This window comes from Puccinia triticina, chromosome 5A (assembly GCF_026914185.1).
Source record: "Puccinia triticina chromosome 5A, complete sequence".
In the NCBI taxonomy this organism is placed as follows: Eukaryota; Fungi; Basidiomycota; class Pucciniomycetes; order Pucciniales; family Pucciniaceae; genus Puccinia; species Puccinia triticina.
In genome coordinates this window covers 2105620-2175841 of record NC_070562.1, presented here as the reverse complement: position 1 = coordinate 2175841, position 70222 = coordinate 2105620, and the positions used below count along the sequence as shown (strand labels likewise).

The 70222-nt window shown below is 47.5% G+C and overlaps 9 protein-coding genes across 9 annotated transcripts; 5 read left to right on the top strand and 4 right to left on the bottom strand.

The window, feature by feature from the left end:
* Positions 1–9633: 9633 nt before the first annotated feature.
* PtA15_5A263 (uncharacterized protein) lies at positions 9634–13083 on the top strand (the record flags this gene model as incomplete). The annotated part of the gene is made up of 10 exons (XM_053169005.1): positions 9634–9673; positions 9776–9870; positions 9950–10037; positions 10111–10189; positions 10252–10351; positions 10428–10645; positions 10838–11205; positions 11271–12446; positions 12536–12850; positions 12947–13083. The coding sequence occupies 10 exons, from the start codon at positions 9634–9636 to the stop codon at positions 13081–13083; spliced, it is 2616 nt and encodes an 871-aa protein (XP_053020245.1).
* Positions 13084–18298: 5215 nt separating this feature from the next.
* On the bottom strand, positions 18299–20668 carry PtA15_5A262 (uncharacterized protein; the record flags this gene model as incomplete). The annotated part of the gene is made up of 2 exons (XM_053169004.1): positions 18299–20380; positions 20498–20668. 2 exons carry the CDS (start codon positions 20666–20668, stop codon positions 18299–18301), a joined length of 2253 nt encoding a protein of 750 aa, XP_053020244.1.
* A 65-nt stretch (positions 20669–20733) lies between these two features.
* PtA15_5A261 (uncharacterized protein) lies at positions 20734–21979 on the top strand (the record flags this gene model as incomplete). The annotated part of the gene is made up of 4 exons (XM_053169003.1): positions 20734–20938; positions 21018–21052; positions 21136–21673; positions 21753–21979. 4 exons carry the CDS (start codon positions 20734–20736, stop codon positions 21977–21979), a joined length of 1005 nt encoding a protein of 334 aa, XP_053020243.1.
* Positions 21980–23091: 1112 nt separating this feature from the next.
* PtA15_5A260 (uncharacterized protein) lies at positions 23092–23472 on the bottom strand (the record flags this gene model as incomplete). The annotated part of the gene is made up of 1 exon (XM_053169002.1): positions 23092–23472. The coding sequence occupies one exon, from the start codon at positions 23470–23472 to the stop codon at positions 23092–23094; it is 381 nt and encodes a 126-aa protein (XP_053020242.1).
* A 6118-nt stretch (positions 23473–29590) lies between these two features.
* PtA15_5A259 (uncharacterized protein) lies at positions 29591–29866 on the bottom strand (the record flags this gene model as incomplete). The annotated part of the gene is made up of 1 exon (XM_053169000.1): positions 29591–29866. The coding sequence occupies one exon, from the start codon at positions 29864–29866 to the stop codon at positions 29591–29593; it is 276 nt and encodes a 91-aa protein (XP_053020241.1).
* A 4448-nt stretch (positions 29867–34314) lies between these two features.
* PtA15_5A258 (uncharacterized protein) lies at positions 34315–38360 on the top strand (the record flags this gene model as incomplete). The annotated part of the gene is made up of 8 exons (XM_053168999.1): positions 34315–34327; positions 34415–34533; positions 34666–34925; positions 35020–35613; positions 35691–36045; positions 36117–37513; positions 37579–38107; positions 38190–38360. The coding sequence occupies 8 exons, from the start codon at positions 34315–34317 to the stop codon at positions 38358–38360; spliced, it is 3438 nt and encodes a 1145-aa protein (XP_053020240.1).
* A 5568-nt stretch (positions 38361–43928) lies between these two features.
* Positions 43929–45322, bottom strand: PtA15_5A257 (uncharacterized protein; the record flags this gene model as incomplete). The annotated part of the gene is made up of 3 exons (XM_053168998.1): positions 43929–44000; positions 44074–45150; positions 45296–45322. 3 exons carry the CDS (start codon positions 45320–45322, stop codon positions 43929–43931), a joined length of 1176 nt encoding a protein of 391 aa, XP_053020239.1.
* Positions 45323–52689: 7367 nt separating this feature from the next.
* PtA15_5A256 (uncharacterized protein) lies at positions 52690–53959 on the top strand (the record flags this gene model as incomplete). The annotated part of the gene is made up of 8 exons (XM_053168997.1): positions 52690–52866; positions 52953–52997; positions 53068–53211; positions 53296–53351; positions 53421–53461; positions 53546–53592; positions 53684–53713; positions 53813–53959. 8 exons carry the CDS (start codon positions 52690–52692, stop codon positions 53957–53959), a joined length of 687 nt encoding a protein of 228 aa, XP_053020238.1.
* A 307-nt stretch (positions 53960–54266) lies between these two features.
* On the top strand, positions 54267–55459 carry PtA15_5A255 (uncharacterized protein; the record flags this gene model as incomplete). Its single annotated transcript, XM_053168996.1, has 4 exons — positions 54267–54770; positions 54841–55061; positions 55146–55254; positions 55364–55459. 4 exons carry the CDS (start codon positions 54267–54269, stop codon positions 55457–55459), a joined length of 930 nt encoding a protein of 309 aa, XP_053020237.1.
* Positions 55460–70222: the final 14763 nt, after the last annotated feature.

Sequence of the window (70222 nt, the reverse complement as noted above, 5' to 3'; positions counted from 1 at the left end):
ATTTTGTCACATTGTCATAGGCAACAAGAGCATTAGCTTTGAAAAGGGCTGCAATCAATATCAGAGTGGTCTTTGCCTGCTCACAATATAGAACTTGTTGCAGAACTATGATGCTTTGGTCTGGGGAATGAAAAATCAGGCTCCCCATCCCAGTGATCTATGATCCGGGTCCATTGGTAGCTACAGAGACACCAATGGTTTTAGGAAGAGGGAGATACTTAGGACCGGTAAACCCATGAGAGGCCCCGGTGTCAAAAATCACAACTTCACTTACTAGATCTTCCCCAAGGGCCATTTAGTGGAGGTCCAGGTCAACCAGGTCATCTGGCAGACCGTTGAACTGCATGACTTGAGCCGTAACACCCCCTATTCTTGATGTGAGCTGGACTGCAGAGGTGCTTGGCTGGTAGATTGATTTGCTGCTTGATAGCATGTTTTGTAGTGATTGGCAAGGTTTCTTGAGGGTTTTTGATCCCTGGAGGGGCCTGGAGTTCATGGGCCACCTAAAGTTGGTCTGCTGGCACACCCAATCATGGAGAGTGTTTGTACACCTCTCAAAGACTAGCAAAAATAGTAATGGAGGACTGGTTGGTGTCAATCATAAGTTCATTTTAAGTGGTGTGTACCTGTGGAATCCAAGGTACCTGCCTAGGCCAGTGGGTACACACCAAAGAGTGCAGATGCAGGTGCAAAATTCAGTATTTGGTGCAAAAGGCCAGCGGGTAAATGGGTTCAAAATTGCCATCTCTATTGTCGGCAAAGTTGCATTTGTCACCTGTGTCCATCCAATTCTTCGGCTTTAAACCAAATATAAATTCGCCATTATCTTTGGTTTGGAACCAATGAGAGGGTGGAGCTGGCCTGGGTAATAAATTCTCCCAAACAGCCCTTGGCAGAAAATGTTTCATAGCCTAGTGGTTTGCAGCTCTGCTGCAAACCAGCTAATAGGCAGGTTGCCAGTCCAATCCTTCCTGCCCCCATCCCTCATTTGGGGGTTAGGGGGCAGGTTTTAGGGGTTAGGGGTGATAAGAAAAAAAATTGTGCAATACTGGTCAGAAGCACGGGGTAACCTTTTTTTCCGCGGTTCTGAAACAGCTCCTCCCAGTTCCATCCAGCTCCGCCCTCCCATTGGTTCCAAACCACACATAATGGTGAATTTATATTCAGTTTAGAACCAATGGATAAAATAGCCACTTCTTGCATTTGTCATGGTTGAAAATGTACAACACTACAAAATAAACTCTAGAAACTGCTAGCAGTTGAGATTTAGAAGCTCAAAGGAAGCTTGAGGTGATACTGAAGCCTTTCTCAAAGGTTATTTCAACCAATACAAGAAAAAACAGTCCAGCTGATTCCAGTTGACATGCAAGATAGTCCAGCATAATGGCAATTGTGACTCCACCCAAACACATGAAAATTGTTTATTGTCAAAGTCACTGTGAATTTTGCACAGTGACTGTGCATTGAAGCTTGATTAATTTAACCTTAGAAAAAGGTCAAAGTAAGACCACCAGCTGCCTCAGAGTTCCTGCATTTCAACTGGTGGCAGTTGCTTGAATTTTTCTTGTAGTGAACCAAGGTTGAATGCACAGTGACTGTGAACATTTCACAGTTACTGTGCACAAAACGTCGAAAGGACATGATATAATTATTTGGAGTTACAATGGAAGTTACACTGAAGTATGCTGCATGTCAACTACTGGGAGTTCTTCTTGTAGTGCAAGCAAACACTGCAGCCATGGTTTGAAATCATTTTATTTTTGATGATCACAGTGTTAGTTTACCCCTGGCACTGCAGATTTATCCCAATTCCACATGCGCTGTCTAGCTCAAATTATCAATGATGGGCTCAAGATTGCCAGTGACACTGAATCAACTACACATGTGATGATGTCCATTCAATTCATGCATATTTTTATTGCATGGGAACCTTTGAAAATGCTGTAACCCCAGTTGGCATTGATAGCAAGAATAAACATTGTTTTAAGGATGTCCCAAATTCATGGATATCAACTTAACTGATAATTGTGGCATCCTTGTCATATAATTTAGCCTTCCAGTAACTTACAATTCTAGACAGAAAGTTTGAATCTTGTCTGAATAAGCTTTAAAGGGAGGAACTGGTTCTTATGGACCGGTTTCTTGAGTCATTTTACCAAGTTTGCATGTTTCTTTGCTTATCACTTGCTCATTCACCTTTGGCTGATGTTTTTCACATTTGTTTTATTGAGTGGCACACTCCTATTTACGGACACCAGAAAAAAATATAGTCACTTGATGGCAAGTGACATGATGCAGCTTTTGTTTCTGCTCCAGAGCTGCTCCAGTGCTGCTCCAAGTCTGCTCCACCAGCACTTGTAGAGCTTGCAGGACTGCACCAGAGCACTCACCAGGGGAGATATTTTCCCACTCCCCAGGGAGTGCCCTACTGTAACTTTTTTCCATAACTGTGCTGGAGGCCTTCGGTAAATAAAAATTGGATAGGTATGAAAAAGACTGGAAGTCAGCTGTGGAAATCAGTTGGAAATCATCCTGAAATAAACCATAACTTGCCAAGAAATCATCCAGAACTAATCTACAATTCATCCAGAACTCATCCAGAATATAGGCCTTTCTTGGCTCCATGACCAGTGTGTCCTTTTCATGGATATGTGAAAGGCCCAGCCTGTGATATTGTCCCCCTCATGTACTCGCGTACATCAGGGGGACAATTGGTGTCTCAACACAAAGCTTTTACTTTTCATGTGGCCGTGAAAGGCCCATCCTGTGATATTTCCACATCAATGTACGCGCGTACATCAGGGTGACTATTAGCAAAGTGTGAAAAAGTTCACTTGCATGTGCACATGTGAATTTTGAAAAGCAAAAAAAAGAAAAATTCACCAGATCATTTTTGTGAGCAGGCAAGAATGTCTGGCCAAACTGGAGTGGCACCATAGTCCAACCTTGACTTAACTCAGACTTTCAACCTATTAAAAAAGTGTTTCACCATTTTTTTAACCAAATTCAAATTAATTCCCACATTTCCAAGAAAATGGGTTTCCCTAATTTTACTGCAACATTACCACATTCCAAAATTCTAAACCCAATAGTACCAAGTTTACAAGAAACCCATTTTTCAGAGGAATTACATTTGAGAATGTCAATTTTGCTTTGCTATCCTTCAACATCAGTAAACAGGAGCAATTTATGAGTTGGATTTGGGTGAAATATCATTTCATCATATTCTTCCCTACAGTTGTACCTAGAAAACAAGAGAGTTCTACACAACATTGTGTTGAGTCCCAAATTAATTCTGACTGACTTTTGAATCACTTCTTCATCCACTTTACAATTCATTTAGGGATGAGTTACTAATCCACATCAGGCCCACATCTGACCAAAACTCACATAAAATTCAGCTCTGGCACTCCCTGGGGAGTGGGAACATATCTCCCCTGGTGACTGAATGTGGCACAGTCAGCTGATACTAAATTTTTCCCAGGAAAAGCTGATACTCATCAAAAGCTGAGCAGTAGGCATTGACTGAGCCTGGGCCAAAGCTGAGCATTGGCTGAGCATGGGCAACAGCTGAGCATTTGCTATTCCAAGCCTGATACAAAGCCAAGTGTCAGCTGGATCAAGAATATGCCAAATCTGAGCATCAGCTTAGCCAACAATGGTCCAAAGCTGAGCATCATCTTGGAAAAGGCTTGTGCAGAGATGAGGATCAGCTGTTAAAATACTGTCCCAAAGATTAACACCAGCTGGGCCAAGAATTTTCAAAAGCTGAGCACACTTCAAGGATAATTAAATTCCCCAAAAAAATTACTTAAAGTTTGAAGTTGGGAAAATCATTGAAAAAAAATCACTTCCTACTGAAAAAAAATGCAAACTGAGCGTGCTCAGCCAAAAAAATAAAAATGTGTCAGAATGAGTAAAAAACAATGGGGCACATTTTTGGGGTGATTTGTTAGACGGGCCTGCATCAGGCCCGCATGGGCCCATACCAGGCCTGTTGGGCCCATTGAAAAAGTAGTATTTGTTTGGAATTCCCATGCTCTGCTAAAATATGAAATGGGTCAAACCAAATAAATAATGAGGGGTCACATTTTTTGGGAGATTTTTTCACAGGCCTGAATGAGGCCCACATGGCCCCCACAAAGCCCACTGGGCCCATTGAAAGAGTAGCCTTGGTTAAGAAAGCATATGCTCAGCTAAGAAATAAAAATGTGTCAGACTGAGTAAAAAACGGGGGGGGGAAATTTTTGGGGAGGCTTTTTGGACGGGCCTGTATCAGGCACGTACGGGCCAACAGGTTTCCTAGGGGAAGGGATGGGCCTGGACCTACATTCTGTGAGTGCAAAAATGCCATACAGATGTCAGAAACCCTTCAATATCTTCTGTTGATTAGTGGCCAATTGGTGCTGTTCTGAAACATCATATGGGCATTCTTAACCAAGAATACTTTTGGGTTGGCCCAACCAGCTTTGGGTGGGCCCGTATGGGCCTGATGCAGGTCTGTCAATAAGCGCTCCCCAAAAGTGTGGCCCCATATTTTTTACTCAGGTTGACACATTTTTGTTTCTTAGCTGAGCATATAAGGCATTCTTGACTAAGGCTACTCTTTCAATGGGCCCAGTGGGCTTTGTGGGGGCCAGGTGGGCCTCATTCAGGCCCATGAAAAAATCTGCCAAAAAATGTGCCCCCTCATTATTTATTTGGTTTGACCCATTTCATATTTTAGCAGAGCATGGGAATTCCAAACAAATACTACTTTTTCAATGGGCCCAACAGGCCTGGTATGGGCCCATGCGGGCCTGATGCAGGCCCGTCTAACAAATCACCCCAGAAATGTGCCCCATTGTTTTTTTACTCATTCTGACACATTTTTATTTTTTTGGCTGAGCACGCTCAGTTTGCATTTTTTTTCAGTAGGAAGTGATTTTTTTTCAATGATTTTCCCAACTTCAAACTTTAAGTAATTTTTTTGGGGAATTTAATTATCCTTGAAGTGGCATCAGCTGAGCCAATACTGGTATACAAAGTTGAGCATTGGCTGAGCCAAGGCTGTTCCAAAGCTGAGAATTAGGTGTTTTAAGACTATTCAAAATGTGAGTATCACCTTAGCCAAGGCTGTTACGCAGCTGAGCATCAGCTGAGCCAAGGCTGGTCCACAGCTGAGCATTGTCTGAGACAAGGCTGGTCCACAGCTGAGCATCAGCTGAGCCAAGGATGGTCCATATATGAGCATCAGCTGTTACAGGAGTGGTCAGAAGCTGAGCATTGGCTGGGCCAAGATTGATCCAAAGCTGAAACTCAGCTGAGAATACTGTTCCAAAGCTGAGCACTGGCTTGGCCAATGGTGAAAGCGCTGCGCTGCAGATAGTGCAGCGTAGCGCAAAGCGTAGCGTTTTTTGGCCCGGATGCGCTACGCTAATTTGTAGCGTTTTTGGGCTACGCTTGCGCTTTTTTGCACAAGCTTGTAGCTTTTCTATTTTTGTAGCCACTATTTATAGCCATAAAATAGCGCAAAAGCACTACGCTACAGCTATAAATAGCGCGCTACGCTATTTTATAGCGCTTTTGAGGCGCTTTTTTTTGGGAGGGGGGGGAAGTAGCGTTTTTTTTGTTTCAATATAGATTTTATCTAGAGGAGAGAGAAAGTAAGAAAATTTTTGAGGGGGAACCAATAACATGGAAGATAAATTTGAGTGGCCATTAGTAAAAAGGATCTACTTTGAATTTCCAGGATCCATCTTGTTTGCAGTTGATTCAAATTTGGGGCTCTTGAGCGCCCCATCAATCAGTTTCTGGCAATCCTTGAACTCGCCTCCCATCCTGAAATTGTTGTGCAGCCACATGTGGATGCAGCGCTTGATTTTTTGGACCGAAAGACTTGACAGACCTGATGAGCACACCGTTGCTGCGCCCGAGAACGTTTGTTCCACAAAGACAGAGTCAGCTACACGGACACATCATAAACTGAAGTTTTGGCTTACCTTCCACCATGCTATCACACTGAATTGAAGAACAGATTAAGGGTGACAGACAGAGGAAAGGGTGAGGGATGGTGAGTGATCACGCCACTGTGGGATGGATGCATTGGATGGGAGGAGCCAAGGTATATGTATACCCGCTTGGTAGCCTGTAGCGCCTCAAAGCGCATCACAGCTTTGGAGCGCTTGTGATATTTTAGCAAAATAGCGCATGTAGCGCACTCCAGCAAAAAGCGTTTTCAAGCTGCGCTGCGCTATTTTAGCGCAAAAGCGCAGCGTTTTCGGATGCGCTTGCACTATTCCCCCTTGGGGAAAAGCACATGTGTGCTATATTTAGCTTTAGCGCAGCGGGTTACCCGCTAAGCTAAAGCTTTTTGGGTCAGTCGTGTAGCGGGTGCCCGCTGCGCTGCGCTATAATGGGCGCTTTTTGTAGTGCAGCGTAGCCTTTCTGTTAGATTACCCGTATGTTGTGTACCATATGCTTGTATGTAGTGATGCTTATACTAAGCCTATCATATCCACGACTCTACCCGGCTCCCCGGCCGGGGATGAGCAGTACTTGGGGGCGGTACCCGGGTACCGCACCACTTTTTGCCAAAAAACGGGCACCCGGCACCGCTGGGCGGGTGCGGGCGGTACCCGCCAGGCGGTGCCGGGTACCTTTTTACATTCTCTAGGAAGCAGCAGTGGGTAGTTATGTTATGTTACGTTATTCACATAATTTGGGTTACATCACTACCCTTGTTACCCGCAGCTGCCCGTTATGTTATTTGTAATGAGGTCTTTGCAGGCCTTGCGCGTAACATAACGGGCTCTTTTTTCAGGTTGTTACTGCACGTTATCCACCAGATAACGTGTAACGGGACAAAATTGGCTGTTATCAGGTGTAATCTGGCGCTCTGCAGGCGCCAGTAACGTAACAAAAATCAATATTTTTCTCTCACGTTGCAGCGGTACCTTAACACACTGCCGTTACAAATAACAGTAACAATAACAGCTGAAAAATTGTTATGTTACCGTTGTGTTACTGCTATTGGCAACATAACTACCCACCGTTGCTGGAAGTGGTTGAAGTGGCAGCCGCTCAATTAGTGAAATCAAACAAGGGATATCAGTGCCATGGGGCTTCTGCCCAATAACGGCATTATGAGCCCAGCAGAGTGGAGTGAGTTTGGCTGCCAAGAAATACATGCATTTTGGCAGTCACCACTGTATTGAATTTGGTTCTCATGAAGAAAATTCCTTTCCAAAAGTCCAGTTGGTCAAGTATTCCATCTTCTGGCAAGAATATTGAGTATCTCCTAGCAGACACTGTGTCAACTGCGCTGATGATGCTGTAGAGCGCTTGTTGCACTTCATTTTTCAAAGTTGCATTCTGTAAGCCAGTTCATGAGCAGAATTAAAATGCTGGAAAACCCACCATTAATGGTGTCCTGTTTCCACAGCCTTTTGAATCTTATTGGTTCACTCAGGATGACCTTTTGGTTCAATTGTCAGCCAATGAGTCAAAAGTGCTATGGTATGCACCAAAAACAATTTGTCACTGAGGCTTCTGACCCTCATCAGCAAATGACATTGAATGTGAAGCAAGACAGACAGTCCAGTGACTCCTGAGTCCTTGGCCCGGTTCAGCAGCCATCTTTCCACTTGTCATTGTAGGTACATAGCTGGCAATTTTCTTGTTTTGGACTTCAAGCAACAAGCAAGGACAGATGCAAGTGTATTCCCAGGAGAGAAAGAGATGATCAGGAACAATGTATTTGAATTTAAGACAGCCTCAAATGTAAGAACACAGTCAAAAGGTATGGACACCAAAAGGAAAATGTTCACTTGAGCTTGAGTTTTGAGGGCAAGTAAAGGTTTCACCTGTTTTGTACGTGACATGGATGCCCGAGCTTAACAAAGCCTCCCAGTGAGGCAGCCCCGCAGGGTCTCTGTCTCACAGAGAGGCTTACCTGCAAAAACCTGTATCTGGCCTGAGAGCCCCAGGAATATCAGCCTTGTAGCAGGCTTGTTTTCACTTTTTCCTTTTTGTAAATCAACCGTCAGCCCGCTGAGGCTGCCCCTCTGGAATTAAGAAGTGCTCGGGAGTGTGCTTCTTCTGATGAAATTTAGGCCTTGTAGCTGCCAATATAAGGCCTGATCCTTGCGTTTGAAGTTTTCAAACACCGAGAAAAGCGGACCATATTGAGAGAGAGATTTTTGGTAAATACATGTGGCTTTGTATCAAAAGCTGTTTCAATCTATTGAAAGGCAGTCAAATACTGCATTCCTGCTTACATCAGCAGGAATGTGTCTCAAAAAGAGGCCTCTTTCAAACTGCTCTCCAGGCCATGAACCAAGTGCTATCAGCCTGTGACTGCCGCCAAATTAAAGAGGAGAAGCAGGCCTTTCTTTGGTATCCGGGGTGGGGATCAGTTATTTTGGGAAGTGGGGTTTTTGGAGGCACAAAGTTGGCCACCTGCAAAAACTAAGAGCTGTACGTGGGGCTCTCACACCAGGAATCAGGGATTCCATATTGCAAGTCCCTCCCTGACGGGAGGTCGCACTTTGTGCAAGGTGCTTTGCACCCAAGCTTAACAAAGCCTCTCAAACAGGGGTCCCAAAGGGACTCTCCATAGGAGAGGCTTACCTCAAGTGTTGCCTGTGTGGCCTGAGCACTTTGAGAAGATGATGAATTTTTCACCATTTTTAAGCTCAAGAGTCAATTACGTAAAAACCAAGCCCTTCAGATCAATTCTGAATTGGCAAAGTTATAGCCTTGCTTCTTAGGCATCTTTAACTTGTTTTTTGGAAAAAAATGGTGCCCGAATAGCTGGTTGCTTGCAATTTGCAGTTGGTCCTGTCCTTTCATTTTGTGAAGTAATGTTTGACAGGTGGGGAACCGTTTGGATCATTGGACCATGGACCCTCTCACGGTTTTTTGAATCAATGCAGCCAAATCTGAGTCTTAAATACATAGTGCCTGATCATTATAATTGTTAGCTGTCAAAGTGGTGTGATACTTGGTTATAGATATAAGTACCAGATATATCTGTTAGGAAATCCGGGATTGAAGATGTCGGATTGTTTACGGTGTAATTTTATTTACAGAATGTTTTTTCAGAAGGGATGAAGCTACTTAGGAATTTCAAGCTGGATTCCGTGTTCTTGGAATCTTGCGCTTCTAATGGTGCCAACAGCGGAATTTTTTTGGAAGGATTAGTGGAGAAAGCAGGTGAGATCACCTTCAAGCCATTGGACTGGTAGCTCTCCCCCTTGTAAGCTGACTTTAGATGCAAGTCCCTGCCTTCAGGAGGGGCCCCCCCAGCGTAGGCGTGAGGGAGGGACTTGTGTGAAGTTTGCTTCGCGCCGCGCCCCCCGGCAGGCGAGGGACTTGTGCTACATACATAAGTTCGATGGAGAAAGCCTGTCGGCCGGGGGTCCCTTCGGAACCCCGCGTCCCCACGGGGTGTGGCGGGCCTACCTTGCCGTTCATGTAACACCACATCGACCATCATCGTGCGTCGATTGGCGCTCCGTTTAGTTCTGCTCGCTTGGTCGATCGAACTCTTCTTGACCGGCCTACTGACTCATTTCCTATCCATCACGTTCAACTCCTTCCACCACCAAATTCACCTAGAAGTCTATCCAATCGCTACGAAAATAATCGAGGATGCTGCTAGATATCACTCGCAAGCTTCTCACACGGTCTGGTCGGTCTTCGCAAATTTTTACGTTGTCATTTGCTTTTGGTATAATCGTGGAGCTGATTGATCTTTTGACTGAATCGTCTTTTCTGCATTCTACATTCTTAGAGCGTGTCAAAAGTGTCGACTTCCATCCGACGGAACCATGGCTTTTGGCTGGGTTATACTCGGGAAAAGTTTTTGTCTGGCACACGGAGACTGGTGTTTGTATACTTTACATCCTTTCTTTGAGATACAGGTGGTTAGCTTATTGTGTGATCTAACAATTTGCTCATTATGTAGGCACTTTTGAAAACTTTCACGCCCACTGAGGTTCCAGTGCGATGTGCTCGGTTCATTGCCCGGAAAAATTGGTTTGTTTGTGGATCAGGTAAAGTTCTCAGATCACTGTACCGCTGCACCGAGGTTCATTACTGAACAATTCGGAGTTCAATCTCAAACAGACGATTTCCACCTTCGCGTATTCAACTACAACACATCCGCCCGCGTGGCTGCATTCGAGGCTCATCCTGATTACATCCGGTGAGTCATTTTTCTTTTCAACATGGCTGTTAGGCCGCGTAGGCTAACACTTAATGTTTTAGTTGCTTGGCTGTTCACCCTACGCAGCCGTTGGTATTGACCGGAAGTGATGACATGACCATCAAGCTGTGGGATTGGGACAAGTCATGGAAATGCCTTCAGGTAAGCTTCTCTTCACTAATGCAATTTTCTTATTATATTGCCTTTACTGACTGCCTATTGTCAACTTTTGTTTCAGGTTTTCGAAGGACATACGCATTACATCATGAACTTGGCGTTTAACCCGAAGGATTCCAACACCTTCGCATCCTCTTGTTTAGACCGCACCGTGAAGGTCTGGTCACTAGGCTCTCACACCGCCAACTTCACCCTCGACGCTCACGAGAAAGGTGTCAATTATGTTGAATACTACCATGGTGGAGACAAGCCTTATCTGGTCACCACTGGCGATGATCGGTAAGCATTATAACCGTCTGCTTCAGCTCGTCTCGAAACCCCAGAACATCACGAACACCACATGCATGTCCGTGGAGTGGATGAACGGGAAAATCCGTCATTTCCTGATCGGAAAAGTTCTCGACAGATTCTAATCTATGATTCCATTGACGAATTTGCTTTACTTTTTCATCCTATCCTGTTGAACTGCAGACTCATCAAGATTTGGGACTACCTCTCTAAATCATGTATACAAACGCTCGAAGGTCATCAATCGAATGTTTCCTACGCTATTTTCCACCCCTCACTGCCTATCATCATCTCGGGCTCAGAGGATGGCACCGTCAAAATTTGGCATTCCTCGACTTATCGACTGGAAAATACGCTAAATTACGGACTGGAACGGGCCTGGTGTGTCACTTATGGTAAAAACGGGAATGACATCGGCTTAGGATTCGACGAGGGCTCAGTGGTAGTCAAGCTCGGACGAGAGGAACCGACTATTAGCATGGACGTCGGAGGCAAAATAGTCTTTACTAGGAACGCTGAAGTATTGACTTGCAATGTCGCGGCTGCTCAAGGTAAGTTTGCCATATGAAGCCTTCTACTGAAAACTTGCGGTGCTCATTTTCATTTGGGCTTGCAGATCATGAAATTCCCGATGGACAGAAGTTGAATGTTCAGGTCCGTGAACTTGGAACAACCGAAGTATTTGCCCAAACTCTTCAGCACTCACCAAATGGCCGATTTGTGACGGTATGTGGAGATGGCGAGTACATCATCTATACAGCTCTGGCGTGGCGAAACAAGTCATTTGGCACCGGTATCAGCTTCGCTTGGGCAGCAGATTCAAATACGTATGCCGTCAGAGAAACTGCCATGAAGTTGAAGGTTTTCCGCAACTTCAAAGAAAATGTCGATCTTATCAGGACGGGCTATCCCATGGAAGGTCTGTTTGGGGGAGCACTCTTGTGTGTCAAAGGTAGTGGATTCGTGTGCTTTTACGATTGGGAAACGGGATCACTGGTTCGAAGGATTGAAGTCGAAGCTCGAGATGTTTTTTGGTCAGCATCGGGAGAACATGTGGCGATTGCCGGCGAAGAATCGCTTTACATTCTAAAGTTTGATCAACAAGCATACGCGGAATTTCTGGCCGAAGGCGGTGAACTAGGAGACGAGGGAGTGGAGGCAGCGTTTGACCTTTTGCACGAACTGCCTGAAGTTGTCCAGACCGGAAAATGGGTTGGAGATTGTTTAATATACACCAACACGGCAAACCGCTTGAACTACGTCATCGGAGGGCAAACTCATACACTCAGTCACTTCGATCAACAGATGTTCTTATTGGGATATCTTCCAAATTACAACCGGATCTATCTTTGCGATAAAGATTGTGGGGTCTTCTCGTATTCGCTCGCTCTGTCAGTAGTTGAGTACCAGACAGCAATCATGCACGGAGACTTGGATTCGGCTGCCGGATTACTCGAGAACGTACCTCAAGACCAACGCAATCGAATCGCTAGATTCTTAGAAAGTCAAGATTTGAAAGAGTTGGCTTTGTCGGTATCGACGGATATCGATCATCGATTTGAGCTAGCCACTCAGTTGGATGACTTGGACACCGCCTTGGAAATTACCAAGTCCGCGCCTTATCCAGAGTCCCAAAGCAAATGGAGAATAATCGCTGAAAAGGCATTGGCTAGTTGGAAGATTGAATTGGCCGAAGAATCATTCCTCAAAGCAGGGGATTTGAGCGCCCTCTTGCTAATTTACTCTTCCACCGGTGATCGGGAGGGCTTGAGTCGGTTGGCTCGGCTTGCAAGTATGTGGCCACTTCAGTTTGGATCGCTTATCTATTTTTCATTGAATAGACGTTTCGCTAGCAACTGATCACAATTATCCTTTCCTCAGCTGTTGCGGGACAGAATAATATCGCGTTTTCGTGCCAACTCCAGCTGGGTGTCCCAGAAGAGTGTGTAGATATTCTCCTATCAACTGAACGCTTACCAGAAGCCGCGCTATTTGCAAGAACATATGCCCCTAGTCAAGTACCCAAGGCGGTCGAACAGTGGAAGAGTAGCCTGGAGGAATCAGGTAAAACAAAAATCGCAATGAAAATCGCCAACCCCGAAGAACATTTCGATTTGTTTGACGAAGGATGGGCTGATGCGTTGGAACGCGAGAAGGAAGTTGCCAAAGGTGTAGATATCAACACTGTCGTATCTGGTTAGTCATTTTTTCTTGGGCCAAAGTCTCAACTTGAATTTGTTGCTTCAAAATCACGTGAATGAAAGCTAAAATAACTTTCATGATCATTGATAGATGTGGCTTCCTTGAAGCTCAATGGGCAACAGCCTCAGAGCGCGTCACCGGCCGAAGAGACTGAAGAGGCCGAGGAGACTGGAGAGGGCGAAGAGGCTGAGGATGTGGAAGAAAACGAAAAACCCGAGACAAAATAGGCCACCTCTCCTGCCCACCCAGAAGATAACGAAAGATGGGCATACTCAAAGACTATGTACTACGGCTCGATTGACCTGACATGTTTATTGAGGACTTTTCTCCCGTGGAATTGGACAAAAAGAGATCCAAAACAAAACAAAACAAAAAATGAGAGGGAAATTACTTGTAATTGTGTTGTTTTTTATTTTTGTGCCTTCTCATAGAACACCTTTGTTTCTATGACATCTCTTTTCTTCTCAAATTTTTATAAAATCACTTTCTCTGCGCAAATTTTAATAGCTCAATTTAGCACGTAGCTTTAACTTGCCTTGGGGAGAGGAATGAGCATGTGGTGCAGCCTCAGGGCATTTGGAGAGCTCTACATAGATGCCCTTCTAAATCTAAATTAATTAAGACAGCTATCAAAAAAATAACTATTGCACTTGATATCAACTTGTATTCCCAGGCTCAGGGAAAACTCCTTCATTTTTGGCAAAAATTAAAGCCTTTTTATGCCCCATTATATGTGATAAATGGGCAAATTTATCACATGCAACCCAAAGTTCACCCCTCCCCCCTCTCCACCAAATCTTTTTGAGCCCCCGGGGGTTGCGTGTGATAAATAAGCACATTCATCACATATAACACAGCATCTAAATGGGGCCAGAATTGGGGTGTGTAAATTGAAATATGGGAGGGATGTAGATCTGAAGGGAAGTCATTCAATGGCTAGTGGAAATCTGGAATTGATAGTCTTTTTCATGTGAGGAATACCAAGATCTCAATCACATTGTGTGCAACTCTTGCTGCTACAAATGTGTTTGTGCAGCAAAAAGATTTTGGTCCAAAATGTGTGTACCAATTGTGAGCATAAAGTGGAATGAGATTGTGTAGACTTGGCAAATCCATTTAAGAAAATTTTGACATAAAAGTAGTTTTGGTGTTCAAAGTTGTTTCATGCATTGTTATGGTCTGATCTGGGGGAGAGGAAGACAGGGTTCTGGGGGTTCTGCAATTCTGTATCTGAAGTTGGTTGATTTCAGGATGAGGAGGCTGTCCTAAGTACATGCGGCAGTGATGTGGTTTGAGAAAAATCAAATAAAAACCAACAATGAATAAAATACCATCCAGGAGACTAAATGTGAAGTTAGAATGACTAACAAACTCTACTACTCAGGGTTCAAAGACTACAAGGTGTGAGACTACTGTACTATTTAAACCTACTAGTGATGCTGCAGACTGATCTTAGACATGGGGCAAATGATTCTGAGATAACAGGTTTTCAGCAAGGGAAGAAATCAGAATTCCAACACTCATAAAATTATCCCCCCTTTAATGCCTAAGCCTCCCCCGTTTCTGGTTTAAATGATCAGCAATAAAAAACTATCCTCTTATGGCTCTGCATTCTGTCCCCAGGCAGCTTTAAAAAACCCAGTGGAAACAATCCTGCCCTCTCACTTTATTCTCCATGTGCACCAATTCCTGGCCCCCACTTCCAGATATGTCTGTTTGAAATTTTCCACCAGGCCTCTGCAGTTCTTCAGGTTTGCGTCTGGTGCACCACAAGTTCTCCTATGGTCCAAATCAGTTCCAAATGACAAGGTATTGAAGTGTTTGCCCTCTCCTCTGACAGGTAAGAATGCTGTCCACCTACCATTTTTCTTTGTTATCCACTGTGACTTGGTGCGGGGTCAGCCTACTCCATTCCACTATTTCATTGGGCTGGTGCTTGCAGAGCACTGATACATAAAATACCAGGTTTACTCCCAATAGAGAATGTCAAAGTAGAACCAGGTACCTGCTCTTTATTTTGGCCAAAGTTGGTACCTAGTACTGCACCCAGAACCGCCTGGCCGGTACTGGCAGTACCTGAGGCTGGTACCACTGGCAGTTGTTGGGCTATACACACTCATCAAGGCACGCATTTCAATGCAAGCCATCCCAGCATCAAGACTGAAAATTCTTGATGGCTGGATCATAGTGTCCATGGAGAATTTTCAGTCTTAATGGCTGAGATGATCTCTTACTGGCCATCAAGACTGCACTGTCTCAATGGTTGGCCATTGAGACTGTAAAGTCTTTGTGGCAAAGAGGTTTCAGCCATTGAGACTTTGCAGTCTTGATGGCCAGAGTGCCTTGAGAGTCAAGATGGCCAGGAATGAATCATTGTGGCCATCAAGAATTTAGTATCACAGTATCAAAGGCCAAAATTATTACTTTGCGGCCATCTTGATGGCAAAAATGCAACTATTAAATCATGCTGATTGTAATTAGCACTAACTTAGTGGTTTTTGAGACCACTAAACTACACTACATTGCAGTTTAAAAACTATTAAAATTACATCTAACACACATTTGAGGAAAAAGTGTAATCTTAGCTACAAATTACAGCTAATTTAGCTGTAATGGGTAGCTCATTATCTGTAATTTAGGTTTGGCCTGATTTAGCAGCTTTGTATTGCAGCTAAAAATAACATCCAGAATCATTATTGGCCAGCTACTACGCTACAGAATTATTGCCACTAATTTAATTAGCGTAGTAGTTGCATCATTGTTGATGTTCAAGCATTCCTCACCATTGATATTTCATGCCCTAAATAGCCAGGAAGGAGTACCCTGGGTCATTGAGGCTGTAAAGCCTTCATGCATAAGTGGTTCTGGCCATAGAGATTGTGCAATTTCCATGCCCTTGGCAGTATCCAGGTACCAAACCGCTTTTTGGCCAACAAAATGGACCTTAAACACACCTGGATTCCAGGGGAAGAACCTGGCAGGTGATTGGCAGGTGCAAGGGTTAGCCACCAAGCAGTTACGGGTACCCATTTACATTCTCTAACTCCCTGTATGTAGAGTGGAAGGTTTGGTTTAGGCAGACTTTGAGATTATACTCTATTGGAAATTCTCCTAGCCAGAGGTGGTCCAGTTTAGGGCTTGGGTGGGCTGTTGAAATTTTGCTCCTGTCCAGCCATACTTTGTCTCCAATTTTACATTTGGTGGTTCTGTTGAATTGCCTTTTCATTGCCTCTTGCGCATCTTCCAGACAGTTTTTGAGCTCCACCTGTACCTCCTCTAGGTTTTGGAGCTGTCCAAACACTGCAGGTAAACATTGCTCTTTCAATGGGATGAAGTGCACCATTTTTTCAGCCAGTCCAAATACTGCTACAGGAGTGGGATTTGGGGAGATCAGTGAACAAATCATAGCTAATGTCTATCTGCCAGGACCCCAGAAAGCCTCTGCTGAACCGGCTCATGTAACCTGTAGCAATATAACTTTTGTTTCCAAAATGATTCTTGTCAAAAAATTGCAATTTGGTAGCTTTTTAAATTCTTTTTGGACTGACATACTCATGTAGTTGCTTAGAGTTGGAAGCAAAATTGTTTCAGGTCAGATAAAAATGTAGTCAGCGGCCAAAGAAGGTTGTAAAAAACCACAAATAGCTGAAAATCAAACATTTCACGGAAGGTTTGAAGATCATCTTTGTGAACATACTCATTGAAATGGTATCAAAAATGGGCTTCAAGCACAAAAAACAATTTGTCCCCACAGCAAAGGTTCATTTTGGCCCAGATTCACATGGGCTGGTTCAATACAGGTATACTAGGGTCCTACATGGCCCCACTGGGTTGGTAGGGGCTCAAGGGTTCCAAAAGGCCAATGTGTGGAGGGTTTGACTCTTTGGAAGGAGTCAAAGCCATCCACATACTGGTCAAATTTTTTCTCTTGTCCTTGAAACACAAAGCTCCACCAAAATAGGGCAAGCATGTGTGTGCAGCCCAGGGAACCTGCTAACTTGGTTTCATGCCTACTATTCTGGATCTCCACTCTCAAAGTGGTTTCAGCTGGCGCCATGATCCATCCCGTATCATAGGGTATCCTGTCTGCTGTTGTATATATGGTGGAATTCCCTGCTGGCTTGTCCAATAATTCAAACCACTTGGTCAGTTTCTTGTAAAGGGAAGTCAATTATCTTATCTTCTCAATTACTTCCACATCCAACATTTCCATTGGTTTATCCATCATCCTGTTGTCCATTCTGATTGCCAATCCATCAATCTCAAACCAATGATCTGTTTCATCCAGATCAATAGATTTTTCCTCAAACCAAGTGTCAAACTCTGCCACTTCTGCAAATTTCCTCTCTGTGATATTTCTTGGGTTCAGTTGATACTTGAAACAGATTTGGCACACCACACTGCTACAGCTCATAACATACATGCATCAATAATAAACTCATGAAACTTTTGCAGTGGGATTACATAATCATACTCACAAGATCCTGTGCAAAATAGGTTTTATGATTTTATGATTTATGTTGAACACCATGAGGCCTTGAATAGTAGGAAGCACTTACATAATGAACACAGGGTACAGCACTCCCAGGATGGAAGCTCTGCTCATGATATTCCCAGGGCAGGACTTCAAAATTCAATGTTCAATTACTCCTTTTCATAATTCAGAATTTGAATCTAGTCTAAGAGACATAAGCCATGTCAGGATATCCAACTGCTGGGCAGATATGGAGTTCAACCATGGATCTTGAAACCAATCTATAGTGATCTGAAGAGAGGTGATACTGTTGGAATTTTTCATGAACTTGTGGATCCCATGATCTATAGTGTTCAAAATTGCATCAGATTTTATTCCATAAACTTTCAGTGTATAAGTTTATAAAAAAAATGCAATTTTGAACACCATAATCATAGAAAGAATGGGACTGTAGGAGGCAATAGGTCAGTATGTGAGGGTCAGCCAGACGTTATGGACTTGTGAGGCAAGGTCAATGCACACAATATGGTGACAAAAGGATATTGCATGGGAACTTTCAAGTTCAATGTTGCCTATCATTGTTGAAGCGTGCAAATCTCAGGTCTGTCAAAATGATATATTATGAGGTCTTTATTGTGTGATTGGTGATCCATTTGGCACATGAAATTGTTATCCTGCAGATTCCAGATTGACGTGATAAGTGTTCAAATTCTTTGATGTATAGCGAATGCACAATACACAAACCACCACATTGCTGGGCGAGATGGAGAGAATACATAACAATTACATATGAAACTCCGAACAATAGAAACCCAAGCTGCATGATCAACAGAAAACAGCATGAAGGGATCCAAATGACTCGGACGAATCATTCTGGGCTTGTTTTTTTCGATGATGGCAATGTGAAATGATAGAATATAAATCCAGTTTTGGGCTCGATGTTGCGATCTGCAGTTGAACTGAGTCAACTACTGATTCGTTTCGATTGCGTGAGAATCGTCCCCCGGTGGAGGCTCGAGGGTGGCCATGTCGGGTGCAGGAGCGGGCTCCGGGATGATCTCCATGTTTCCGAGCGGGCTTGGCTTGAAAGTCTGCGGCTGCAAGCCATCGACAGCGGCGCCCAGCTTGCCTTTCTTTTTGCCCTTCGCTTCGATCGCGTGAGAGTCGTCTCCCGGTGGAGGCTCGAGGGTGGCCAGGTCGGGTGCAGGAGCGGGCTCCGGGATGATCTCCATGTTGCCGAGCGGGCTCGGCTTGAAAGTCTGCGGCTGCAAGCCATCGACAGCGGCGCCCAGCTTGCCTTTCTTTTTGCCCTTCGCTTCGATCGCGTGAGAGTCGTCTCCCGCTGGAGGCTCGAGGGTGGCCAGGTCGGGTGCAGGAGCGGGCTCCGGGATGATCTCCATGTTGCCGAGCGGGCTTGGCTTGAACGTCTGCGGCTGTAAGCCATCGACAGCGGCGCCCACCTTGCCTTTCTTTTTGCCCTTGGCGGTTGATGTCCCAACAGCCGTCGAAGACGGCGAGCTGACACGCTTTCGCTTCGAGGTCGGCTTCGCTTTGGCGGCCACATCGACCTGGGGCGGTCCGAGCCGTTGAGTGGCTTCTGCTTCTAGCCGCTTCTGATTCTTGATTATGTCCAGCTCGTCTAACCTCCGTTGCTCGGCTACGTGAAGTGGATACAGTTCCGAAAGAGGCTTCCAACTCTTACGGAAACCCCTTGAGTCGTCGCCAGCATCCGGGGGTGTATCCCTCTCGGCGTGATCAGCATCTTCGTCGAGCAGATGATTGACTGATTCTGGGGGGGCAAACTTGAATTCCGGGCCGGCGTTAAGCCGGGCAATTCCTCCTCCGTACACACTCACACAGGGATAATATCCCAGTGTACCATCATCGTGTATCTTCCCTCCGCTCTTGGCATTGTTCGAGTCTACAAAATTTGAATCGTCGCCGGGCTGATTCAGCGAGCCACTGTTTTGGGGACTCGGATCCGCTCGCAAGGGCAAGAAATCCAGCAAATCCCTGAACGCCACTCCTTGGCAGACGCCATTCTTGAAGAACACCACTTTCGAACCTTTCAGGACCGGCAAAGGACGTAAGGGAGGGCCGCTGGGCACAGCTGGTGCTGAAGGAGGCTCGTCATCGACTTGTTTCTGACCAGGAAGGCTCTTCTTCTTGGGTGTCTCGGCGGCTAAAGTGGCTTTGTGAGGTTCCTGCTTGGGTTGCAGTTTGGCCGGGAGGGCAGACTCGGCAAGATCCTCCATTTCCTTGGAGATCGGATACTCGGCAGACTCGAAATAAAGCTGGCGTCGGTAGCGAATCGGGATTCTTTTTCGCTCGATCCGCGCCGGGTCATCCCGGTCTTCGTCTATCGGCTTGCGCATCTGGGGAAGATCGAGCAGGATGCCAATCACATCGCCCGAGCCGAACGGCTCGCCATATTTCTGGGGTCGAGAGAGGTGTACCTTCTCGCCAGTCTTATCCCTGATTCCGTAAGAATAACCGTCGATCCCGAGGGGTGCGTTCAAGCCAGACTCTCTTCTGGCGATGCCTACACGGACGTGGGCTTCTTCGGGCTCGGATCGCGCGCCTTGATTGATCTCTCCACCAGCGCGAACCATGATGATTTCGAAGTACCATTGCCCCTCTCTGATCGGTAAATTTGCCCGGGCCGATCGAAAGCCCCTGTCGGTCGTGACTGACAGACCGTCCTTGGTCACGTACACATAGCTACTCCGATCCTCCCACGACCATTTCACTAGGCCTGGGGGCGCGGTCTCGATCGTATAGTATAACGGATGATCCGCGTCCTGCTGCTGTTGATCGGCCGGCGGCCCACAGGCCAAGTATCTGAATCCCGATCGATTCCAAGGGTGCGAACGGGTGGCGAAAAAGTCGGACGGGAAGAAGGGAGGGAGAGGCTGGAAGACAGGCGGGATGGCAACGCTGGCGGAGTCGATATGCGAGCTCAATATCCGGGGCTTCGATTCGGCTTCCCCCACTGATTGGCCAGCGGTGCCCTTCGGTCGTCTTTGCTCCACGGTAGCGCTTTGCTCGCCCTAGCGGAACGCGGCCGATTCGCAAGGGACGTCAATAGCATAATGATCAGTCAGCAACTTCAGACAAACAAAGAATGGGAGCACGGAGACGGATAGACGGCGGATTGACTTACTCACATCTGTCTCGCATCGCTCGGAAGCAGAGTGTTCGTCAGGTTCGTCTACTGCTGTGGATCCTTCCACTGCGATCGGTGCCGGCGCAGGAGGCTCGCTCGCCGGAGGTTCGCTCGCCGGAGGTTCGCAGGCAGGAGGTTCGCTCGCATGAGGTTCGCTGGCATTGGCGGACATCAGAGGGTATGTGCTCCGCGCGTTCTTGGGTCTGCTTCGGCGGTCTTCGGGGTCCCCCCAAGGGCATGCGAGGTCGATGGTCCTTCAACGATGGTTCCCGAGGAAAGGGTGCCTCACAATCATATGACCCTGACCGAAAGACGGCGTTCCTACCAGCGACAGAAATTCATCACGCTGGAAAAACTGGGCAACATCCGCCTAGCTGGCCACTCCAGCCCTCTCACAACCAGGCTGCTCGACTGTACCACTTCTTCGGAACAGACCTCCCTGGTGAGCATGCAATGAGGATAAAAACGCCCAACCTGCACATTGGAATAAAGACGATTTTCTGACTCGACCTCAAAACTAGGCCTTGCCTTCCATCCCAGGACGCGTGGCCCAGTGGTAAGGCGCTCGCCTTCGATGCAGGATGAGTTCTCCTACCTGGGAGCGAGAGATCGGCGGTTCGACCCCGTCTGCGTTCACAGCTTGCTGGTCTCAGCCCAGCATTTTTGGTGGTACATAACAATGCCACCACTTTTTTCCCAAAATCAATCCGCCCCGATGCGGATATGCAAAGCGTGACCGATGCGGTTGCTCTGAGGGTCGGGGTGCCGACCCCGCATCCCGAAGGGCGCACTCCGCGCCTCCTCGGAGGAAGGGCCTTGGGTTTGTTTACAAGCCAGATCGGAAAGGCCATCCAAATGGTTTTCTCTTCTGCTTCAAGCGAAGACGAACGAACCGACGACAACTACTACAAGATACTCCAAGTCTCAAGCGACGCCAGCCCCTCAGAACTCAGGACGGCTTATCTCAGACTAATCAAGCTTCACCATCCCGACAAGCTCAAAAAGCAGTCCCACCATCCCTCATCAGGCCCCCAGGCCAGCCACTCCTCTCAACCAAACGCAGACCACCGGTTCGCGCAAGACTTGATTCATGCTTACTCTATCTTGATCGATCCCAGTCGCAGGACTGAGTACGACCTCAAGCGTCTTCAATCGCCTGCGGGGCACAATACAGTGTGTTCGTTTCAAGCCATCTTATTTTCCGAGTTATGGAGCTCGCCAAGCTTACTCATCCCACTTCTGGATCTAAAATAAAGCATCAGCAGGAGTCCATGCGAAGATCGTTTCTCAAGTGCTCGATCTTTCTGAATTCACCCAGCTAGAGCATGAAGGACAAAACCAAGCCGGGGGAGAGCGATTCGTGTTTCCCTGTAGATGCGGGGGACAGTTCCTGATCAGCGAAGACCAAATGGAGGCCGATATCGATACCATTGGCTGCGATGGATGCAGCTTGACCGTCAAAGTCGAATACCAATGCTTGTAATTCACTTGCGAACAGAACCCACCTACATGTCTGCTGGCGAATCCCAAAAAGAAAAAGAACTCTGTTCAAATCCATAGTTCACCGTAGGTACGCTGTTCCCCCCCCCGATCCGATATACTACATACCGCTAAGTATTTCCCTGGCCTGTTATAATAGTCATCAGATGATAAATGGTTTAATGTCTGCCTTCGATTTTTGATTACGAAGCCTGAAGGCATAAGAGAATGACTCAACGGATTGAATGAGACATCGCCCGTTGAAGATCTGACCGCTACAGCATATTCTTTCTCCTTGATTGGTCCTCCAAAACTGTGCTATTCGCTGTTCCTCTGAATCCTGCTTGCTCATATACAATAAATAGTTGCCTTTGTCACTGAATCTCCACAGCCTACCATTGCTAAGTATTTAATTCATACAAGGGAAACCAAAAGATGCGCAAGGTAAATCAAGAGATAGGTGGTGACCATCGCTTCAAAATTCAAACATCGTCCCCATACACAAATCTTTCCCAAATTTGCCTACTTCTCAAGTTGACGATTCGGGTGAACCTGCGATATAAATATCCGGAAAAAGGTCGCAATCCCCGGCCCAGATAAGTCATACCCTTCACGAATATAGTCTCACGGACCAGCCAGTAAGTAAAGCAGGCAAGATCTCATAAGCCCTGCAAAACATAGCCCTGTATGCATCTTCCAGAAACTGGCTTGGGTGTGGAGAGACTGGTTTGGTTGGTAAAGAACACAGAAAAAAATGTAATGAGAAATGAAACCAAATTGCAGGTTTTCAGATGGTTTGATTCACGGGTAATATTATGTTACAGGTAATATGGCGAATAAGTCATGACTGGTAGTAGAAATACACACGCAAGTGATCTTGTAGTAGTCAGATGGATGACATTTTGAGGAGTAAAAGCTGTGGCGGAAGCTGGGTACATTAGTAGGAAACTTATACTACACTAACATCTATTAAGTCAGAAGAGAACTAGCTGGAACGCTCTAGGTTCACAAAAAAGGATTAAAAGTTGAAAAATACATGAGCCTCGAATGTTGATGCTGCTAATAACGATGATATATGGTTTACAGTACAGCAAATTTGAAGAGCGGGGTAAAAAGTTAACTAGATCGCCAGAGCTTCTTGAGATAAGTGACGAGTGGGAGTCGGGCCGAGTGATTTGGGAAGCTGGAAGACATTGAGGAGCTAGAGGGTTTCGAGAAATCGTCGGAGAGTTGATTGAGGTTAGAGCCCTGTGTGGCCTCGTAAAGGTATCGGAGGATCAGGTCGGCTTCTGCTTCCCGGTTCCCAGATAGATCGCCAGGAGGGGACGAGGGGTGTTTGAATCTGACCCATGGCACGGGCCTCGTGAATTTCGCGTCGTAGGTAGGACTATCCGGGAAGGGGATCGATTCTTCGCGCTTGTTGGGATCTTCTGGGAAATGATCCTCGTAGTCCGGGAAGAAGAAGTAGGACGACCGACTCGTTAAAGATCGTTCCATATTTCGCGGTGGAAGCTGTACGATATCCAAGGTAAGTAAGTAGCCATGCACGCCGACTTTTGCAGGCCTGCCTTCGACTTTGCTTACAATTTCTTGGCCTGCTGTTAGGACTGCGGGAGGATTTGGTTCGGTTCGGGGTTGTAGAGCAGCGCTTGGACGGGGCGCGGAAGCTTGGGGGATTTGCGAGGGCTAGAAGACTGTTTGTGATTAAGTTAGGTGGGAAATGAGGCTTTGAAAATCCTGGAGGACGTGTGTGTTGTACCTGAGATGAAGGTGCAGACTACAGAGGGTGGGGGAGGGGAGCATCCCCGAGTCGGGAGAATGCACTCACCTTGGAAGACTACTCCGACGGAAGCAAACGCGCCAGGGTTCGAAGTGATCAGAACCAAAGTTTATCTGCGCCAGGAAACTGTCCCGGTCGGAAGGTATGATTAAAGTATTTGTTTATGTGCGCTGTTCGAGGGTTTGGGGAAGAGGTCGATGGGCAGAGTGTGGACTCGTGGATGGGCCACCGTATATCGAAGCGTGCAGACTAGCGTCGATGTGGCCCAAAACACGGCTGCGATGACAAGAAAGCCCATGTGGGTCTTGGAGGAGTAGCAGCCTGAAGACTTTACTCTGGACCGTGTGCCTGGTGCCTATGTGTCTGTCTCCCTCGGACTGTCATAGCAGTCTGCTCTTGCGAGTCGCGACCATCGCTTGGGACTGGCCGATGGCTTTCGAGCCTCGGCACGTTGCCCCAGGAAAAAAGGAAAGAACGTGGCCGTACCTCTCCCGGGTTTGAGGGAGAGGGGGTTTGTACACGAGGCGTTCAGCTCACAAAACTCTGCAGGATTATTGTCGGCGATCTCGAATGCGATCCATTCTCGAACGGAGGGGTCTTTTTTATTTTATTTTTTTAGAAGTGGATGCTGGATTATGTAGATACATGCGATGATGTTTGGAAAAAATAAATAGGGGGGGTCACGATTGGATTTTTGGCTCCTGGTGACCTGTGAGCTCCTCACTTCACGCGGATATCACAACACAATCACAGGCTGAGTTCGGACTCGCGCCCTTAGACCGTCATGACTTTTGCAAGTCATCAAACTTTGAGTACAGTATTGTTTTATTTTTTGAGATTTTCTAAACATGCTAAAAGGTAGATTTGAAAGGTAGAAAGCTGGACTTGAAGGAAATCATCAAAAGGGCGGAGCTTGTTTTTAATTCAAAGAAAAAAAAGAGGAAATTGCCACCATGACAAGTCCCTCTCGCTTCGCGTGACACTCGGCTAGCTCACGACCAAACAAATACAAAGGCATTTCTCGAATAGCTTACTTTTCGGTGATCGTTTGCTTTGGTTCATTCTCTTGTGCTCGTGCTCTGGGATGCCGGTGAAGAGAAGCAAAAGAGAGTATTGATTTCATCATCCTAGATCTAAAACAAAAGAAGGAAAAAAGAAATAGACAAGATAGTGAGAACAGATTGAGGCTTACCTGGGATGCCGGTGAAGAGAAGCAAAAGAGAGTGAGGAAAAGAGAGTTCACCGGCACCCAGGAGAGGAGTCTTTTAGAGAAACTAAGAACAGGATATAAACATAATCTAAGTACATATGCTAATACTGGAACATAACACCATAACAGCCACCCCCTCGAAAAGACTCCGACAACTGATCAAAAACTTGAGCAGAAAGAAAGAAAAGAGAAAACAAATCGTAAGAGAAAAGAAGAAAAAAAATATCAACTAGAAAACAAAGAAAGAAGAAAATAAATAAATAAATTTTAAACAATTGATAAAATGCAGGAGTGAAAGGTGAATAAAAAGAAAGAAAGAACCAAGGACGTCCAGATAACCGCCAAAAAAATAGATCGCCGCTGTCGAGCGCAAAGGAAAGAAACAAAAGGTGTCGTTATCTTAATCACACAAAAAAAAAAATTGGTATGAGGGAGACAGACAATCGCGGGGGGCGCATGTGTCTCGCAGCCAGCGCATGCTATCCCCCCAGGTACTTGCCATAACGTATGTCACTCAACCAGGAGTAGACATTTTGAGGCTGGCTAAGATCCTCTCAAAAGGCATTGGGCCTAGCGCCTTTGTCATGATGTCGGCCAATTGAGCATTGGTTGGAACTCATTCGATTGCAAGTCTCTTGCGGTGGAGTTGTTCATTGACATAGAAAACCTCGCGCTCCGAGTGTCTGGTGCGCTTGTTTGCCGTGTTGTCCTTCGAGATTTTGACTGCGGCATCATTGTCGCACATGAGTTTTGGGGTGATAATTTGATTGGTCATGTCAAAGAATAGCTCTTTGAGCCACACCGAGTGCCGCGAAGCCCATCCTAGGGCCATGAACTCCGCATGACACGTTGACGTAGCTACTGACGGTTGGCGTTTGCTGGCCCACAGTATTGGCACTCCAAATAGCGTTGTGACAGATCCGTGGGTTGAACGTGCAAACTCGCCACCCCAGTTGGCATCAACCCATGTGAGCATATCATGGTCATTGGTGTTTGGTTCAATGATCAGTTCGCGACACCCAAACGCTTTGATGTACCCAAGGGTGTGTTGTACCGCCGACCAGTGCCGTTTGGTGGGTGATTTGGCGAAGCGCGCCAGAAAACCAACAGCGAACGCTAAGTCTGGGCGCGTGGCTACTGCAAGGTAGTTCAGAGATCCGACGATGGAGAGATAACCATTAGGGTTGATGACTTCTTTGCCAGATTGGGTGGAAGTAATGGAGTTGGTGTCTTTTAATGGCACCGCTCAAGGAAGAGTTGCTTCAGTGGTAAAGGTTTCCAAAATTTTGCGCGTGAGGAAAGGTTGCGAGAGGATAATTTTCGAGGGGCTGGGCCGATCGACCTTGATTCCCACGATTGTGTGTAATGAACCTTCCCAGGTGGTTTGGAGTTTGGATTCAAGAGCTGAGCGAAACTCTTGCATTGTGCCAGGGGAGGAGGCCGTGACCACGCCGTCGTCCACGTGAATCCACACCAGCAAGGTTTCTCCACCGCGATGCATATGGTAGAAGGAGTCGTCATAGAAGCTGACGTGGAAGCCAATACCTTCCATGACTTGCACAAAATGCTTCCACCAACAGCGACCCCCTTGCTTAGTGCCATAGAGTCCCTTATCAAGCTTGAGGGACTTGCCTTTATGTTCCTCAGGCACAAACATCCCATCCGGAACCTTGACCCACACGTCTTCTTCGATTTCGCCATGTAGATACGCTGCGGTGATGTCAAAAGACTCGATCGCCCAACGATTTGATGTTGCCACTACAAAGAGCATCCGGAGGGACGCGAATGTTGCTGTTGGAGCCCAGGTGTTGTGGTAATCTTGGCCAAAAATCTGGCTGAACCCACGGACAATGTATCGTGCTTTGTATTTCTTGATTGAGCCGTCCTGGTTGCGCTTTATGTCGAAGAGCCACCTGGCGTCCGTTTCCTTTCGTCCCGCTGGCACGTGTTCGAAATGCCACACCGACATGTCCCAGATGTTTGCAAGTTCAGTCTCCACGGCTGCCGCTCATCGATTGCCATCCTTTCTGGCTACTGCATGGGCATAAGTTCTTGGAAGCAACTGGCTCCTTGTGACAGCTGACAGTCCCGTGCTTTCAGGTGATTGACTGACTAGAGTGGTCTCAGCAGTATTCGAACCAAGAACAAGTGCTGAATTAAAAATCATGGGGGCGACATCTTCAGTGTTGAGCAACTTGTCTATTGGACGCCGAACAGGTGCGATATCCGGTGCCGAGGCCAGTTCGTCATTGTGTTGAGGAACCTGGTGATCGTTGTCCCCGTTGTTGAGAATCTTATTGAGAGATGATGATAAAGTCAGTTTGGGCTTGATTGGTTCCGGAGGGTTCACAGAGGTTTGATTGGAGTATGGAAAGGTCGCAATGGATGACTCAAAGAAGGAATTATTCGTCGGCACCCAAAAGATCCATCCCTTGCCTCCTTGGACATAGCCCACAAGGTTGCAGCGCCAGGCACGTTGATCAGTCTTCCCTGTCCGATAAACATCTGGTTTGTGTACAAAAGCCACCTCGCCGAAGGCCCGGAGCCGATCCAAGAGGGGTTTCTTGTTAAACATAAGTTCCATGGGTGTTTTATCACCCGTCAGCGAGTTGATCAATCGGTTGTGGGTGAAGTAGCCCCACAAGTAAGCAAAACCCCAAAATTTGGTGGGTAATCCCGAAGACACTAGTGCCGTGCGCGCCATCTCACCAACAGTCCGATGGAGTCGCTCTGCCACTCCGTTCTGTTCCGGCTCGTAGGGCATTGAGTGCTGGTGTTCGATACCTTTATCCTGCAGCCACAAAAGAAAAGCTTTTGAGGTGAATTCGCCGCCGCCGTCCGTTCGAAATCGTTTGAGTTTCCTCCCGGTGAGTCTCTCCATCCGCTCGATGTACCGCTTAAAATTCAAGCACACTTCACTTTTAGCTTTCAGCAAGAATCCCTCGGAATAGGTGCTAGCAAGATCCCGAAAGACAACAAGATATTTAACGCCGTTGGATCCTTCAATGAATGGGCCCAGCACATCAGAAACAATGACATCCATTGGCTGAAGCGTTGATTCTTCGGAAAGCCGTTGACCCCTGTTGCGTTTACTTTTGCTCACCAGACAGTCTTCACAGACAAAGTCTTTATTGGTTAACTTATCTGGTAGCCCTGGTAGGCTGCCCAGCGCACACATACGAATTATCCGCTTGAGACTAACGTGGCCGAGCCGACGATGCCACATCAGTGCGTCTGAGTTCTTGATGGAAACATCACACGCAATAATTGCATTGGGGGGAGTTGAAGGATCACAGGCTTTGGAAGTGGGGGGTACAAAAACGGCAGGGGAAGGCAATGACCGAGAAAATACTGGGACCTGCCACCAACGGTGAATTGGATAAGATCGAAAGCTGAAACCATCAGGGAAATGGATCGACGCGATGCCTTGATCAGATATGCACAATTGACCGCCACCTAGTTGGAGAGTTTTGGCTGAGAGAAGGGTACATGTTGCCGTTGGGCAGTAGTAGACGTTGTTGAGTGTGATCGATCCTAACTGATTCCAGAGCTTCATCTTCCCAACCACAGTGACAAACAATTGTGGTCCGTGAGTCGCAACTGTCAGAGGAATGGGGTTAGACAGAGTAGTATGGTCAAAGAGCAACGATAAGTCGTTTGTGAAAGTATGAGAGGCACACGAGTCCAACCCAAAAAATCGCCCTCCCCGGCTAACAAAGCGAGTGATCTCCTCCCGCTTCACCTCAGGGTTGCGCATGTCTGTGGAGACTGACAGAATGGTTGGACCATTAGCTGGTGCAGCAGGCAAAGGTTTGAGGGCCGGAGCAGCTCTCAAAGCGGTTGAACAAATGGCTTGAGTTTTGGTAGAATGCGCATCAGAAGACGACATGATGATGATCGCCGTGTCAGTACCAGTTCCGTCGGAGGTGAGGAGGTCGCGACGATCTGGAATAGAAGTTAATGATGTGAGAGCGGATTGAGGTGTGCTTTGGCCTTGCGAAATCGGTCCCGCAGTTAAGGTAGACCGGTTGTGACACAAGCCAGCGACAGGTGACTGAGAGAGAAAAAATTCAGAGTGGAGCGGTACGTTGGTATGGTGAATTTGATCCTGCAGTGAAGGTGGATCGTGTTTGTTCGCCGTTATCGCAAGTTGAGGCATCATGGATCCGTCAAAAGATTGACTGCTGAAAAGGTGTTGATGATAGATGTAGTGTTATTGCTTGCAAGCGGACTCTCAAAAAAAAATGCACCGTGACCTGATTAGCAAGAATGAGGGCTCATAACCTCTTGTGCTCGTGCTCTGGGATGCCGGTGAAGAGAAGCAAAAGAGAGTATTGATTTCATCATCCTAGATCTAAAACAAAAGAAGGAAAAAAGAAATAGACAAGATAGTGAGAACAGATTGAGGCTTACCTGGGATGCCGGTGAAGAGAAGCAAAAGAGAGTGAGGAAAAGAGAGTTCACCGGCACCCAGGAGAGGAGTCTTTTAGAGAAACTAAGAACAGGATATAAACATAATCTAAGTACATATGCTAATACTGGAACATAACACCATAACACATTCAAGGAAATCGTTTGCTTAGCTTCCTTCTCGGCACGTGTTCTCTGGATCTCAAAACGGCTTGCTAACGTTTCCATGGCAATTCGGGCCGGTTCACTTTGAGGAGTGACGACATCTTCAGATGGGGGGGTACAAGATCCCTGGAGAACGGAGACAATGGTCTGAAATAGATAAAGTTTTGCGCAATCATTTCCTCGACAACTAAGTTGGTGAGCTGCTCGGAAAGTTCGGCATTGGAAAGATATCCAGGCAAGGCAGCAAAGAGTTTGCAGACGGCCAGAGCTTCGTCTTTACCGTACGTATGTGCCTTTCCGAGAAAGTCGTCTGTCATGATAGTCATGGCAAGTTGGACTGCCTTGAAGTGCAGGGCTGAAGTGAAACTACAGCTAATCAGTGACCCTGTGAAATTCAGAACTAACAAACCAGTTGCACGTACGGTCTGAAAAGTAACCAGACATATGTACTTGTCTGACATATTGCGCAATAAAAAACATTCTACCCCCCGTCATTTTAAAAGGAACATCAACGGGTACGGATCTCAGAAGATCCTTCTTTTCTTTTGACAAGCTCGGATGGGATTCGACGACGTGGAGGAAATAGGGGGGTTCACGTAAGGCTGATTTCGAAAATCAGCAACCAAAACCAGCAGATGCAGCTTTTGAAAATTGTGAGAAAGCGAAAAGGTTTGGCTGGGCAGCTCCCCTTTGGAAGCAATCTGCAAGGCATAAACCTTACTCACGGGTGCATGAGCAGACAAAATCAGCATTGCTTTGTATTACATAATCAGACAGTCATAGCCCCTGCAAAAAAGATTTTATGATTTTATGATTTATGCATGCATAAAATTATGCAAACCAACTTTGAACACCATAATTGTCCAAATAATACTTGAGTTTTTTTCAAATGCTTGTTTAAAAAGATGGATTAATGCCCATTCGAAGTTTCTTTGAACTGAAATCTTAAAAGTGCGTCTGTGGTGTAGTGGTCTTCATCTTTCAAGGGATTTGGTTCAATTGAAGATACAAGGTGCACTTTTTGTCGCGTGTGACTCATGGTACTACTGATGATAATTGCTTAAAGCTGTGGGTGCGGACCACCCGCCCCGAACCCGGCCGGGCTATCAAGAAGGATTTTGATTTTTTCAAAAATTGTATGTGTAGGATTTTTTACAAGCCAATTTTAGTTTCACGTGACTTTGTTTTTTTTTCTTCAAACCAAACCATTCCTTATGTAATCAGTAGAGGACAAGATGTCCATCCCAGGATATTAAACAGAATTTTTTTAGAGGAATTTTGTGAAGGAGGGATCCTGGTTGAGAAGCCAAGAATCAACTTCACTTCAATCCTGAAGAGTCAGATTTTCAGATTTTCAAAATCTTGAAAAAATTCCTGCTGCTTCAATTTTCAATATTTTCTTTTGAAAAGTGGATGAGGAGGTCCGCACCATCCTCCTCTATCTCCAACCCAACTTTTTACCTCCGGGGAGATGGATGTACAGGAGGTGCAGCCGTCCAAAAGTTGGCTACACCAAAACTGGCCAACCGTGACGCGGTTGTAAGTCGGTTTTAGACTCAAGTCCCTCCTTCGGAGGGGTCGCTCCGCGACCAGGGCTGCCCGCCCCCCCGCAGAAGAGGGACTTCCACAAGTTTGACCAATCCCAATTGTTAAAAACAAAGGAACTAGTGTTTTTCTTCTCATTGTATTACTGTATGCAACCTGACATACAGAAGCTACATATACAGACTTTGAGGCTAAAATCTGTGGTCCCAAAATTGAGCGCACCCTGAAACCGCAAGGGTTTTCACCAAGTAAGATATGTTCCCACTCCCCAGGGAGTGCCTTACCACAACTTTTTTCCATAACTGTGCTGGAGGCCTTTGGTAAAGCAATATTGAATAGGTATGAACAAGACTGGAAGTCAGCGTGGAAATCAGTTGGAAATCATCCTGAAATAAACCATAACTTGCCAAAAAATCATCCAGAACTCATCTATAATTCATCCAGAACTCATCCAGAATATAGTCCTTTCTTGGCTCCATGACCAGTGTGTCCTTTCCATGGAGATGTGAAAGGCCCAGCCTGTGATTTTTTCCCCCTCATGTACTCGCGTACATCAGGGGGACAATTGGTGTCTCAAAACAAAGCTTTTACTTTTCATGTGGCCGTGAAAGGCCCATCCTGTGAAATTCCACCTCAATGTACGCGCGTACATCAGGGTGACTATTAGCAAAGTGCAAAAAGGTTAACTTGCATGTGCACATGTGAATTTTGAAATGCAAAAAAATACAAAATTCACTAGATCATCTTCGTGAGGAGGACAGGATATATGGCCAAAGTGAATTGGCACCGCAATCCAACCTTGACTTAACTCAGACTTTCACCCTATTCAAACAGTTTTTTGTCATTTTTATCAGCCAAATTCAAATTAATTCCCACATTTCCAAGAAAATGGGGTTCAATTTCAATGACTGCAACATTACCACATTCCAAAAATCTAAACCCAATAATACCAAGTTGACTTTTAGTTTAATTTTGTACATCAGGGCATATAATGTGAATTACAAGAAACCCATTTTTTTGGAGGAATTACTTTTGAGAATGGGAATTTTGCTTTGCTATCCTTAAAAATCAGTAAACAGGAGAAATTGATGAGTTGGGCTTTGGTGAAATATCATTTCATCATATTTCTTCCTACAGTTGTACATAGAAAACAAAAGAATTCTATACAACATTGTGTTGACTTCCAAATCAATTGTGACTGACTTTTCACTAACTTCTCCATCCAATTTACTATTTTGGGGATGATTTACTAATCCACATCAGGCTCACATCCGACCAAAACTCACATAAAATTCAGCTCTGGCACTCCCTGGGGAGTGGGAACATATCTCCCCTGGTGTTTGGGAATGGCTGTACAATCTTGGTTACTAACCCACTTTCCCCACAGGAAAAAAAAAAATCATTTTCTGTGAGTAAAATTAGTCAAAAAAGACCATTCATACACATTTGGCAAATACCCTTTTAGGTTTTGACCAAAAACTTCATAAATTTTGGTAACCCAGCTCTACAGGGGGTTTCCAGGGCCCTGATTTATCTTATTTTCTTTCTCAAATCTCACTTATCCTTGGAATAAATTATTTTCTGTCTGAAAATTATGAAAGCTTGAAGTTTGGTCGTGTTCTTTACAGATCTGGGGTGTGACATTTGGTCTTCAGCCATTCATGATTGAAAGATCTTATTTGCTATGGTGAAGGATATTGAGCATCAGTTTTTTGATATTGACTGGTTCAGAAAATAGCAGTACATAGATTGAAAACATACATAGTGAAAGTCTGGACAACACCATCTCTCCTCCACTGGGATATCGCCAGTGTCAATGCCCTTGCAGGTAAAGTGTCGGTGCTTGGCTCCTCTTTTGGCTTTGAATACTGGATGACCAAATAGTTGGCGGGTTCGAGCATAAACAGCTTTCAGTAGTACGTTCTGGTTCTTCACGCAGTGCGCGAAATTGCTTACGGAGGTAATCTTTGTCTTGAGAGCCAGGGGGTAAGAGACTGTCGCGAACCTTACTCCTCCCACAATACCCGACGTTCTTGGCAAATTTCGCTCCTTTCCTGCAACCGAAGACGCAATAAACAGCTTGACTCTGCATTAAGAGTAGCGCACAAACACCGAGAAGGGTTAAGGACTGCATGGGTAAGGTCCGAGTGGTTTTTGAGTAGTCGAGGGAGGTCCTGGCGGTAGAGGCGATGCTTATGAATGTGATTTATCAGTGGTATAGAGCGAAAGATGTGCGCTGATGGACAAGCACTGAACTGGTTATTTGTATGCCACATGGCGGCTTGTTACGCGCAGCGAGGGCTGAATACATACGCCGCCCCCTGGTACAACAAGCTGGAGAAGGGAGAGCCCTATCGGTGGGGTGAGGGGGTGAGGTCCGAGGAAAGCCGCAACACGCCGCCGACGAGGCGCACAGCCATACAGGCGCCGGCGTTGGACACTCTGATTTTTGCAGCTGACGAACTGCTCGCTTCCACACAGGGCAGTTGACATGATAGATCGCGAAGAAAGTACATACATACATAAGTACAAAGCTGAGTTAGGCTGAGTTGCTTCAAAAATCGACAGATTTTCTATGTATCATTGGGAAGAGAGATGTGGGATTAGACTGGACTTGGGTGCGATCCATTGTTATCGAGAACCAGCCAGGCAGATCATCCAGTCAATTTTTCCGTTGGGGACCAGCTGAGCTCCCAGGTTCTGATGTCGGATGAAGTGGATTCTAGCGGATCATCAGCAAGCGCTGCTGTATGTGCTTAGTCATTGGGCAGCCTCCTTTGAGAGTGAAGTTAATCATGAGCGGAGAGCGCATGAAGTCCGCTGGGTTACAATATATTTTGGATGGGAGAAGTTGGATGACAGCTTCTTCCCCGGATCCCCATCCTGCTTGGGAAGTCTTGCAGTATGTGCCTGAATAGTTGGGCAGCGTATCTGGGGAAATGGTGTAGTGATGCTCCGGTCGTTGGAGAGACGGGGGGGTGGCAATTAAAGGCAGGCGGTGTCCAGTAGAAATCACTCGCGAAGGTGGTTGACTAGTCCGCAACACTCGCAGTGTCAGTCGCAGGAAGATTCCCAAGCAAACTCTAAATCCGAATCCCATTGGGGTAACAAGTCCACCCTTCTTAAGCAGCCTGTCCCTCTCCCCCAAGCATCCACCCCCACCCCCACCCCCGACCACTCGATTGATTCCAGTGATATCAAACCCATAGTAGTAAGACTCTAGCAAACGATGTCTGCCAAAGGTGTGTGTGCCGTTCCCTTCGACCATCAGTCCGACTCTCGTGCATGTTCTTCTGACACCTTCGATCTCCCCCTTGTCTCATGTCCAGCTATTCGCGAGTATGACGCCAAATTGCTGGTTGCCCATTTCCTTGGCCGAGCCCCCCAGTTCGGCAAGGCTTGCCCTGCTCGTCCCGAGTTCAAGGCGCCAGAAGTCAAGGTGGCTCAGGTAAGCATCCTCTTTCCTTCAAATAAACCATCTCGCTTCTCTTTCCCTGCCTTTGTCTGTCATCGATGATGATGTCATTGACTCTGTGCTCTGTCTGACTTGTTGGTTCTTGTTTGGGTCCCTATGTATTAGATCTCCTGGGATCCAGAATCAAAGACCATCACACCCGACAGCAGTCTGCCTTCCTGGGTCTTCAGCGAGAAGTTGGTCGTCAAGCCTGACCAGCTCATCAAGCGTCGTGGCAAGGCCGGACTCCTAGGCCTCAACAAGACCTGGCCGGAAGCCAAGGCATGGATCCAGGAGCGTGCTGGCAAACCCGTCAACGTCGAAGGCGTCATGGGCACCTTGAATACCTTTATCGTCGAACCCTTTGCTCCTCACCCTTCAGATACGTAAGCCAGTTTTTTCTTCTTCTTCTTTCTGAGTGGGAATGCCATGTCTTGTTGGTCAGTATCGTCTCCTTACTTACTTTGATGCTTGAAAAAGCGAATACTATGTGTGCATCAACTCCGTACGAGAGGGTGACATGATCCTGTTTACCCACGAGGGTGGAGTGGATATCGGTGATGTCGACGCAAAAGCCGCCAAGATCACCGTCCCCGTGGATGGCGATTTGCCCGACCGAGCCCAACTCAAGGCTGGACTGCTCGCCGCGGTCCCCTCGCATCGCCAGGACGCACTGGTCGACTTCCTCGCCCGGCTCTACTCCACCTACGTCGATCTGCACTACACATACCTCGAAATCAACCCCCTCGTCTGCATGGAGGCCGCCGATGGGTCCCCGTCGATCGCCTTCCTCGACATGGCCGCCAAACTCGACCAAACAGCCGATTATCTCTGCGGCGCCAAGTGGGCCATCGGCCGGGAAACCTCCGTAGCGATCAACGGCTCCAAAACCTTTGCCGACCGCGGGCCACCCATGGTGTTCCCTGCTCCTTTCGGCCGTGATCTTACCAAGGAGGAGGCGTATATCCAGAAGTTGGACGCCAGCACTGGTGCTTCGCTCAAGCTTACTGTGCTGAATGCCCAAGGCCGAGTCTGGACCATGGTGGCTGGTGGTGGTGCTTCGGTCGTGTACTCGTAAGCATCGTCTGCTGTTTCTTTCCGAGTCCTCCCGCTGACCTTTGTCCGTGAATGTGACTGGATTACGTCCCCAGTGATGCCATTGCTGCGCATGGCTTTGCTCACGAACTTGCCAATTACGGAGAATACTCGGGCGCACCTACCAAGGGCCAGACCTTCGAATACGCGAAGACGATCCTGGATCTGATGACCCGTGGCGAGCCCCATCCTGAGGGCAAGGTCCTGATTATCGGTGGTGGTATTGCCAACTTCACCAACGTCGCCGCTACCTTTGGCGGGATCATCGATGCACTTAAAACCTACAAGGAGGGCCTCCAGCGCCACAAAGTCAAGATCTTTGTCCGTCGAGGTGGACCCAACTACCAAGAAGGATTGAAGAAAATGCGCCTGATTGGCGAAACCCTGGGCATCGAAATCCAAGTATTTGGAGTGCGTGGATCTCCATCTCCTTTCGACCAGGTTTGACCAAGCTGCTGACATTTGTTTGCTGCACCACTTAGCCTGATACTCATATATCTTCGATCGTCCCAATGGCTCTCGGAATCTCCAAACCTATGTCAAACGGCATCCACAGCGCCCCCAATGGCGTCAACGGCCACAGCAAGGCTTCCGAACCAACTTCTGCCACTTCACCCGCGGCCACCGAGTCTTTCGCGGCCACTGTTGTCCCAGAAAGCCGAGAAGAACATGGGGTCGTCTCTTTCGCACAAGGGGCTCCTGCCGAGCGTCCTTGGTTCCGCCCATTCGATGAAACTACTCGGGGCTTGGTCTATGGACTCCAGCCTCGAGCTATCCAAGGAATGCTCGACTTTGACTTTGCTTGCGGGCGCAAGGTACCCTCCGTGGCCGCCATGATCTATCCATTTGGCGGCCATCACGTCCAGAAGTTTTACTGGGGTACCAAGGAAACCCTCCTCCCTGTCTATGCGACGATCGCAGAGGCGGTCAAAAAGCATCCCGAAGCCGATACCCTCGTCAACTTTTCATCCTCCCGTTCCGTCTACCAATCCACTCTCGATGCGCTTGAGATCCCTCAAATCAAATCGATCGCATTGATTGCCGAAGGCGTCCCCGAGAGACACGCCCGAGAGATCCTCCACCTCGCCCATAAGAAGAAGGTCATCATCATCGGTCCCGCCACTGTTGGTGGGATCAAGCCCGGCTGTTTCCGAATTGGTAACACCGGCGGGATGATGGACAACATCATTGCGTCCAAGCTCTACCGCCCCGGATCGGTCGCTTACGTCTCCAAGTCGGGAGGAATGTCCAACGAGCTCAACAACATTCTTTCTCTGACCACCAACGGCACGTACGAAGGTATCGCCATCGGTGGGGATCGCTACCCGGGAACCACGTTCATCGACCACATGCTGCGCTACGAAGCAGACCCCAACTGCAAGATGTTGGTGCTGCTTGGTGAAGTAGGCGGTGTTGAAGAATACCGGGTGATCGAGGCGGTCAAGTCTGGGCAGATCAAGAAGCCGATCGTCGCATGGGCCATTGGGACCTGTGCCAAGATGTTCACGACCGAAGTTCAGTTCGGGCATGCTGGGTCGATGGCCAACTCGGACCTCGAGACGGCCGATGCCAAGAACAAGGCGATGCGCGCCGCCGGGTTTGTCGTTCCAGACACCTTTGAAGATCTGCCGGCAGCATTGAAGAAAGTGTACACCGGTCTCGTCAAAGATGGGACCATCAAGCCCAGCGCCGAGCGTGACCCCCCGAACATCCCTGTCGATTACAAGTGGGCTCAGGAGCTGGGAATGGTCCGAAAACCTGCCGCATTCATCTCGACGATTTCCGACGAGCGTGGGGCTGAGCTCTTGTATGCTGGCATGCCGATCACCGACGTCTTCAAAGAAGAGATCGGAGTAGGAGGCGTCATTTCATTGCTCTGGTGAGCTGCTCCCGGCGGACAGACATGGCTAACGATAGTAGCACTGATGCACATTGTTTTCACAGGTTTAAACGTCGCTTGCCACCCTACGCCTGCAAGTTCCTCGAGATGTGCTTGCAACTCACTGCGGATCACGGGCCAGCTGTCTCTGGAGCGATGACGACGGTGATCACGACCCGTGCGGGGAAAGACTTGGTGAGCTCGCTGGTCGCCGGTCTGTTGACGATTGGGGACCGATTTGGAGGCGCTTTGGACGGAGCCGCGCGCGAGTTTTCGCGCGCCAAAGACACCGGGCTGACTCCGCGAGAATTTGTGGACTCGATGCGAAGGGCCAACAAGTTGATCCCCGGGATCGGCCACAAGATCAAGTCTAAAGCCAACCCTGACATGCGCGTCGAGCTGGTCAAGGACTTCGCCAAGAAGAACTTCCCTAGCGTCGAGATGCTCGACTACGCTCTGGCGGTCGAGGACGTCACTAGCTCTAAGAAGGACACCCTTATCCTGAACGTCGATGGATGCATCGCTGTTTGCTTCTGTGATCTTTTGAGGAATTCGGGGGCTTTCAGCCGCGAGGAAGCCGATGAGTACATGCAGGTTAGTCTCCGAACATCTTCGTGCTTGATTTGCCGATGACCATCACTGACAAGTTCCTTTTTTTCCTTTCCAAATCACTTAGATCGGGACCTTGAATGCATTGTTTGTCCTGGGCCGAAGCATCGGGTTCATCGGCCACCATATCGACCAAAAGAGGTTGAAACAAGGCTTGTACCGGGCCGAGCAAAGCGACATCTTCATCGAGATGGGCAACACTGGCATCTCTGATCGAGTGGTTGTTCGTCCTAGTTGAGCATCAAAAGGCATCTGAAAACCGCAGGTAAAAATGATCAGAAAAACCGCTCCCGTCCTTCCCACAAAGTGTCCAAAGACTTTGTTTCTCTTCATCCTATGAGACGCTTTTGTATTACTTTATCCTCTCACCTCAACAAAATACGGCAAAACGAGCGCTGTTCTTGTATGAATGAAAGAATATTTTGAGAGAATGTTTATTAGTTATATATCTATATATATCCGCGCTTCGAATCCATTGTGATTACCCTTTCTTTCGTCCCTCCCCTCCATTCTCCACTTTTCTCTTCTCCTTCCTCTACATGACAGTATCTTGACCAATAATCATAGATAATCTTGCCTCCAATCGGTTTTTGTGTCATCAGGCATGACCCATCTCCGTCAGTCTCATTCTGACATCTTGGCCCATCTTGGAAGCTGCAATCAGATGTAGGGGAAAGACCTGTTGAGATAGTCAGGGTGTTCAAAGTTGACTTGCATAAAATCATAAAAATCTAAGCTTAAAAAAACTATGTACACCCAAACACTCAAATTAGAGCAACCTTTCTAAAATGGTACATATAAAATCATCATTTGAAAGTTTTATGATTTTATGATTTTATGTAATGAAAATTTTATGATTTCAACTTTGAACACCTTAAGTGTATTAGCATTTCCCTATGTAGTATGCTTCTAACCTACACACCCACAACTTAGCCTATATTATACATGTATATAGTCTAGTTGTTCCCTTTACTGTTATCCTTCCTTACTGAATGATGATTATACTTTGACTCATTGTGCTTGGACTTTGTCCTTGACATCTTGTCAAACTTCTCTTAGTCTGTGTCACCCAATAGAGATGGCCTCTTGCACGCGGGTACCCGCCTGAAATTTGGCAAATTCTCAACACCCGCACCCGCACCCGGCACCCGCCGGCGTGTGCTCAGCAGGTATACAGGGTACCGGGTGCAGGGGCGGGTACCCGCTCTGATATACTCACTGCCGGTGAGAAATCCCTCCCAGTCAGCAATACATAACCTTGCTGACCAGGAGGGATTCACACAGTCAGCAAGCTCATTGATGACCGGGAGGGAGTCCTCCCAGCCAGCAAGCCATTGATTATATCAGTGACCGGGAGGGAGTCCTCCCAGCCATCAATTATATCAATGACCAGGAAGAAGTCCTCCCAGCCATCAATTATATTGATGACCAGGAGGAAGTCCTCCCAGCCATTGATTATATTGATGACTGGGAGGAAGTCCTTCCAGCCATTGATTATATCAATGACCGGGAGGAAGGGGAGGAAGTCCTCCCAGCCATTGATTCTATCAATGACCAGGAGGAAGTCCTCCCAGCCATCAATTATATCAATGACCGGGAGGAAGTCCTCCCAGCCATCAATTATATCAATGAACAGGAGGAAGTCCCCCCAGCCATTGATTATATCAATGACCGGGACGAAGTCCTCCCAGCCATTGATTATATCAATGACCGGGACGAAGCCCTCCCAGCCATTGATTATATCAATGACCGGGAGGGAGTCCTCCCACACATCTAGTAGATCAATGAGCAGGAAGGAATCCTCCTAGTCATCAATATACTTGTTGACCCAGGGATTCCTCCCAGAGTCCTGGGGGTGTACGTACCTCCTTGACCCAAGGGATCCCTCCGGTCAAAGAGGTGCACAAGCTTTTCCCTCCGGTCAAGGAGGTGTACACACCTCTGGGCAGAGGGATCTCTCCGCTTGAGGTGGTATGTACACCTCCCACCTCTTCAAACAGAAAGATCCCTCCGATCCATCTGGCCCACCAAGATGGGCAGGTACCCGTTTTTTTCCTGCCCAAAAACTGAACACCCGCCGGCGGGTGGTGAGCCGGTGTTCCGGGTACCTGCTGGCAGTTGCTGGGTACCTGCAAACAGGTACCCAAGTGCCATCCCTATCACCCAAGTTACCCTCAAGACCCATGTGCTCCAATAGTCACACCTTTTATTTTTTTCCCACACACTCATTTTTCCCAGCTTCACTCTTTCCTCCAGTATTTTTTTGCTACACTTGAACAATGGGAAGTATCCCAATCAGCTGGTCTTTTAGAAGTGAATCACTGTCAACCCTTGAGACTTTTGAGAAGTCCAAAAGGGTTACAAAAGTAAATTAACTAAAATACAATAATTAATTGATTGAGAGACGCGCGGGCGCGGAACTCAAGATAACATGAATAATGAATAAGAAATGAATAATACTAAGAAACCACAAGCGCTATAAAAAGATATTTATGAAATTACAAATAAAGAACAAACTCCTAAAGAAAAACTTAGAGCTGCACGATGAGGAAAGCATAGTTGGAGTCGCAGAAAGAGAGAACTATTATCCCGTTGAAGGACGAGAGAGAGAACCTCCGACCCAGAGAATCAGAAATCAATCCATTTACTCGACATCTCAATCCGATATTGAAACCAAGGTAAAGACTGCTACTCAAGTAGACTCCATATTTCAGTAGTACTATTAGTATCCAGAAATATTAGACTCTACTCGACTAGCCCTTGATCCTTAGACTTATTCGAATGAGATCAGAATTAAGTATTGACTTCAGAATATCTCCGAACATTCACATTATAGAATTCTCATAGGAACCGCTCCCCAACTTGTACTTGTTAGAGAATAGCGCCAAGGGTATTAATTCCGTAAGCTCTCACACTCCGACCTAAATAGCTACCTATAGTGATCTCATTATCACTCCGTTATCCCTATCCTTCTTATCTCTTTTAAACTTAACTCTTAAACAAAAAAAAATCTAAATATCATTATAAATATAAACGCTCGGGTTTTTTGGTAATAACCCATCCGTGCTAATATAGCCGGGAAGAAACCATAAGATCACATATTTATCTGTGATCTAACCTCCGATAGACTTCTATCCGGAGAGGCCAGTTTTTACGGCTCAACCAGTCCACAAGGACTAGAAAATAACACGCTTAACGTAAACTCACAAACAATTCTTATTCCTTTTCTTTCTTTTTTCCGTTTCTTCTTTCTCAGTTGTATCCAGAATAGCAATAAATATATATATTTATTGCACCTTTGTCCAGCTAGCTCTCTACGCAAGAGCTCCCGCTGACAATCACTCTTGCTAATTGTTTTGGAACTTATTGATCTCAATCCACTGGTAATTTAAAGGACTCATTGTTGCTTTTCAGCACTCATCAGAGATAATCAAAACTCTTTGCTTGTCTGGACTTGTTGTAGTTCACATGGACCCTTTCTAGCTCCCTTGATCAACCATCTCCGTCCTCAATCAAATTTCTCTGGCCTCAGGCAATCACCTACAGCCTCCAGACACTCATTAGAGACTCAATCAACACTCCAGAGCCTGGATTGTCACTCCAGAGCCTCAAGCAACCCTCAGTGGCCTCCAGCAACTGTTGATTGCCTCCAGCAACCCGTAGCAGCCATTGATGGCCTCAAGTAACCGTTGGTCACATCAAACAACCCTCTACACCCTCCGGACACCCATTTGAGTCATGATTGACGCTCTAAAGCCTTGATCAACTTTCCAGTTCCTCAGCCAGCTTTCTATAGTTTCAATTTACCATCTTCAGCCCCAACTGATGGCACATTGATTTTTTTTCTCTTCTCTTGTCTATCCTATCAATCAGAAATGATTGTTTTTATTCATCTCAGCTTGGTAACCGCCTCCTTGGACTCAGGTTTCTTGCTGAATTGTTTTTTTTAACATTTCTTTCCCCAAGGTGACCAGATTTTTTTTTTTGGCTGTTTCTTGATGGTCAAACCCCACACCATCAAGACACAGCAATGCTGTTCCGGTAATGGCAACTCCGTTCTAGCCTTATAGGTAATTCCTACCCTTCACTTGTTGGATACATTAGATGAAAAATGCTTTTACCTGCTGCTTGTGTAGGATGGACCTCTACCTTGGTTCATAAAAATTGTTGCCTTCCTCAGTGTGGTTGTATGTACTGACAGTTGCTTGTCCTGGCACTTGAGCGGGTACCCCCCCACTTTTCACAAAAAAACAGGCACCCGGCACCGCCCGGCGGGTGCCGGCGGTGCCGGGTACCTAGCAACAGGTCCAAACCATTATTCTCTATAACCTATACACCCACAACTTAGCCTATATTATACTTGTATATAGTCTAGTTGTTCCCTTTACTGTTATCCCTCCTTACTAGTTATGGTGTTCAAAGTTAGTTTGCATAATTTTATGCATGCATAAATCATAAAATCATAAAAATATTTTGGTGAGGAAATTTTGCATTACATAATCAGACAGTCATATCCCCTGCAAAAAAGATTTTATGATTTTATGATTTATGCATGCATAAAATTAGGGTCAGCCTAAATGCACTCCAAACTTTTACTTCGTGCACTCCACATTTTTGGCTTTGGGGGGCCAGCACTCCAAAAAAGTTGGAGTGCCTTGATTTTGTACTCCCAAAACATGGAGTCCCCAGATGGGCACTCCATGTTTATTGGAGTACACAACTGGGTACTCCAAAATTGACCAAAATAGGGGAGTGCAGCTAGATGCACTCCAAAAAAAATGGAGTGTAAGCCCAAGCACTCCACCTTTTCAGTGAAGGATTTTGGCTTTGCACTCCAGCTGGCAAATACCAAATGGAGTGCATTGGGGTGCACTCCAAGTCTCCTTTTTTTTGGAGTGCCCACAGCAATCACACCTCTCTGACCGGTCTGGACCGGTCATCAATGGGCACACAACCAGTCATCCAGAGGACTCATACCTCTTGATGACCGGCGCGGACCGGTCATCAGTCACACCTCTCGATGACCGGTGTGTACCGGTCATCGAGGGGAGGTGCCACTCTCGATGACCGGTGTGTACCGGTCATCAAGGGGAGGTGCTACTCTCGATGACCGGTCATTGAGGGGAGGTGCTACTCTCGATGACCGGTCTTTACCGGTCATCGAGGGGACTCCCACCTCTCGATGACCGGCGCGGACCGGTCATCAGTCACACCTCCCGATGACCGGCACAGACCGGTCATCGAGAGGACTCACACCTCTCGATGACCGGTCACCACCGGTCATCAAACCAACTTTGAACACCATAACTGAATGATGATTAGACTTTGACTGATTGTGCTTGGACTTTGTCCTTGACATCTTGTCAAACTTCTCTTAGTTTTGTGTCACCCAAGTTACCCTCAACAAGACCACAAATCATTCCAGCACCAATGATGTGTCCAGAATAAGACTCTGGACTGCTTAGCAGTAAACACCAAACTCAGTGTGGCGCCTTTTTTGCCATATCCTGATCCAAGTACCTCCTGCCTCGACATCTCTCCTCGCTCCCCTCTTTAATTTTGTTTAAATGCCCCTCCGATTTGTGCCGAGAGAACTCTCTCTGTTGATTTGCAATATTTGGCACCATCTGGAAGACCAGAGCATCCAAGCATATCACCTGTTTTATTTGAAATTGCAAAGGCGTGAATATCAATCATACAAAGAGTTCGGAGACGAGGGAAACAAGTCAAGGACGGCAAGAGTGTACAGATAACTATAAGGCAGGGATGTCCAACAATTTTGCAGCACGCTCAAAGTTATGAAGGGCTAAGATAAGTGAATGATTCCATACAACAAACCAACTCTTGTAGTCATTTTGAGTAGCGAAATTATCGTGGGCTGGGATCAAAGGAACAAGATATAAGAGTACAAGAAAAAGAGCGGAATCAAGATGAGTTTTAATTCTTCTAACTCGATAAATCAAATCGCGACTATGGGCAGCTGCACGACCCCCATCGACCCAGACGAGAAGAGTGGTGAGTTTAAGGACTTCGTTACCAACGCTTTCCGCCACTTTAGCCAAGGATTCGATTTGGTCAGAAGACATTTCTGTGAGCGATGGGAGCCGTTCCTTGTTCAGCCCGCGCTTTGCTAATTTGGCAAAAAAAAGTCTGGATAATGTCACGATCGGTAGTGCTACTTTAGCGAGGTAGATCATTGGTCCAGGGATAAATAATCGGGGCAGTGAATCTTCATTTGTTGAAATGGCTGATTGATACAGCATTGCATTGATATTCTCCAACACGAGTTCTATTCTCGGTATAGCTGATTCCCAGCGATGTTTGACATAATCGAATTCGGATTCCTTCAGCCGCTCCAAAGCTGATTCGATCGAATCATGGACGAGAACCGTAGGGGCGCCAAAATTGTCCCGGTATGAGGATATATCAAATTGGTTCCTAGATCTCTCCGATGAGAGCCCCGCCTGTTGTATTTCCTCATAGGCTTCTCCAAACGTCTGACATATATACCGCCACCATCCTTCGTCAAATTCTGTTTTCAGGAAGTGAAGCCTGTGTGCTTTTAATCCTCTGAGGTGACGGTCGTCGGTTCGTGTGGCAAGAGGTATGGGTTTTGGACAGACGATAGTCATGATAGATTGGATTTGATCCATTGTAGGTTCGATCTCGGACTGCATTCGCAAGAGTCGGCGGAGTGTGGACTTTGGTTTTACCAGATAGCCTAGTGGATGTAGTGAATGACAGAGAGCGCTCATTTGGTCCTGGATGAGAGGTAGGAGGTGAGAATGTAATTGTTCCAAGAGCTCTTCGCGCAAGTTGATTTCGTCAAAAGAGAGAAATGGGTCCTCCTGAATCGTTTGGACAGGACGCTCATCGGTTGGCGGGCCCACATTGGCCGGGGCTTCTTCTCCAGTCAGCGCTTCTTCTCCACTCGGCGGCTCCTCATTAGTCGGTGGGTTATCGTTGGTACGTGGATCATCATTGGTCGGCGGTCGCGGGTCGAACTTGCTGATCAGATGTTGAAACCCCTGAACAACCGGATCTGCAATGGATCGAAGAAGTTTTGACCGTCAGTTAAGGTCTTGAAATATCATGTTTGAAGTTGTTCGATGGAATCCTGAAAAACATGCCCCCCAGATCCCAATACCGCGGCCGAGGTCTAAGCCCAGAAACAGGTTCGTCGCTGGTTGTATCGGTCATTCTGTGTGATTCACCGATGGCACAATCGTCCAGCAACCCGTGTCGGGGTTATTTAACAAGTTCAGTATGCCTTCAATCAGCTGGGGCGATCCGGCGTTTAAGAGGCTAAAAGGGACAATTTTGACGGTTTTGAAGTCGTTCCGCGACTACATCAACATCTATGCGTGCAGGCAGGTCGGGTGCCACGGAAAGCTATGAGGACACAATCAAACAAACATGAATCATGATAGGAGAAAAGGAGACAAACCGAGGTGGGTGGACTGTACTTATTGGCCCCCGTCAGCGTGTAAAAACCACCGAGACTTCGCAAAACCAACTCCGATCACTCCGATCCATATCAAGGTAGATCCTACATCCGATATCGTCAATCGTCTCCGGATCCGAGCTGGGATCGGTTCTCATCCAAACTGCATTACTTAAAAAAAGAGCTAGCGACTGCAGGCATCAAGTAAAATTCAATGCTCTGCGAATCAATGATCGATTGGTTCAACGGTCTTCAAGCCTAACCATCCTTTTGTTTTTCCTATTCGGTTCGTGCCCCCGGACGCGTCGTCTTGTCTAGTCGCCATATACCTATCACATAGCGCAGAGAAGAAGGCAGGCTATAGCCCTAACCGGTAGCTAACTTATCAAAGTCCCTCCCTATGCGGGAGGTCGGAGTTCGGAGTTCGGGTGGTGGTACGGGGGATATCTCATTTGGGTGGAGCTTAAGTTTGGCTGGTGGCGAAGCCACCCCTCCCGCAGGGAGGGACTTAGGCCTAATGTGGGGGTCGTGGCGCGTAGGCCACCCACCAAAAAGTGGCGAAAACACACTCTTTGAATTTTACAGCCTACAGCTTTGATGCTGTCCGTCCCAGCTACAGGAACTTAGAAGCTGTTGGATGGAGAGCTCAAGGAATCGATAGATTACATACAAAGAAAGAGAGAGAGACTAAATATACTATGTACAAATACTCGTGACAGGTGTTGTAGTCGAGATGTACCGTAGTGTCACAACATCCCCCCCCTCGACAAGAAACCTACATATATCTGAAAAGGAAAGAAAGAGAAAACAAAAAAATATGTAGAGATCCATCGTGTAGTAGTAGAGTTTATGGGAGAAAAGAAAAGTAAAAAAAAAAAATTAACAGTAGAAAAAAAAAATAACAACAAAATAAAATAAAAAAAACTTCGCCCCTAGAAACCCTGGATGATGGCGCCACATTTTGAATGTGCAGATTTGCCCAGCGCCTTGGTGAGGACGTCGGCAATTTGTTCAGAACCCGGAATCCATTTGATGGTTGTTTTCTTCTCGTAGAGTGCTTGGTTCGTGACGTAGAACTCCCGTTCTATGTGGTGGGTTCTCTTGTTTGACGCATCTTCACACCCAATCTTAACCGCTGATTGGTTATCGCAGAACAATGTTACCGGGAAGTGAACACCGATAATGTCAAACAGGAGATTCCTGATCCATAGGGCGTGTCTCGTTGCATGGCCAAGCGCCATGTACTCAGCTTGACACATCGAGCTAGCCACCGTGATCAGACGACGTGATACCCACATTATGGGCGCCCCGTAAAGTCAAATAAGAACGCCGTACGTTGATCTGGAGTTGGTGCCTCCCCAGTTTGCATCAACATAGCATTCTACCGGTGCGCATTGCGATTTGTCAGGGTGAATTCGAAGAGGGGTAGTCTTGGTCTCAGCTAGGTATCCAAGAAGGTGTTTTAGACCTTTCCAGTGAATAGTTGATGGTTTGCTCGAAAACCGCGCCAGATAGTTCACGCTGTAGGCTATGTCTGGACGCGTCCCGACTGCAACGTAACTAAGGCCCCCTATCGTCGACAAGAAATCTCTGCTGTTGATACCTTGTCCTTCAGGGTTGGTGTTTGCGGTGTAGCCTTCAGGGAGCGGTGACGAGTGACAAGTAACACCGTCCCACCGTTCTTTGAGGATTTTTTCTATCAAGTTTGGTTGGGTCAGCTCGAAACCTTCAGCAGTGCGGGAGATTTTGACACCAACCATACTCGTCAGGCCTTCATTCCATTTGATCTCTAGGCTGCCTTTCAATTGAGATTCAAGTAGTTTGAGGGCCGCATCAGATGAACCGGTGACAATCCCATCATCAACGTGGACCCAGATGATCGACTTGTCGTCCTTGTTGCTTAGCGTATAGACGCTCGAGTCGTAATAGCTTGAGATGTAGCCTAGGTCGGCTAGTGTGCTACTGAGATGCTTCCACCAGCATTGTGCCGCTTGCTTTGTTCCATAAAGCGCCCTTTGCAAAAGACAAGCTTCATTGCCGCCCACTTCTAAACCTTCAGGCGCCTGCACCCAAACCTCTTTGTCAATAGGGGCATTGAGGTATGCTGCCACAAAGTCGAAATTGTAGATGGGCCAATTGTGTCTTGCAGCAACAGAGAGGAGAACTCTCATCGACGTAAAGGTAGCAGTTGGCGCGAACGTGTGCGCAAAGTCTGTCCCTTCCCGTTGGTTGAAACCTTTTGCGACGTATCGGGCTTTATATTTGACCGAGCCATCTGGATTCGTCTTCTTTGCAAACACCCACCTCGCTCCCAGTTTCCGTCAATTGTTAGGCAAGCGACGGACAGTCCAAACTTGTTTCCTCCGTAGGTTTTCCAGCTCATTGTCGACAGCGGCTTTCCAATTAGCAGCTTCCGGGGATTGCATTGCCGCTTTGAATGTGGCCGGGATGTTGTCAGATTTGTCAGAACACTCGCGTAAGCATTCATCGACCATTTTCTCTTGTTCTTCTACGAGCTTCTCTTGAGAGAAATCGTTGAGTTGAAGGTGATGAAAGCTTTCCCCTGCGGTAGGTACTGGATTTGGAGGATTGTCCGGAGTCGTTGACGCAACACCTGTCTTCTTAGGGGTGTCCGGTAGAGCATTCCTGCCAAAATCGGCCCAGGCTGACGACACGAGTTTCTTTGACTTAGGGATCCAAAAAATCCATCCTTTTGACTCGGGAAGGTGACCCACGACTAGACCCTGAATAGCGCGATTGTCTAACTTCTTGCGCTTCTCCGGAGCCACTAGGATGTATGCGCTAGAACCAAAAACCCTCGTACGATCGAGTTGAGGTTTGTCACCGAAGAAGAATTCATAAGGCGTCCGCTCCTTTGTTATTCGATTTGGGATGCGATTGAGCGTCCAGGCCGCCCACATGAAGGCGTAGCCCCAGAATTCCTTTCCCAGTTCGCTATCGTAGAGAATGCTGCGTCCCATATCAGATACCGTTCTGTTATAGCGCTCAGCCGCCCCATTCTGAAAGTGATGATAAGGTAGTGAGCGCTCCGCTATGATACCTTTCTCCTGTAGATACTTACCGAAAACTTTGGAGTCAAATTCGCCTCCATTGTCGGAGCGCAGTATCTTGACTTTGGTCCCGACTTGAGTTTCCCATTGGGTAATGGTTTGCATCAGAAGTTCAGCCGCTTCGCTCTTCGCCTTGAGAATCTTGACCTCACTATAAGATGTGAAGACATCGCGAATCGTGAGCGCATACTTCCCACCGGACAGAGTCGGGGTGTCAAACGGACCCATGAGATCTACACATACAACTGAAAGTTTGTTGATGCACCTCTTCGTGGGCCCTAGCGCTGAGGTCCTGGTCGCTTTGCAGATTGAACACACTGGGCATTTAATGGACCCAGTGGGCATTTTCTCAGGTAGACCATATCCCAGTTGTAATTTCACTAAGCGTCTTATCTTTTGCAGACTAGCATGGCCAAAAAGGCGGTGCCAGAAGAGGAGTGTCTTCTCATCAGCAGTCAATTCTTCAGGGTTCCACGTGAATTGACTGTGCTCAACTAGGTTGGGTGACTTGAAAAAAGAATTTGTCTCAATTGCTGTGCATAGATTACTACAAATGTCATGAGGTGGAGAAACAGAAACCTGTGCGGAGGGGGCACGTAAGGGACAGGGAAGAGGCCACGTGTTATGGTGAGGGTCGAAAACACTACGCAAGAGGAGCCGACCGCTGTCGGAGACTAGATCAATTGAATCAAAATTGCCGTTTACTTTGAAGTTAGCTCCGGCGTTTTTGAAAGCTGCAATAGACATCAAAGTGGACCTGGCCTGCTCACAGTAGTAAACATTCTTAACTACGATGACTGCCTTGTTCGTCCCGACAAATCGCAAGGTACCCATGCCTGTGATGTAATCACAAGCTGAGTCAGTGGCAACTTTGACTGCAATCGGTCGACTGAGTGTGGTGAAGTTGTGTAGTGCATACCTATCACCGGTTACGTTGTCAGAGGCGCCGGAGTCCCATAGCACTTCTTGGCCTCCGCGTTCGACGACTAGCTCCCGGAGGTTGAGACGGTGTCCAGATGGTTCCGCAGAAAGATTTTCAGTCTCAAAAACGTATTCAGCTTCATCTTTGTCCTCTTCTGCGAATAGGTCAGGATTTATCTGCCTGGCCTCCACTTTCTTGGTCGGGGCCTGAGATCCGGTAGGTTTGCTGGAGTTGAACGTGGATGAGCGAGGAGGACCAGAAGGTTTAGGATCTGGCTGAATCGGTTTGATGTAGGGAATGCGGTCGAAGTTGTAGGTGACAGAGCATGGGGGAAATTGGGGCTGGGAGGTGGGGTTGGGACAATTACCTGCCGGGCGTTGATGAGGGTTATTTTTCCGGCTAGTTGGACAGTTGGTTGCATAGTGTCCCGTCTGCTTGCATATGTAGCATGTAGGCGGCTTGTTCAGCGCCATAGCATTGACTTGATGTTCTTCATCGGTTGCTAGGTTCGATCCTGAAACGGATCCTGAAACGCTAGTATCATTGCGGCTAGCTAGGGTGACAGCAAGGGCCAAAGAATCTGATTGTCCGGACTCAGTGGCTAGACGGTGTTCCGTGCGTGCGGCCTCCCAAAAACAAAGAATGCTGCCAGAGGTGGGCAACTCGAAATCATGGGTCTCCATGAAGAGGTCCACCTTTCGATCAACTACTGGTCCAAGGTGGTTGTTGAGGTTACCCTGGAAAATGAAGCTGATGATCGTGTCCCAGGTCAGCTCGACACCCTGTTCTTGGAATGATCTGGCACACTGGTCGACAGCTGCAATCGCCTCCGCCGAGCTGCTGTAGTCGCGCAAAGAGATTTTTTTTAGCACTTCCCACGTGTGGAGTTGTCTTGCACAATTGACGATGCAAAACTTTGAAACCAAGTGCTCGTAGACTGCAGCCGAGTTATCGAAATCAACGAGATCGTATGATAGATCGCTGTGTACAGACGAGTGAATGATCCCTCGTGCGATTGTCTCATAGTAGGGATCGACCGTTGTATCCTCACCAGGCGTAAAGAAATGCTGGTTGTGGAAGCGTTTGAAGGCTGTGAGTTGAAGAGCGTCTTCCCAGCGTCTGATATTTGAACCGTCCGGTTTAAGGATGTCTTTGGAATCCAACTTGTTGATCGCCGCGTTGATGATGGCGGAGATTTTGGCTGATTCGTCGAGTTCACGACACCGTTGATTGTGGTCTTCTTCAGCTTCACGACGGGCTTGATCTTCCTCATGTTGGGCTCGGTCTTCATTTATTCTAGCCTGGTCGAGTTCGCGTTGGAAGCACATCTCGGCTATGAGGCTGTTGAGGTCAACTTGCCCGGTCTGCTGGGATTTGCTGGGCGGTTGGACTGCCGGGGTAGGTTTGACATGGGGAGGTGGCTCTGTGCGCCTCCAGTTGGTGGAGGAGGAACCCAGGACTCAATCAGTCAAGCGAGGCTGAAAGGTTGTTTCTTCGGGCACGTCGTCTGAGGCCTCGCGGCCTTTGCCCTTCGCGTCCCGAAGCAGAAAAGAGTCGTCATTGGGATTAGCCGCCCTGTTGGTCCTGAGGAAAGACGTGCCTTCACCATGGGAGTCAGAGGAAGGGATGCGACCAAGGCGACGTTTGAAGAAATCATTTGTCGAGAGCTGGGGACCAAGGATGCTTTTGATTGTCGGATTCTTCGGCGTCTGGCGTTCGATAGTCCTTAGTCCCGGAATCGCACCTAGACGGGGTTTGGGGTACAGTCGTCCCGATGGAAGTTTGGTATCGGACATGTCGTTTGGGAGAGGAAAACCAATGGGAATCCAAGGACAAGGAATATGGAAGTAAGATAAGAAAAAAGAAAAGGGAAGTTGTCCACGGTCGGCGTAGGCGTTCCAAGGTCAAGTAGAACCACTACCTGACTTGCTGGGCTACACACAAAGTCTAAACTAAGAATGCTGCTCCCTCGGCGGCGCCGTGGCTATGGGTGATCAGTCCAACGTAAATATCTGCAGGATATTCACCACGGGCTTGCTTAAGGAGTAGCAAATGAAGAATATACCCGCGAGCGTTACCACACAAGACTAGGATTTACGAGAGGACTAAACTCCCGAGGTCGAGTTCAATCAGATAATTGGTTAGAGAGAAGAGAGAAAGATGATTATTATTGTATTTTATTTTATTTATTTTATTTTTATTTTTATTTATTTATTTATGATATGCAATGCGAAAGTCGTTGAGAGTTGGATAGAAGTAGAAGAAAAAAAAATCAAGTGTTGAGATGGAAAATGGGTGGTGATTTTCAGTGACTCACCGGCGGACTACGTTTGCTCGTCTGAGGTGACTACGGTACTCGTTCTCAAAGAGAACTACTGGAAGAAATCTCGTCTTGATGCCGGCTACGGATGTGTAAGGTGTATAGACTGTTGAAGAATTTTTCGAGCTACTCCGGCGAGAGGCTCATAACCTGTTGGATGGAGAGCTCAAGGAATCAATAGATTACATACAAAGAAAGGGAGAGAGACTAAATATACTATGTACAAATACTCGTGACAGGTGTCGTAGTCGAGATGTACCGTAGTGTCACAACAGAAGCTCGTCGATGGTGCCGATTTTTAGAGCTGATCGTCCCCTCACCCAGCCGACCAGAAGATTTTTTGTAGATTTTTGAAGCAAGTCAAGGCAAGCCAAAAACACCCATATCTCACGCGGTGCTTGAGCCCGGGGGTCCGAGCACGGCCAGTTTTTGTCTGGCTTCTTCATCGTTTCTTTTTTGTTTGAACAGATCTGCTGAAATTCTGAGTCGACAGAAAGATAGCCGGGATCCCGGAGCATCTGTTAATGCCTGGGAACTCATATGTAGCTCGCAAAACGAGCAAGCTACGGCCTGTGTAAGCTGAACCACACTTTTCCGAGATTCTCTACGCGCCACGACCCCCACTTTAGTCCTAAGTCCCTCCCTGCGGTCGGGTTCACTCTGCTCCCCACTCAGCCTAGCAGGGGAGGGACTTTGTTAAGTTAGAACCGGTAGCCCCAATTTTAAGCCCCCCTCCCAGTGGACCACCAATTTTTTTAGTGGGCGTCGGCCATCAAAAAATAATAACAAAACACTAGAGAAACGGCAACGATGCAGACGATCATCAACCAGCTAAACCCGGCCAGAAGCCTGAGCAGACTCCAGCTGCTAGCCTCCTCCACCGGCACCGCTCACTGCCTGTCTCGATCGAGCGCTCTTGGCCGAGGATTTGCAAGCTCGAGTCTGGCGAGACAATCCGAGCAGGCCGATAAACGACCGGTGTTCTTTGTAGGCTGGTTTTCCTTGCCACGTTCAGCCACGTTTCTTTGACTCACCCTCGTCCGCCCCTTCGCTCTCCTCTTCGGTGTACATAGAAAGTCTCGGCTGGCGGCAAGGCGCTTGGAACAATCAAATTCAAAGTTGAGTTCATCTCATGACACTAGCTGTGGCATCAGAGAGCAGGGTGCTCACATCTCTGTGGCCGTCCAGCTGTACGATGAGGAGGTGCCCAAGACGGCCAAGAACTTTCGGGAATTGTGCAAAGGGTTCCCGAATCCGGAGAATACGACGAACGGGATTGACTGTTATAAGGGCGGCAAGTTCCACCGAATCATCCCCTCCTTCATGATCCAAGTTAAGCACATCCTCCTCCTCAAGCCCGCCGCAATTGGCGTCCATCAGGAACTGGTCACTAAAGCTTTGCATGATGTTCTGCAGGGCGGTGATATCACTCGTCATAATGGCTCCGGCGGTCGATCTATTTACGGCAACAGGTTCACATTTTGTTCTCTTGATCTTCATGAGTTTTTTTTATTTTGATTTTTGACATGGCCTCTTTTCAGGTTTAATGATGAAAACTTTATTCATAAGCACTCCAAACCAGGTAATGGGTTTCTAGCTTCTTATCTTATCATGGCTGGGTCTGATTTACTGACGCACTGGACTGGTGACTTTTTTTGGACGGCAGGGTTGTTATCGATGGCCAATGCTGGCGCGAACACCAATGGATCTCAGGTAACCAGAAGAGCGCTATACGACTTGATGTGAAGTATCAACACTGAAGTGATCTCGCCTTGCGCCTATCTGTTGCTCGTGATGACCACAGTTCTTCATCACAACTGAAGTGACCAGCTGGGTGAGCATCCCCCTCAGGAGAAGTTTCCAATCCAAATCAACTATGGAAGATGTCTGGCCACAACTGACTGACTGGGAGTCGATATCTATATATGCTTAGCTCGATGGGAAGCATGTCGTTTTTGGAGAGGTCACCGAGGGCTTCGAGGTCGTCAAACAGATTGAGGCCCTTGGCAGTCAGTCCGGCAAGCCCAAGACCGAGGTGACTGTTGAAGACTGTGGCGTCCTCGAAGACTCCGCAAAATGAAATCCGAAAGATGTATCCTCCCCCACTCTCCACCCGCTTGTTTGTTCTGCTTGCTTGCGCAGAAATATATCCCCCGAATCCGAACCGTCCTTGAGAGTTCTACATACACATTTCAGTTGCCAAAGCGTGGATCAACTTGGATCAGTGGATGGATTGTGGCTCGTTCTCCAAACATAGATAATCATAGCAGATCTGACCTGGTAGATCATTCCCATGGGGCATGGGGTGTGTGTGTGAATGCCCATACACTGATAGGTATTTATAATGCTGGCCTCGGCGCTGACCTGGCCAGCCAGCAGCAACTAAGATGACCAGGCAGCGGAGCAAGGCCCAGCCGAAGACCACGTCCACGAAGGATGGCCCGCCGGCGGGTGCCCGGGTGCCGGCGATCAACCTTCGGACAAAGTACTACTCGGTGGTCCCCCTCCATCTGCTCTTCATCCACTTCACGCTCTACTATCTGCCCGGCAAGATCCTCAGCAGTCCGGAGGATGGCCGCCCGGGAACCGCATCTAGCCTCGAGCATCTCGTCCGCCACCCAATACGCTCCCTGGCGATCATCAACCTCGGCGTCTTGCTCGTCCAGCTCTGGTTCTCCAACTTCCTCCGTTCCTGGAAGAGCTCGCTCGCCGGGCCGGCTCCTGAGACACCCTCCGAGAAACACCGGCCGCTGCCCAAGAAGCGCATGCTGGCCAGCCAGCTCAAGACGCTCCTCCTCAGCCTCATCCATGCCCCTCCCTCGGAGTTCCCAAAACGACTGGCGAAGGAACTCGACCCCAAGCTACGCTCGTTGATCAGCCGATCCACCTTGGTCAGTCCCCTTCCTTCTAAAAACCAAGAATGGCTGTGTGGCTAACCTAATCTGCGTTGTATGTCCACAGTTGCTCAAAGAAGCCCTTCTCATCAACACCATCATCCTCCTCGCCATCACCGCCCTACTCGTCCTCCTGGGCGCATCCACATTCTCGCTGTCACAGCTGCTCAAGAACCTAGGCCTGGCCTGCTTCTTAGGCCTGCTCAGCTTCTTCCCCGCCTCACTATTACTGGGATGGAACCAGGCCAGAGAGAAGCCTAACTGGATCCGGATCTTCTCCACCTTCCAGTCAGTCTCAACTCTCATAATCTCGTCTCGCTTTGACTTGGACGCAAGAGGGCCTGCTTTAACTGTACATTCTGCTTCTCCCAGACCAAAGAACGAGATCGAAGTCGCCATCCTCTTCCCCGCCATCGGCGCCTGTGTAGGCACTTGGCTAGGTGCCATCCCGATCCCACTCGACTGGGACCAACCCTGGCAGGTATGTCTTGATCCCTCAGACACCGCGCACCTCTCCCCTCTGGCACCCCTGTCAAACAAACCAACTATTAAACTGATCCAACCCACTCTTCGTTGTCTCAAAAACGTAGGCTTGGCCTATCACTTGTCTTGTTGGTGCTTCTGGGGGCCACGCAGTCGGATCTGTTGTCTCCATCATCCACTCCGCCTTGTATGCGTCCTCTTGAAATGAAGTCTCAACCCAACTCACTCAAAAAATGTTAGAATAGAGGAACGATTAAAGCAGTTTCATACCAAATGATGTATATACACGTGTACAAATGTAACAGCGATTCATTCTTAGATTTCAGTTGCGGTTGGCTCAAGCTGCTATGAGAAATCCAAAACCACACTGAAAATGAATGGTAAACCAGCAACTCTCCTGACTGGATTACAACCTGTCCTGGTTGTTGCAAGATCAGAGCATCTCCAACGCACTCGCTACGTAAATTCCTAGCTTAACAAAGTCTCTCAAACAGAGGGTCTGGGGGACCCTGCCTGGAGGCCTCTCTGTAGGAGAGGCTTATGAATCATGGCTGCACAAGGAAAAAAAGCAGTGACTTGATGGCAAGTGACATGGTGCAGCTTTGGTTTCAACTCCAACACTGCTCCAAGTCTGCACCACCAGCACATCTAGGGCTCACAAGACTACAGCAGAGCACTCAATGTGGCACAGCCAGCTGATGCTCAGCTTTGGCCCTGGCCTGGCCCAGCTCATGCTCAGATTTAATGCTGGCCTGGCCCTCTGGTTGCTTTGTGTCAGAGCTGAGCATCAGCTGCAGCCCTGGGCCAAAGCTGTGTTGAGGTGTCTTGTTCTTTGTTTCTCTGCTTCCAACTGTAGGAATACGGACTAATGAGACCAGCAGGAACCCTTATGGAAAGCTGCTTGGTTAAACTCAGCTGCGTTGAAAGGCAAGCCCTTCCGCGGTCCCCAGAACCCAGACCCGCTGCAACCAAAAAGGAAGCATGCGCGGTTAAGCCCAGACCCAGCAGCGCGGACAGGTAAGCCCTTCTGCACTTGCCCAGACAAAGACCTAACCCAGGCACAGTCAGCTGAAGCATATTGCTCCGTCGATTACGCAAGCAGAACCAGCGAGAGCCTTAAAGGTCAAAGCCCAGCAAAAAGAGCAAACAAGCTTTAAAACCTTCTTGTGGAACGTCTTGGACCCCAGACCAACTCAGACCTGCTTGACAGGATCACAGAAGCGTCAGCGACCCGTAAACCCAGTGGATTCTTCCATCAAAACACAGAAAGAAGCTCCAAGCTAAACCAGACGAACCTCGTTCGTTAAGCAGCCCAAGACTCAGCGGACCCGTTCTGCCAGAACAAAACCAAGCTACTTGGATAGCCGGCTCACACCCGTGAGTTAAGAAGCAGAACAGACAACCAAGAAAGGAAAGGGAAGCTGAATGTGTGAGGACCGATGCTGGCTACACAGGATCGTCCCTTGCGCTTGGATCGCTGTACATCCCACCTTCACAACTTTTCCTTCTTTGTCTAAAGCCAAAACAACCCCAACCACCCCAGTAGCCCAGACAGTTTGTGTTCTGCTTTCAGGTAAATCTAGCTATGCTCTATTACTGTCTATCACTTAGACACTTGTAGTTATAACTCTAACAAGCAATAAATTTCAGTTATTCCAATTCTTTTACCAACCATTTCACTTGTTTTTCACTTGGCTGTCACAGGTTGTAGGTAGTGTGCTAGTTCAACCGGCAGGCTTCCACACTTGTACTCATCATTCACCATCTGTTGAGCTAGGTCAGCAGTTCTTCTTTTTTTCTCCTTTTCTCTTTCTTTTTGTTTGTTGCAATGCAATCCTTCCACACTTGTACTCATCATTCACTGTCTGTTGAGCTAGGGCCATTGCAAGAGGTTATGCATGAGCCTCATCTGACGCCTGCAAAACTACACGCCTAAGTGAACACCAGAACAGCCTCAACCTCATCAATTGAGGAAGGGGCTGGGATCTCAAACAGCTGCAGATACAGGTAAGCAAAGCAAACCTTGTGCCACAGTCCAAAACCGCTGCAGTGGGACCAAAAAAATTGATTACATCTCTTGGATGAATGTGGGTGCTGCCCATAAAAGCAAGAAAAGTAAGCTCAGGGAAAATCCCAGCTATCAGTCACTTTCTGAAAGAATAACCACAGCAAGCACCACAGGTTAGCAGCTGGGTTTCTGAATGTTGAGCTGGCTAATGTCTCATTGTATTCCTTAGAATTTGTAAAACAGGAACAGACAAACTTGACCAATACCACTCAAAGAGCTGGCAAATCAATTGGTAAGCAGTTGATAGGCGAGACAAGAGCTGGAGGCAGCAGACACAATATGGGTGAGTGGATGATGGTGGTGGAAGGATGAGAAAAAGGGAAGCCTTCCACGTCTGCTGCCAGCAGTACACTACCTGACAATGTGAAACTAAAGTGAAACATGAGAAATGACTGTGACATGCACGTAGCACATAACAAGAGATTAAAAAGAAAAACAACAGCTCTTCAACTCAACACCCCCCCCCCTTGCTGCAAACATGGAACAAAGTGAAAGAAATAGAAAAGGAAAGGAATGGAAGAAAGAGAACAAGAAGGAAAAGGGAAAAGAAAGGTAAGATAAAGGAGGAGGAAAAAGATTGGAAGAAAGAGAGGAGAAGGTTAAGGGTAGAAAGGATAGACGGAGGTGAGGAATTCCAGGGACAGGCATTAGGGGACAATTCCAAACATGATTTGATGTTGCTCTAGGGGAGTTTTGTCCAACCAATACCTTGACTACAAACCAACAATGTCAGTGGCAGCATCTTTGGTTTGAAACCAGAAAAGAGACTGAGACGGCTGAGATGAGCTCAGCCAACTCCAAAAAATATTTCCAATTACCACACCACCAAGCTTATCTTTCATTATAAACTACCCATACCACACATTCTAGTTGGTTTTACCAGCCTCAGGCAATTGACAATCTAAATCAAGATTTCCCTCAGCTCATCACAGCTCCAAGTCCAGGTGCTGGTCCTAGTGGCAGGCCAAGCTGTAAAACCCCTGCACTTTTCAGACTTCACAAATATGTTACAACCCCTATCACACCCAAGCTTAACTAAGCCTCTCCAAGGAGGCGCAAAGCATCTCCAAAATGGTGCTTGCGCCCCGCGAGCACAGGGAGGGAATTGTGTTAAGTTTGTATCACACCTCATCCCACTGACCAGGTGTCAATCAGAACCTCCAATGGCCGTGATTACTTGTCCTTCCCGTCCCGCCCCCCACTCCATTGATTTATTGGTCAAGGCTAAGCATCAGTGAGTATTTCTGTCCCTCCCAGTATGCCCTGTTCTCCCAACACCAAGTATCATGTCCCAACATCCACCCTTGCACATATGCTAGCCAATCAAGACAACCAAACCAGTAAATTACTGATTGTATGGGGTCAGACTGAGGTCCTCATCACCTTTGTCAACTTTCCAGCCAATGTACAGCTCTTTGAATCCAAATGCAGGCTTGATATCGCCGTCCAGGCCATGAAGCAAAAGGCACTCAAGACCAAGCTGCGCGTCAGGGTCTTCAAGACACCCTGGGCATGGTGGATTGACAATGAAAGCCCTGAAAAAAACCCATCCTCCTACCTATCCCTACCCATCACCTACCACCAACCAACCAGACCCGTAAGTTTCCATCAAAAAACATCCATGGAGGACAAGCCGTAGCTGTAAATTGTTCAGAAGCTGAGTTCTAGAATGGCTTAGCCTCTAATCAGCATCCTAGGGGAGCCCAAAAATCCTGTCAATACAGCTAGTTCCAGTCCCCCCAATGTGTGGGTTGGCTGCGTGAGGAGCCCACTCATACCTTGGATTAGAAAGGCATGCCTTAGCCGCTCTTTCGTCCAGGGCGCCCGCATATTCTTAGTGTGGTGGGCCTTGAGTGGCAACTCCTCCGCAAGACAGCTTTTAGCGCCTACGGGTACAGGGCTTCACGGACATCAAAAATCCTCAAAATAAACTCCGCCTCCGCCATATGAAACCACCCACCCCAGATCCTCAGTCCTCTGCACAGTCTCCATTTAATTTACTCCGCTCTTTCCCGCTTGGCTCTTCTCTTTTCCGCCTCCGCCTCTGCCGTAGCAGTTTTCCCATCTCATTACATTATTTCCGCTAGTTCTTTCTCCAACATTGTTTTCTCTACTATCCTTTCCCACCCTTTGTTCCTTTTCTTGTTGTTGATCTCTTTAGCGGTTGTTGTTGCTGATCTCTTTAGTTGTTGTTGCGGAGCGTCTAGCGTGTTGTTGTTGTTATCATAGCAGCAGATGTGCGTCGGACACAAGGGTCAGACGTACACTGCTCATCTTGGACTATAAGTTCAAGCTCCACTGAGCTTGGACAAGTTCCCCATGCAATTCCATCCTGATCCAAGCGGAATAACATCACCTTTTTCTGATCCGCTGGCAGTATCCCCAGCATCCTTTTGGATCCCTGGCCAAGTGGCCCGTATCCCTCTTTGAGTTTCATCACCGGCAGTATCCCCGGTCTTCTTTCCGTATCTTTCCCTTACCCCGTCAACGCTCCGTATCTTTCCCTTACTCCGCCCGCATTCCCTGATCCTCAAACCTTGTTTATTCCACTCCACTCCTTGTTGCGGACTCTACTCTGCACTCTTGATTCTTTCTCATTCCTCACAAACACCAAGGGTATCTATCCATCCCCCTTGCTTTTCTCAACAAATCCCCCCCCCCAACTCCGCTATTATCTTTTGATCCCATATTTCCGCTTGATTCGACGGACCGCCAGAAGGGCAGCTACCCAGCGCTGCCTACGGTCTGACACTGAAGGAGCTCCATACCACTCCAGAGGTTGGTACGGGGAGGGGTGGGTCCTGGGTGCGGAGTGCGTCCTCCAACTTGGCCTTCGCCTGGCGGCCTTTTTTCTCTTCTTTGTTGGCCTTCTTGGTGATGTCGGCCAGTTGTAGTCGGAGTTTGGCGGCTTCGGAGGCGTCCATTGTATTGCTGATAACAAGGGTTGAGTGTGATGTCGGAGTGGGATATTCAAGGTTTCTAAGAGCAGAATCGGGTTTCTGAGAGCGGAGTACTGGATATTCAAGGTTTCTAAGAGCGGAATCGGGTTTCTGAGAGCAGAGTACTGGATATTCAAGGTTTTGGAGGCAGAGCAATCTGGTTCTTGTTGGTCTGTTGGGTTCTTAGTCTTTGTCTCCGTGAAGTAGATCCTGCAATATGTTATGGTCTGTTCTATGGAGAGGAAGATGGAGTCTGGGTCTGGGGTTCTGGGGGTTCTGGATCCAAGATGGTACAGTCAAACCTGTCTAAGGGCATACCCTTTGGGAGAAGAATTTTGGTATGACTTTAGGCAGGTTATGCCCTTAGAGATGGTGATTTTGCAGGGCAATCAAGAATACGAGGCAGTCTTTTTCTATGCCTTTAGGCAGATTATGCAGTTAAAAGGGTATGCCCTTAGACAGGTTTGACTGTAGATTGCAGGATGAGGAAGAGGCTTGGATCTCCAGCCTTTCAAACCTTGAGTATGGTCCGTGACATGTATGTGTAGTCTATGTACATCTGAGTCTGCACTGCGGAGCCTGTGCTACGGCTCATAACACCGTGCAGCTCATCATCTGCTCTTGAGAGGGGTTCCTTCCCGCTGTAAAGTTTTTGTGGGCTTTGAGTATCCCCAGTGAGGAGGTATGATTTTTTTATTTTTTGTAATTTTTGGACAAATTACATGTCCAACTCCCATTTCATGCGGCGGAATTACATTCCAACTCCCAAAAAATGTGATTTAGGAGTCGGAATGTAATTCTCGGTAGTCAATTAGTCAAGCCCCCCAAAAAAATTAGCAGACAAAAAATTCAGCTAACAAAAACTAAGCTGTCAAAAAATTCAGCTCACGAAAAAAGATGACAAAAATTTAGCATACAAAAAACCAGATGGCAAAAAATTAGCACACAAAAAACACAATCATGAAAAATTAGCACACAAAAAATGGATGACAAGAAATTAGCACATGAAAAACCAATGACAAAAAGTTGGCCCACAAAATCTGATGCGCACAAATTTTTCTGTAAGCACATATTATTTGCGCGCACCACAAAAGTTTGTTTTCATAGGCTGGGTGCGCATTGTGTTAGCTAAACACACTAGTTGGTCTTATTGGTGACTTTTGGATATTAGATCATATAGCTTGGCAACTCAAATGGGGCTTGAAGCATATATTCCAACATACCCCCTTGCTTCATGCACCATGAACAAACTATGAACATTGTATATTCAAATCATGTATGTTTGATATGCTTCAAGCCCCATTTGAGTGGCCAAGCTATATGATCTAATATCCAAAAATCACCAGTAAGACCAACTGTGTGTTTAGCTCAGTGGTATAAGAGCAGCTCTCATGAATGTAGAAGGTTGTGGGTTCAAATCCCACAACACACAATTCTTTTCACCTGAGTAATTTCAACAAACAGCACCAATAGAAGTGGCTGGGGCCTTGGAGACACCCCTCACAGGTGCAGAGTGTAAGGTAGAGCCTATCAGACATACAGTAGAGCCCATCGGACATACAGTAGAGCACATCAGACATACAGTAGAGGCCATCAGACTACTGCTTGGAGGCCATCAATGCCTGCTGGGGGAACTTGTGTATTTGAACTGGGTGGGCTGGATGCAGTGAAACGGAAGACTGACTCATGTCCCAGAATTTTTGAAAAAACAGCTGTGAGTAACTTTAATGCAGTAACTTCGTGGGGGACTTGGTCCATTCTGAGAAATCTCCACAAGATCAACCTGTCCGTCTCCCATCAACCAACCCTTCGCGCCCCAACCAGGAATCCTCAGAGAATCTCAACTGTGCTCCAACTGTAAGAGTCCCGTTTGGACTCTTCACTAAAGGCGGACAGTGGCACAGAGAATCTTGTCTCAAGGTATTCTAGTGCCCAACTAAATTGTATTTCAGGGTGAGGAAGAACTAGCGCGGAGAGATCAACATCTCTCTAACAAAGGGAAGAAGAGAAAAGAGAAAGAGAAAAGGAAAATACATACCTAGCGCGGAGAGATCAACATTTCTACTGAGCTAGGGAGGTAAGGAGGAACAACTGAATGGGTCCTGTGGTGGGGCTTGTGATATTTATGTGACACCCCAGGAGGGGGGCTCATACCAACACCATCAACCTGCTGTGCCTTTAGCGCCCCAACCAGGAATCCTCAGAGAAACTCAACCGTGCTCCAGCGCTGTGGTAGATGGAAAGGTTCCACTACATCAAAAATAAAAAAAATTCTCTGTTTTCTTTTCTTTACATAACATTCATCAGAAATCACGGACTATGGCGCAAGGATGGGACTCTACAGGACTAGAAGTTACATTCCAAGCTACACACCTTACAACCTCACGTTTACATACACAACCCAGCTGCTGGACAGCTACACATACTCATTTATGCTGCATAGTATGTACATACATTCTAAATTAGTGGATTTTCACAACTGATAGCTGCAGGTGACATCATAGAAGTACCACATTAAATCCCTCATGTTCTGACCAATCATAGTCACTCATTCAGATGTTTGTACCTACTACACGTCATGTACATTTCCAACCAACCACATTCACTCATTCAGTTTCCCTGCAGCTAAAATCGCTCATACAGGGCTTCCTTGTAGCTAAATTCCCTCACATTTGTCTATATAAGGAGCTCTCCCCCCTTCAGTTGTCTTTTCCTCAGTTCAGTACCCACCTGTCACATACCCCACAACATTACATACCACCCAAACCCTTTACACATTATAACAACCCTTACCAACTGTGAGCCGCGGCGCTTCCCACGACCTCACAGAGACAGTCACAAGACTGTCACCAATCCAACCCCGGCCTCACATATAACCTCCTGAGCCCCGCCCCTCCTAGCTCGGCAGGGAAGTACTGAGACTTCCCCCGAGCTAGGTGAGCACCCTCATTTCCTCTCTTCTTTCTCTTCTCTTTCCCCTTTTCCCCCTTTCCATCCTCCAGTTGTAGATAGAGGGAATTACTGAGACTTCCCCCGAGCTAGCTTCCTTCCTCTGATAGTAATCAAACTGAGGTTCTAGAAAACTGCTGTGCCCCTCTCGTGCCTTTGTCACCACCTTCGCCTTTGAACAGTGAAGCTCTCAAATCAAGAGCTTACACCAACTCAATAACAACTTGTTAGGACTGGTTCTGGGGGGGGGGAGGAGGGGTTCTGGGTTCTGACGCGGGTCTTGACTAGCTAATTGGTAAATTGCTAGATGGGGAAAGCATGTGGCTCTTCCCCCTCCGGTCTCTTAGTTCTAGAGACCGTGACATGTAAATACAATGTGTAACATGCCTTGGGACAAGTCATGGCCCGCGTGCGGGCTCATAACACTATGCCGCCTCTAACGCCCAAGCCTCCGGCTCTGCACTCCTCCCACGGGTGGCAATAAAAAACCTCTTGGGTAAAAAAGCCCACCCTCATTTAAACCTCCTTCTCCTTTGATGTTGTCCTGCGGCGTCGGGGAATTTTGAGTTGAATTCTTCCACAAGCTCCTTACAATTGGTGAGATTGATGTCCGGTTCCCACAAGTTGGTATCTGGTCCGTACCCCTTCCAAGCCACCAGGTATTGAATCTTCTTCCCTTGTCTTCTGCAGTCCAATATTTCTTCCACTTCCCATTCTTCTTTGCCGTCCACAACCACTGCGCCAGGTTAATCCGGTGTCCTCCCCTCAATTGAATCTGGATTGTGTTTCTGCAACACTGAAACATGAAAATTTGGGTGAACTCCCCGCATAGAGAGCGGCAACGTTAGCTGATAAACGGAAGGGGAGATTTGTTTGGATATTAAAAACGGTCCTAGCCATTGATGACTCAGCTTTGGGCTAGGTCTGGTGGTTGAAATGTTTTTCCCGTTAAGCCAAACCGCGTCCCCTACGTTCCATTGCGGAGTCTCCCTCACTTTCCGGTCAAATTGAGTCTTCATTGACTGTTGAGCCGCCTCGAGTCCCTCCCTGAGTTCTTCTCTCACCTCCTCGAACACTCTCAGTCTCGCGTCGACTGAAGGGAGGCACTGATCGGATGGTGGGATCCCGCCGATTGTCAGATCAAACCCATAGTTAGCTTTAAACGGCGACATGCCGGTTGCCGCATGGTCCCTGTGATTGTAGGCAAATTCTGCTAGTGCTAGCAATGGTTCCCAGTTGTCCTGGCGGTAATTGACGAAGTGTTGTAAATATTGCTCGACTGCTTTATTGACAATTTCGGATTGTCCGTCCGTCCTGGGGTGGTATGCTGTCGATGGGCAGAGACGAATACCTAATTATTTAGCCAACTCCTTGGTGATTTGAGAGATAAATATACTGCCCCTGTCCGACACTATGGATTTGGGCGTTCCATGTAGCTTCCACACATGCCGCATCATCAAATCTGCCAGTCTGTCGGCTGTCATTGTTTTGCAGCAAGGGATTAGGTGTGCCATCTTGGTAAACCGGTCCACAACCGTCAATATACTGTTGCAATTGTTGGATTCGGGGAGATCTGTAATCAAGTCGTAGGAGATATCCGTCCATGGGCCTGCTGGTATGGGAAGGGGTTCGAGTGTGCCAAACAGTTTCTGAGTTGACGGCTTCACCCTCTGGCACAATCCACATTCGTCCACGTAACGGTTAATAAACCGTTTCATTGACGGCCACGTGAAACACCGTTGTACAAGGCCTAATGTTTTGGCTCTACCCGGGTGGCCTGCAGCACGACAATCATGTCGACTTTGCGTGATGGCTGCTTTCAGGGTGTCGTCCTTTGGCACCTCAATCCGTCCTTGATTGTACACAACCCCGTCCGCCACTGAGTACTGATTTGTTCCCCGGCCGGCCTCCGACATCAGGGATTGCAGTCGAGAGTCCAACAGTGTGGCCTTGCGAATCAAGTTGATTAACTCCTCATCGTTGAGGATAGATCTTGAAACCCCCTGCTCCGCGTCTTCCACACCCAAGATGTCCACTTTGAGCCAGTGCGCCGCGTTGTCCAAGTCAACAGATTCATCCATAAAGAAATTGTCCACGTCAAGCGACCATCCCTCGGATTTCTGCCACTTCTGCAAACGTTTCCGGCATTATGTTTTCCGGTCGGAGCAACTGGCCAAAAGTCAGCTTATTGTCCCCCGTGGGCGCTAAGTCTGGTCTGCGCGACAGTGCCTCCGGCTTATTGGAATGACAACCCGGCCTAAAGATGATCTCAAAGTCGAAGCACCCAAGTGTCTCCGCCCACCGTGCCTGGCGCCTTGTCAACTTTTTTGTCGTCATGAAGGATTCCAAATTACGGTGGTCAGTATAAACAATAGCTTTCAGACGGTTGGGGTTTCCCTCAAGGTACTGACGCCATTCTTTGAAGGCCGCAACGATAGCAAGCAGCTCCTTGTTGAAGATTTCGTAATTGTGCTCAGCTTGAATCAGGGATCTGGACAAGAATGCCACCGGGTGCAGCTTGCCGTCCTCCTTGCTTATTTGCGACAACACCGCGCCCAGCGCGAAATCTGAGCAATCACATTCCAGCAGGAATGGTTGGTAAAGGTCGGCAATCTTGAGGACCGGTGCCGTGGTAAACGCTGTCTTCAATGACTCAAAATCCCGCTGGCAATGGTTGTCCCACACAAAGTGTGTCGAGGCCTTGGTGAGGTTGTGAAGGGGTCTTGTTGTCCGCGAAAATTGTCGAATGAACCTCCTATAAAAGTTGGCAAACCCGATGAACCGCTGGACTTCTGTGACATTGGTGGGTGTTGGCCAATCGGTCACCACACGGACTTTCGTAGGATCCATGCGTACTCGATTCCGGGAGATTAACAGACCAAGGTATTCCACTTCCTTTCTTGAGAACTCACATTTTTCAGGCTTTAACCACAACTGATGTTTGCTTAATTTCTCTAGTACACTGATGACCGCTTCTTCGTGATCATGCCCCGGCGTTGTATAGATCATAATGTCGTCCAGATAAGCTGCCATATCCTTCCCAATCCGGCCAAGTAAGATGTACTGGATAAAGAATTGAAAGAATCTGGGCGCTCCTGTGGGCCCGAACGGCATGGTCAATGGTGCAAACTGCCCAGCTCAACAGATAAACACGAGTTTGTCCTTGTCTCCTTCTGCTACCCGCAAATTACCGTATGCGTTACGCAAGTCCAACTTGGTGAAAGTGTTTGAATTGAGCAGACTTTCCACGAGATCCATGGTGAGTGGTAATGGGTATTTATTCTTCTCGGTGAGGGCGTTCAACTTCCAATAGTCAAAGCACGGCCTAAGATTACCTTCTTTCTTGCCGGTGAATAGTACCGGGGCTGCCCACGGCGACATGGTCCCATTCTCCAGTCCCTCACGGATCATCTTGTCAAGCACTTCATTTTCCGCCGGCAACAAGGGGATGATACGCCCCGCCTGGTATTAGGTTCACTCTGAAGTCGTACTTCCGTCGTGGCGGGAGCCGTTGTGCCCCTGATTTTTTGAACATGTCTAAATACCGATGGTACCTTCGCGGGACTAGATCCTCCACTGGCCAGGTCTCAGGCCCGTTTTTCATGTTCTCTGCCGCTAGTCTGGCCAAAGTAGACCAAGACGTCTTCGCCGTTATGACAAGCGCCTCCGCCGCCCCCTGCTCCTGTGTTGCAAGTTTTGGAAATTGTATCCGCTTGCCAGTTGCTCTTACGTAGGGTGTATTGGAAAAACAGGATGGAAAAATGGCATAAGACTCACATTGCGGGGGCGTTGTTCCACTTGAAGCGCGCACCCTCTCGTCATATAACTTTGCTTGCCTCACCCCGGGCTCCTCCCCATCCTGTGAGGGTTTTTTTGGCATAGACGAAACCGCCTCAGCAGCTGCAATATGATCCTCAGATGGAACCGCTTCATTTGAAGCAATGTGACACTCATGTGGCTGGATGGATGACTTGGGGATCAGTTTGGCCTGAGGTGTGGTGACCATTGTCGGTGTATTGGGGTACCTGCTTTCTAAGGAGTGTAACCGCTTGCCAGATGGTCTTATGACATTGTTGGTAGAAGATAATAAAGATGACTCACATTGCGGGGGCGTCATTGCACATAAGATGTGCGCCCCCTCGTCAATGTTCCTCACTGGCCTCACCCCGGGCTCCTCCCCGTCCTGTGAGGTTTTTTTTGGACACAACGACACCTCAGCGGTGGCGATGCTTGAAGATTTTGCCCCAAAGCAACGGGTTCTCCAGTCTATCAGATTACCATGTTGGCGGATCCACGGCATCCCCATGATGCCGTCGTAGGTGTCCTTGGGTGTTGCGACGACGAAGTTGCGTGGGGTCGGGTCTGAGTCCAAAATCAATTCGACTTCCTGAGATGCATGGCTCTTAGACCCGTCAAACCCAGATATAGTTCTTTTGTAGTGGAACTCCCTCAGCTGGAGTCCTTCTCGCACCGCAAATGAGAGGCTCAGGACGTCATGGGTCGCCCCAGAGTCAATTAGGAATGCAGCGGTCTTGGTTGTGGCTGGGGAAAAATTAAGTTGATTAATTGGTACTGAGACAAACAATCAGGGGTCAATTGGATTGTTGGATGTCATTGTACACGTTCCTAATCTAACTACAACATTTCCCTCCACGCTCGGGGGAGGCACAACCTTCACTCCCGAGCGTCTCCATTTTTTGATTGATCCGCACGCCCACCCTCGCCGCTCGGCTTAGGTCCCACGGTTAAACGGCGAACTTCTTCTTCCAATTCGGAGATCCTGACTGCCGCTCCCAACGCCTTCCCTTTCCCTTTTGGCTTCTTCTCTGGGCAATCCCGAACCACGTGGCCCTTTCCGCCACAGTAGAAAAAAAGACCGGCCCACATCATCTCAGCTTTCTCCTTTCCTGATAGCTGGCCCCGCACCGCCGAAAGATCCATTGCGTTGGGGTTGGGCTGCGCTACGTCTATTGGAGTGAGGTCAGCGCCATTGATTTTATTATCGATCTTTAGCGCCAGGTTGCTGAGGTCGGTAAGTTCCTTGAATTCAATCCAAGCGAGGACCAAAGCCAGTCAAATGTCTTTCTTAAGGCCTTGTTGGTACTGGATTACCAACGTCCGCATCTCCCAGCCCACGTCGGCCACGTGTTGATTGAACTGAAACGTATAATGGGCGACCGACTTTGTTTGCTTCAGGGGATCTCTTCTTGGTGTCGTAATACATCATTTGGAATGCGGTAAAGAACGACTCGTAGGTGACCACCTGCCCCAAGAATAATCTGGTCTTGAATGGTTGCGCCCATGCGCTTGCCTGGCCCGTAAGGTACGAGATTAAGAAGATCACCTTGCTTTGGTCGTCAGGAAACATCTGCGGGTTGGAGATGTTATAGAGGCCAATTTGGGTCACATAAACCTCGGCCTTCGCCCCTTTCGTTCCATTGTACTTATCCGGCAATCCGATCTTGGGGCCTTTTGCCACGACGTCGCCCGGAGGCTGCTGTTGACCTGGTTGCTGGGGTGGGATAATGGGGACGACAGCCGGGGCTACCATTTGGGCTCGAATTGATTCTAGGTCGGCCTTGGCCCTTTGACGGTGAGTTCTTTCTTCATGAATCAAGGCGGATAGTTCCTCGACCCGCTGACGAAGGTTATTCATGTCCTCAGCCATCAGTCTTGGAATTTCGGGTCCACACGGTTCTAGGTTTCAGTGTTGGTTCGGTTCTAGTTTTGGATCTGCGCTGTTCTGGATTTCAATGTTGGTTTGGTTCTGGTTGGTTTCTGGTCGTCCCTCGTCCCCAATAGTGAGATCTAGCAATATGTTAGGACTGGTTCTGGGGGGGGGGGGGGGGGGGAGGAGGGGTTCTGGGTTCTGGGGCGGGTCTTGACTAGCTAATTGGTAAATTGCTAGATGGGGAAAGCATGTGGCTCTTCCCCCTCCGGTCTCCTAGTTCTAGAGACCGTGACATGTAAATAAAATGTGTAACATGCCTTGGGACAATTCATGGCCCGTGTGCGGGCTCATGACACAACTGAACTCACTCTCATATTCTCATATCTCTCTCCTCAGTTTATTACTCACCAATTACAGTCACCCAAACATTTACATAAACAACCTTACATATACTTAACAACCTACATACATAACAACCCTTACAATAACAATATCAACATATTATTTAGTTTCATCAACAAGCTCATCTTGAACCAACCAACCCTATCACTTCATTAAAACTTGCCAAGCTTACCTTGGTGGGTCTTGTTTTCTGATAGTATAGAAGGGCAGAGTTTGCACCTCCATCATCCCCTTCTCCATTCAGCAAAAGGTTCTCAGGAACACTTTTGAGTCTTACAGCACCAACCTGGAAACCTTTGGAGACCCAAATCTCCCTGCCTTCTATGTATGTTGAATTCCCACCCCTCCTGAATCAGCCCAATGTAAAATTCACCACCTCGCCTAGCCATTCACCCAGCAGCTAACCCACTGTGCCTTTTGCCCCCCAACCAGTAATCCTTGGAGAACCTCAACTTTTCTCCAACGCTGGCCTGCCGGAACCTTGTGGAGGCCCAAATCTCCCCTCCTTCTATGTATGTTGAATTCCCACACCTCCCAGCTCAGCCCAATGTAAAATTCAGCACCTCGCCTAGACAGTGACCCAGTTGAACACTTGTGGCTGACCGTATTATCACAAAAAGAGTGTCCGAATTGCCCCGCCGGACCCTCAATCAAGATCCTGTGTCTTCTCGTTGGTCACCCTTGTCAGGTTGAACTTGAGTTGCAAACTTCCCATCTCTGACTGCCTGGGGACAAGCTATTGGCTATTTTTTTTTCAAATTTATAAAGCTGATACAAATCTTATCAGAAATAGTATTCTCACCTTGCAACAACTATACAGACCATTGGGAGAGCAGTGGAATATGTGCCGTTGACTTACTGTGAGTTCGGACTTCTCTCGCATACCATCTGAATGGCGGCTATTGGCTAATGCCTTGTTTTGTTTTTCTGTTTGGAA